Genomic DNA, 72,089 nt, shown 5'->3' with positions numbered 1-72,089 from the left:
TCTAATGAACTGGCCCCAACAACTTTCTGTGGTGGAGAATTCCACAGGTTCACAAATGTCTGAGTGAAGAACTTCTTCCTCATCTCAGTCCTGAATGGCTTACCCCTTATTCTTAGACTGTGACCCCATTTCTGCACTTGCCCAACATCGGGAACATTCTTCCTGCATCTAGCCTGTCCAGTCCCATCAGGATTTTATATATTTCTGTGAGTAGTGTTACAGTCATAGCTAGGGTGGAGAGAAAGATCAACTCAATATTAATATACAGAGTCTGGTGAACTTCACGGAGATACATGTACGATCCGCCTGTGGATGACATTGAAGTTCTCTCTTGCAAATTGTCAAGTGTCTGCTTAGCATCTGTTAAGATTAGTGAAGGGAATTGTTAGGCTTTGGATCAATTGAAATAAATCAGAAGGCATTGCAATGCCTGTGAATTGCTACCCTTCAGTGGGTTCAATCACTCTGTTATGCTGAACCAAGTACACAATAATTTGCTGAGCAGTTGTTGCTTTGCAAATGTTAAAAATACTGCTGCCATTCTAACTATATTTGCTCCTCTTTTAAAAAGTGCATTTTGACCTTCAGAGATTCCCACTTCCTGCATTCACCCTTTGGGGCATAAGGCTTGAAATTGTTACTTTAAAAAAAATCAATGCAGATTCAATCATGATCAATGATGGGGACTGCAATGCACGGCATTGCAGAGGTGGGGTGGAGCAGGGTTTGAAATGTGTATACTTCAATGCCAGGAGTATTCGCAATAAAGTGGGTGAACTTGCAGCGTGGATCAGTACCTGGGACTTCGATGTTGTGGCTATTTCAGAGACATGGATAGAGCAGGGGCAGGAATGGATGCTGCAGGTCCCGGGGTTCAAATGTTTTAGTCGAAGTAGGGAAGGAGGTAGAAGAGGGGGAGGGGTAGCATTATTGGTCAGAGATTGTATCACAGTGTCAGAGAGGAGGTTTGATGAGGACTTATCTGTTGAGGTAGTATGGGCGGAGATTAGAAATAGGAGAGGAGAGGTCACCCTGTTGGGAGTCTTTTATAGACCTCCTAAAAGTTCTAGAGAGGTTGAGGAAAGGATTGCGGAGTCAATCCTGCTTAGGAGTGAAAGTAATAGGGCAATTGTTATGGGGGATTTTAACTTAAGACCATAAGACCATAAGACATAGGAGCGGAAGTAAGGCCATTCGGCCCATCGAGTCCACTCCACCATTCAATCATGGTTGATTTCAACTCCATTTACCCGCTCTCTCCCCATAGCCCTTAATTCCTCGAGAAATCAAGAATTTATCAATTTCTGTCTTGAAGACTCTCAACGTCTCGGCCTCCACAGCCCTCTGTGGCAATGAATTCCACAGACCCACCACTCTCTGGCTGAAGAAATTTCTCCTCATCTCTGTTCTAAAGTGACTCCCTTTTATTCTAAGGCTGTGCCCCCGCGTCCTAGTCTCCCCTGTTAATGGAAACAACTTCCCTACGTCCATCCTATCTAAGCCGTTCATTATCTTGTAAGTTTCTATCAGATCTCCCCTCAACCTCCTAAACTCCAATGAATATAATCCCACGATCCTCAGACGTTCATCGTATGTCAGGCCTACCATTCCTGGGATCATCCGTGTGAATCTCCGCTGGACCCGCTCCAGTGCCAGTATGTCCTTCCTGAGGTGTGGGGCCCAAAATTGCTCACAGTACTCCAAATGGGGCCTAACCAGTGCTTTATAAAGCCTCAGAAGTACATCCCTGCTTTTGTATTCCAAGCCTCTTGAGATAAATGACAACATTACATTTGCTTTCTTAATTACGGACTCAACCTGCAAGTTTACCTTTAGAGAATCCTGGACTAGGACTCCCAAGTCCCTTTGCACTTTAGCATTATGAATTTTGTCACCGTTTAGAAAATAGTCCATGCCTCTATTCTTTTTTCCAAAGTGTACGACCTCGCACTTGCCCACGTTGAATTTCATCAGCCACTTCTTGGACCACTCTCCTAAACTGTCTAAATCTTTCTGCAGCCTCCCCACCTCCTCAATACTACCTGCCCCTCCACCTATCTTTGTATCATCGGCAAACTTGGCCAGAATGCTCCCAGTCCCGTCATCTAGATCGTTAATATATAAAGAGAACAGCTGTGGCCCCAACACTGAACCCTGCGGGACACCACTTGTCACCGGTTGCCTAATATTGACTGGAATTGTTATAGCTCTAGCTCGTTAGAGGGGTCAGTTTTTGTTCAAAGCGTGCAGGAAGGTTTTTTTGACTCAGTATGTAGACAGGCCAACTAGAGGTGAGGCTATATTGGATCTGGTGCTGGGAAATGAGCCAGACCAGGTGCTAGACTTGGAAGTTGGTGTGCATTTTGGTGATAGTGACCACAATTCGGTTACGTTCACCTTAGTGATGGAAAGGGATAGGCATGAACCTCGGGCCAGTGGTTTTAGCTGGGGGAAGGGTAATTATGAGGCTATTAGGAGAGAATTAGGAAACATAGGTTGGACTAGGAGATTACAGGGACTGGGAACGTCCGACATGTGGAGTTTTTTCAAGGAGCAGCTACTGCGAGTCTGTGATAGGTATGTCCCTGTCAGGCAAGGAGGAATTGGTAGGGCTAGGGAACCGTGGTGCACCAAAAAAGTTTATTTGTTGGTTAAAAAGAAAAAGGAGGCTTATGTTCGGATGAGACGTGAGCACTCGGGTAGTGCACTAGAAAGCTTTAGATTGGCTAAGAGGGAGTTGAAGAGCGAGCTTAGAAGGGCTAAAAGGGGACATGAGAAGACTTTGGCGGATAGGGTTAAAGAGAATCCTAAGGCGTTCTATAGGTATGTCAAGAACAGAAGGTTGGTTAGGGCAAGTTTAGGGCCAGTTATAGATGGCAGAGGGAAGTTATGTGTGGAACCGGAGGAGATTGGTGAGGCATTGAACCAATATTTCTCTTCGGTGTTCACGCAAGGGGACATGAATATAGCTGAGGAGGACACTGGGTTGCAAGGGAGTAGAATAGACAGTATTACAGTTGATAAGGAGGATGTGCAGGATATTCTGGAGGGTCTGAAAATAGATAAATCCCCTGGTCCGGATGGGATTTATCCAAGGATTCTCTGGGAGGCAAGAGAAGTGATTGCAGAGCCTCTGGCTCTGATCTTCAGGTCGTCGTTGGCCTCTGGTATAGTACCAGAAGATTGGAGGTTAGCGAATGTTGTCCCATTGTTTAAGAAGGGGAACAGAGACTTCCCCGGGAATTATAGACCGGTGAGTCTCACTTCTGTTGTCGGCAAGATGTTGGAAAAAATTATAAGGGATAGGATTTATAGTTATTTGGAGAGTAATGAATTGATAGGTGATAGTCAGCATGGTTTTGTGGCAGGTAGGTCGTGCCTTACTAACCTTATTGAGTTTTTTGAGAAAGTGACCAAGGAGGTGGATGGGGGCAAGGCAGTGGACGTGGTATATATGGATTTTAGTAAGGCGTTTGATAAGGTTCACCATGGTAGGCTTCTGCAGAAAATGCAGATGTATGGGATTGGGGGTGATCTAGGAAATTGGATCAGGAATTGGCTAGCGGATAGGAAACAGAGGGTGGTGGTTGATAGTAAATATTCATCATGGAGTGCGGTTACAAGTGGTGTACCTCAGGGATCTGTTTTGGGGCCACTGCTGTTTGTAATATTTATTAATGATCTGGATGAGGGTATAGTTGGGTGGATTAGCAAATTTGCTGATGACACCAAAGTCGGTGGTGTGGTAGACAGTGAGGAAGGGTGTCGTAGTTTGCAGGAAGACTTAGACAGGTTGCAAAGTTGGGCCGAGAGGTGGCGGATGGAGTTTAATGCGGAGAAGTGTGAGGTAATTCACTTTGGTAGGAATAACAGATGTGTTGAGTATAGGGCTAACGGGAGGACTTTGAATAGTGTGGAGGAGCAGAGGGATCTAGGTGTATGTGTGCATAGATCCCTGAAAGTTGGGAATCAAGTAGATAAGGTTGTTAAGAAGGCATATGGTGTCTTGGCGTTTATTGGTAGGGGGATTGAATTTAGGAGTCGTAGCGTTATGTTGCAACTGTACACAACTCTGGTGCGGCCGCACTTGGAGTACTGTGTGCAGTTCTGGTCCCCACATTACAGGAAGGATGTGGAGGCTTTGGAGAGGGTGCAGAGGAGGTTTACCAGGATGTTGCCTGGTATGGAGGGGAGATCCTATGAGGAGAGGCTGAGGGATTTGGGATTGTTTTCGCTGGAAAGGCGGCGGCGAAGAGGGGATCTTATTGAAACATATAAGATGATTAGAGGTTTAGATAGGGTGGATAGTGATAGCCTTTTTCCTCTGATGGAGAAATCCAGCACGAGGGGGCATGGCTTTAAATTGAGGGGGGGTAGTTATAGAACCGATGTCAGGGGTAGGTTCTTTACCCAGAGGGTGGTGAGGGATTGGAATGCCCTGCCAGCATCAGTAGTAAATGCGCCTAGTTTGGGGGCGTTTAAGAGATCCGTAGATAGGTTCATGGACGAAAAGAAATTGGTTTAGGTTGGAGGGTCACAGTTTTTTTTTTTAACTGGTCGGTGCAACATCGTGGGCCGAAGGGCCTGTTCTGCGCTGTAATGTTCTATGTTCTATGTTCTAATAATTTTCCCTCAAAATCTAGTTTTAAATTCAAACATAACCAATTGATCTCCCTTGATATTTCATGGGACGGATTCTTCGGCTGCGACCTTTGCATGGTGTTGCCCCCCCCCACTCCGCTGGTTCCCCCCCCCCTCCCTTCCCCAACCCTGTCCCCCTCCCTCCCACACTATGGTTCCGGTGGTGGGCAGGATGGGAAAATTCCCCCCCTTGAATCTAATCTGAGATTTGAAGTTTCATCATAGGTGGAGGCAATGGCCGAGTGGTATTATCGCTAGTGTATTAATTCAGAAACTCAATTAATATCCTGGGGACCCGGGTTCAAATCCCGCCATGGAAGGTAGTGAAATTTCAATTCAATAAAAATATCCGGAATTAAGAAGCTACTGACGACCGTGAAACCATTGTTAATTGTCGGAAAAACCCATCCGATTCACGAATGTCCTTAAGGGAAGGAAATCTGCCATTCTTACCTACGTGTGACTCCAGAGTCACAGCAATGTGGTTGACTCTGAAATGGTCACTCAGTTCAAGGGATGGGTAATAAATGCTGGCCAGCCAATGATGCCCATGTCCCACAAATGAATGAAAAGAAAATTGCATTGTGTTCTCTTGTCCCACAGCAGGCTATATCTGACAGCAGTCTGTTCAATGCTCTGCAGTAAGCCTACTGAAGAACTGTATTGTATGACCTTCTCAAGGTAAAATACTGCACATACCCCTGACGCTGAAAGCTTCCAGGACTTACAGAAATAACCACGTTCAAAAGTACACATAAAACGCAAATAACTTTCCTCCCACCCACACCCTCTCCATCGCACCCTGCTCCCCCCCAACTCCACTAAAATCTCATCTCCAGTTATTCCCAACATCGTTTATGGAGTCAATGTGACAGCTTTTTCATGTTGCTGGTACAGTACTTCAGGGACATAGCTCAAGAGACTGGATTTGGAATTTGTAAGCCTGCTTTATGGCCTCACAACAAAGAACAAAGAACAAAGAACAATACAGCACAGGAACAGGCCCTTCGGCCCTCCAAGCCCGCGCCGCTCCCCGGTCCAGGATTGAATCCTGAATCCAGGATCCCCGCCCAATTTTCCAGCCTATCTACACCCTAATATCCTATCCACCGAGCTGTCCCTCACAGCTACGATGCTTTGTTCATCACAACCTATTAACTCACCCCCACCCCCCCATTCCAGACCATGTGATCTCCAGGGAGAGGCGAAAACCCAGAGTGAAAACCCCAGGGCCAATATGGGGGAAAAAAAATCTGGGAAATTCCTCTCCGACCCCCTGAGGCGATCGAAACGAGTCCAGGAGATCACACTGGCCCTGATCAGAAAATCCTTCCCAACCCTATTCATTTCCACTTCTGCTTTACGAACACCATCTGAATTCCCTGCCCCCGAGACAGGTTCCCAACTATCCGCAGTCTCGCTCTGTACTGGCACCAGCAAGATGATCATAGAATGAAGCCTTGAAACGAGAAACAAAGAACAATTAGCCCGCGCCGCTCCCTGGTCCAAACTAGACCACTCTTTTGTATCCCTCCATTCCCACTCCGTTCCTATAGCTGTCTAGATAAGTCTTAAACGTTCCCAGTGTGTCCGCCTCCACCACCTTGCCCGGCAACACATTCCAGGCCCCCACGACCCTCTGTGTGAAATATGTCCTTCTGATATCTGTGTTAAACCTCCCCCCCTTCACCTTGAACCTATGGCCCCTCATGAACGTCACCACCGACCCGGGGAAAAGCTTCCCACCGTTCACCCTATCTATGCCTTTCATAATTTTATACACCTCTATTAAGTCTCCCCTCATCCTCCGTCTTTCCAAGGAGAACAACCCCAGTTTCCCCAATCTCTCCTCACAAAACAACTTTGTGATGGACAAAAATCATGTTGAATCCAGGGAGAAGTGTTCACCTTCGCTGCATGGGCTGGTGGAATGGATTGGCCGCACTTTGTGGAACACACCCGCTCCCATCCCATCCTCACTCCCACAATCTTATGAGAAATAAGTGAGTCTATAATGATTTGTTCTGCCAAACAATCATCGAATAGTTAAGGTGAAAATCTCCGTGTGTCCAGTCGAACTTCTCAAAATAGACAATGTGAGCCTTTTTTTTCATGAGTCGCTATAGCAAGTGCAATGTGTTTATGGATTTCCTCTTGGCACTCCCATACAGTGGAACTATTTGCTCCATATACTTACTTATTTTAATAAAGAACTTGCATTTATTTAAACACCAAGAATATCCGTGATGTAATATGCCTTTCAGTGATAGCAGCATGACATCACTAAAAGGTAAGGGCATCATGTGATCAAGTTTTAGTTTCATTTTTGCTTTTGAGCAGAGCACATACACACACAGCTCTGCTGCTGAGCTCTTCAAGCTTTCTGTCAATGCATGAATGTTTCCAAATGTTTAGCCTTGATACAGGAACCCATACATCTCCACCCAATCTCTTTAAAGTTTAATTATTATTGTCACAAGTTGGCTTGCATTAACACTGCAATGAAGTTATTGTGAAAATTCCCTTGTCGCCACACTCTGGTGCCCGTTTGGTTACACTGAGGGAGAATTTAACATGGCCAATGCACCTAACCAGCACGTCTTTCAGACCGTGGGAGAAAACCGGGGCACCCGGAGGAAACTCACGCAAACATGGGGAGAACGTGCAGACTCCGCACAGTGTCCCAAGCTGCGAATCAAACCTGGGTCCCTGGCGCTATGAGGCAGCAGTGCCAACCACTGTGCCACCTTTATGAGTGATTGGTGTCTTTATATCATCGATTCAACATAACAATGCTAAGATCCCTCAAAATGCCTTTCAGGCAAAGAAGTGTATTCGAATTGCATTTGGTCTTGTTTTGCAGGTAAAACAATTTGGAAACCATGGCTGGAATTCTCCAGCCGTTCACGCTCTGCCACCGCTGCCGGAAAGGACGGAGAATTTGGTGCTCAGGAGAATCCTGCTGGCATGAAGGTCCAGAGAATCCTGCCCAATGTCTCACAGATGGCAAAAAGTTAAATGACCAACTGATTTGGTTTTTGGTGCCGTTAATGTGACAAATATTGGCCTGGACACTGGGAAACGTCCCTCACCTTCTGTGAAAAATGTCTTGTGTAAGGAAAGTGTCAATCAAGTTCTTGAATGTTCCTCATGTTAATCGTCATAAAGGCTTGCTTTCTTTTACACAAGCTTAATATGGATACAGTGCAATAGTCAGTTTATGCAATAGACTAATTAAAAAAAGTAGTGGCCAACAATTTCTACTGAAGTGTCTACATAAAGGGAAAAAAGTTCTTTACTTCAGTCAAAGGAGGGAGATCACTAGATATTGAAGATAAGGTTCTACTGAAAAAGACCACAGGGAGCTATGAAAGTAGAAAAGTTTTATCAGTATTTGGAACAAATAACTTGTTAAACCAGATTGTCAAGTGACAGACTCATTATAATTAATTAAGATGAAAGCAAAATACTGCAGATGCTGGAATCTGAAACAAAAATAAAAAATGCTGGAAAATCTCGGGAGGTTTGACAGCATCTGTGAAGAGAGAAAAGAGCCAACGGTTCAAGTCTGAATGCCTGACTCAAAATGTTGGCTCTATTCTCTCTCCACAGATGCTGTCAGACCTGCTGAGATTTTCCAGCATTTTCTGTTTTGGTTCATTACAATTCACCTCCGACAGAATTGGATTAGGCCATGATGTAGTTTGTCACACAGAAGAGTTGGCAAAAAGCTATAAAAGATTTGAATTGAAATAGAAATTGTGGCTATGGTCTAATGGGCAGCACGGTGGCTCAGTGGTTAGCACTGCTGCCTCACAGCATCAGGGGCCCAGGTTTAATTCCAGCCTGGGGTCACTATCTGTGTGGAGTTTGCACACTCTCCCTGTGTCTGTGTGGGTTTCCTCTGAGTGCTCCTGTGGTTTCTTCCCACAGTCCCAAGATGTGCGGATTAGGTGGATTGGCCATGCTAAATTTCCCCTTAGTGTCAGCGGGTCTAGCTAGGGTAAATGCATGGGGTTATGGGGATAGGACCTGGGTGGGTTTGTGGTCGGTGCAGACTCGATGAGCCGAATGCCCTCCTTCTGCACTGTAGGATTCCATGATTCTATGATCAATCAAGTACACTGAGCTCAGAACTGTAACATGTTTGGGTTCAAGACCTAAGGTCACAAGCTTCTGTCACAAATACTCCCATTTATGTTTAATCATTATATGCTCAATAAATCCATGAACATTTAATGGTGCTGACACCATTATCTTGAGAAGTGAATTATAAATAATAGTAGCCTCCCTTGAACATCATGGGATCTTTTGTGTTCCTTTGCTAGACTTTACCTGGGGAGGTAGACCAGTCTAATTGCTTTTCTGAAAGACAGCACCTCCAAAATGTAACATTCTCTTGGTGCTGAACCAAACAGAGGTTCACATGCTGAAATAATGGGGTATTTCAGCAGAGCAGCCAGTATTTGTAGAAGAGAGCGAGGAAGATCCCGTTCTATCCAGTTTGATGAGCAAAGCCAGAACTGAATGAATAGAATCGAAGGAGGACCAAAGAGAGAGTGCAGAGGACTGGAAGATAAGGGAAGAATGGCCAGTGATTAAATGGAGGACTGGAACTAATTAAATGGCAGATAATACGTGTGCATGCCAAGGGAAGATGATTCCTCATTAATGATGCAGAGGAACTTGTGATACATTTTCAGCATTTTTAATTCTGATTTCCAGCATTTTATTTTTCAGCTGAAAATTTAAACCTGCTCTCTCAGGTGGACATAAACAATTCCACGGTACTAATTCAAAGAAAAACAGGGAAAACAGTTATCCTTCTGTCAACGTCAATAAAACAAATCAGTTTACCTGAGCATTATCACATTGTTGTAGATCAGAGCCTGCTCTGCACCAAATAACTGACTTGTATCCTAGATTATAATCGTGAGTTAACTTCACATTGCCAACGAGAAACTCCAAGGTCTATTTTGCAATTAGCCCAGAATACAACTTTTGCATTTAACTTTGGCATTAGAGTGAGCATAAAGTGTTTCACTCTAGGTATAATTCAAGTGACCTACGAGGAAGCATTTAACAAACTTTATTTAAGAACACAGTTAGAATACAACAAAAAGAATTAGCATAACTTTTACCAAGTAAAATGCTTAGACATGGAAAAGTATGATCCTTCACAGCTAGCTATCTCTGTTGTTCCAATTTAAAGCAATATCCCATAGATATGCACCCTTCTTCAGAATTAGTTAGCACAAAAACAAGTAGGCTCAGGTGATGCTGAATATTCAGCTTTTTAACACTTCTGGACAGAGATCCAGACAGCAGTTTCCAAAACAGGAACTCTCAGAGAAAGATCAAATCTCATACAACAGAATCTCCAAGATAGATTCTTATTTCCTGGCAGATTCCAGTCTCCACCTTCAGAGAGGGGAAAAGAGAGACACTGCTCTACCTCAATTCCAAAAGCAGCATTCAGGCTTGAATATTCTGTGTAAGCCCAGCTTCTCTGTCACATAACCATAGCTGCCAAACATCCCAATCAAATCCCACTCTGCAAAATCCCAGGGGAAAACAGCAGAACAGCATTAGTTCAGATTAAAACCAATATTCTGGTCATTAGAAACATTTATGCTGCCGCAACATCAATAACGATGCCAGTAGACAGGACGGTTCTGAACGCATAGAACTGCTACAACAAATCCTGCACAACAGCATGGCTCAAATACATTTCTTAAAGGCACAGTATCGTCACAAGATGTATTGTGTTGAGGGTAAAATGCTTTGGGACATCTTGAGACTGTGTATAGTATAATATACATATTCCTCCCCCTTCCTCCCCACTGCTGCCACCTCCTCCCTACTCTGCCATTGCCTTCCTCCCCCTACCTGCCCTGCCTCTTCAGTCTTCCCTTCCCTTATTCTCTTTTATTCTCTCAAAGGCTTGTGCAGCTTTGAATCTCTGACACAGGTGGCAGCAGAAGCAGAGTCATTAAATATTTTGAAGGCAGGGGTAGATAGATCCTTGTTGGGCTATGGGGGAGGGGGGAGTGTAGATGGAAACGTGGAACTCGAAACAAAAAATGGACTAGTCATTATATTACTGAGTGGTAGAGCAGGTTCATGTGGCCAAGTGACTTGCTTCTGCTTCTATTTCATATGTTTCTAAATAATTACCAGAGTCTCCATTATGATTGTGACGCACCCTGCTCTCAACTGTATGCTGAGAGATTTTCCAGCCCCTGTGGATTTTCCCACAGCAAATTTAGCGAACCATTTAAATCCCCGTTGACTTCAGTGGGACCAGAAGGTCTGGTTAGTGGGAAGGGTCAGAAAACATCACCCCAAAATGTTTCACAATCTAGAATCAACATGTTGAGAAATATGTTTAAGTTTATTTATCAGTGTCACTAGTAGGTTCACATTAACACTGCAATGAAGTAACTGTGAAAATCCCCTAGTCGCCACATTCCGGTGCCTGTTCAGATACACTGCGGGAGAATTTAGCATGGCCAATGCACCTAACCAGCACAGCGTTTGGACTGTGGGAGGAAACCGGAGCACCCGGTGGAAATCCATGCAGACATGGGGAGAACATGCAGACTTCGCACGAAATCAAACTTGGCTCCCTGGCATTGTGAGGCAGCAGTGTGTGGTGAACCATAGTTGGTTACCACTAGGAGTGCTGAGCCATGGTTGGTCAGCACTATGGGTGTTTGTAGATATGTTACTGTTGGAGTTAGGGATGGGCTGTTCTACCTGTTGATATTGTCCTGTGGTACACTCCAGTTGGCTCCGCCTACCTGGGGAAGTATAAAGGTCACCGCACTGCCTGGTGACCCTTTAGTCTGGGATTGTATTGTATATAGTGGCTCCATTCTTGTTAGTAATAAAAGCCTTTATTTCCCGGGTAATCTGGACTCCCGTGTGATTTAATCGTGCATCACATTGCTAACCACTGTGCCACCGTGGCACCCTGTATGTGAACTGCAGTTTACAAATGAGTGAATTTGCAGATCTGAATCCATGCAACAAAATTAGTTGACATAATCTCCCTTTATATTCTAATCTTTAGTTGATATTTTGCAGGCAGAAAATGGTGTAAATATATTTTTTCCACTATCTTCAATTCAGACTTAAGGGGCAGAATTCTCCGGCCGCACTGGTCTAAAAGCCGAAAATTCGCAACCGACCATCAATGGCATTCCACATTTTCCGCAACCCGTCCGCTAAAATTCCGGTGGCGGTCGGGTTTGGAGAATTCCAGCCAAAATTTGTTGAAACGCAATCAAGTGAACATTTAGAATTCCTCCATTTATTTATAAATTTATTTGTGTCAGAGGTGCTGAGTTTAATTTTAAGAAGTGTTGGGTTAAGATTAAAACTTTCCGCTTTGCACATGAAGGGTTGGTAGCTGTTTTATTCAGTGATCATAGTCTTCTAAAGTCAAGTATATGTGTATCATCTCCTGCCAACACAGAGGGCTGAGGAAGTTGTGTAGATCTCTATTGCCCCGAATTATTAGCTCATTATATACTGACCAGATGCTCTTTTCATTCTGCTTGCAATAAGGGCAGCACGGTGGCACAGTGCCTTACAGCGCCAGGGACACGGGTTCGATTCCTGGCTTGGGTCACTGTCTGTGTGGAATTTGCACATTCTCCCCGGGTGCTCCGGTTTCCTTCCACAGTCCAAAGATGTGCGGGTTAGGTGGATTGGCCATGCTAAATTGCCCCTTAGTCTCAGGGGGGCTCGCTAGGGTAAATACATGGGGTTGGATTGTGGTCGGTGCAGACTCGATGGGCCGAATGGCCTTCTTCTGCACTGTAGGATTCTATGATTTCCATAGCTCAGCTGTAGTATTCAGTCAGGACACCTCATATTGTGTGCTGCAGATCATTTTTTGAGCATCGTGCAAGAAATATGCTGAAGGTATGTTAATTGGATTCCAACGTGATGCTTTCCTGGATGTAATCAGAAATACTTCTGCCTGAATATTTAATAGAATGAATTCCTGATACTCTCGCACAGCAACAATTTAAAATGGAATGGGTTACGGACTTAGCTGTTCAGCTTCACACTCAACATTGTATGATTTCATTTCTTAAGCCAAAGCTGGTACAGGGATGTACACAATTCATCTATCACCGCTCCATAACTAGGTGGGTGAGTTTTGCACAATTTAACAATTAAAAATATATACACTGAGATTTTATCTTAAAATTAATAGAGGTTAAGAGATGAATAATAAAACGAATAGTGAATAAATGAATTGATAATCAAAAGAGATAGTCATCGACTTCAGGAAGCATAGTGGAGGACATGCCCCTGTCTGCATCATGATCATAGAATCATAGAAACCCTGCAGTACAGAAAGAGGCCATTTGGCCCATCAAGTCTGCACCGACCACAATCCCACCCAGGCCTTACCCCCACATCCCTACATATTTACCCACTAATCCCTCTAATCTACGCATCTCAGGACACTAAGGGCAATTTTAGCATGGCCAATCAACCTAATCTGCACATCTTTGGACTGTGGGAGGAAACCCACGCAGACACGAGGAGAATGTGCAAACTCCACACAGACAGTGACCCAAGCCGGGAATCGAACCCAGGTCCCTGGAGCTGTGAAGCAGCAGTGCTAACCACTGTGCTACCGTGCACGGAACAGTGCAGAGTCGCTGAGCAGAAACTGATAGCCAAATTCCGCACACATGAGGACGGCCTAAACCGGGATCTTGGGTTTATGTCGCACTATCAGTAACCCCCACAGCTTGCCTCCTGGACTTGCAGAATCTCACTGGCTGTCCTGTCTGGAGACAATACACATCTCTCTAACCTGTGCTTAATGCTCCCTCCACTCACATTGTCTGTATCTTTAAGACCTGGTTGGCTGTAGAGATTCGCATTCTAATCAGTATTCTGTAACTTGATTTTGTGTCTCTGTATGCCCTGTTTGAGAGCAGACATCCACTCCATCTGGCGAAGAGGCAACGCTCCGAAAGCTAATGGCATTTGCTACCAAATAAACCTGTTGGACTTTAACCTGGTGTTGTTAAAACTCTTCCTGTCTGCATCAACAGAGATGAAGTGGAAATGATGGAAAGCTTCAAGTTTCTAGGTGTCCAGATCACCAGCAAGCTGGCCTGGTCCCTCCATGCTGACGCTGTTGTTAAGAAAGCCCACCAACACCACTTTCTCAGGAGGGTAAGAAAATTTGGCATGTCTGGTACGATTCTCACCAATTTCTACAGATGCACCATAGAAAGCAACCATTCCAAATGTATCCCAGCTTGGTATGGCTCCTGCTCTGATCAAGACTGCAAGAAACAACAAAGGGTTGTGAACATAGCCCAGTTCATCACGCAAACCAGTCTCCCATCCATTGACTCTATCTACACTTGCTGCTGCTTTGGAAAAGTAGCCAGCATAATAAAGGACCCCAAACGTACTCTTGTACCTTCTCCCATCGAGAAGAAGATACAAAAGTCTGAGATCACGTAGCAACTGACTCAAGAACAGCTTCTTCCTTGCTGCCATCAGACCTACCATATAGTAAGCTGATCTTTTCCTACACCCTAGCTATGACTGTAACACTATATTCTGCATCCTCTCGTTTCCTTCTCCCCCATGTACTCTATGAGTAGTATGTTTTGTCTGTTTAGAGTGCAAGAAACAATACATTTCACGATTTCCCAATACATGTGACAATAATAAATCAAATTGTGAGGCAAACAGCACTCCTCGTCATTGTGGGATAAATCAGACAGTGACCTCTGGAGACCGCACATGCGCAGTTGAACACAAAAAAAAACATTGGGAAGTTGCCTTGCTCTTCCATAAGCTATGCCACATTCGTATCTCGCTGATAAATTATGCATTGAAATCCATGAGGTGGCATAAAGTTGCTGTTTTTATCCATTAGTTATCCACTAAACCTGCCACAAAAATGTAGGGCCGGTGCATTCAGTATAAGTGCTTTTTATCAGCATAATAAGTAATAATTACAGCCAACAGCCACACTGGCAGTGATGATTTTGTTATAGAACCCTGCTTTATGTTAGAAATTGGCCGGAATTTTCAGATCATTCATGCCAGCCGGATTTTCCCATCCCCCTGCAGTGAACAGAGATTTGGTTTGTCTTAACTGCAGTGGGACGTGGCGTGAACGGGCGGTCAGATCGTGCATATGGACATTGTTTATTCAGTGGGCAGAAGTCAGGGAATACGTTTTTTTAAAAAGACTTGAAATGTCTGAATATTTACATAACTACACCTTAAAATTTTCAATGCTATCAGATTGGAGATGGACTGTCTGGTGATAGCTCATCCAAGACAATAAGCTTAAAGGAATGTGAATCTGGTGGACTTCTCCAAAGACACTCAAAAATAATCTAATTATTCATGTGGATGAGGACCAATGTCAAACTCAATCATTTTGGACAATGGACCTGAAATTAGCTTTTATGACCATGTATGCTAACTGGCTAGTTTATGAGGAAAGGTTATGTGACAGCAAGCTATCCCTTTGTGTAAATATTCAATGGGCATGATCTTACCACCCGTTCATGCCACACTCCCTCTGCAGCAAAGACAGAGAATTTGGTAACAAGCCAAATCTCCGTTCACTGCTGTGGGAAGGGAAAATCCCGCTGGCATGAATGGTCGGAAAATTCTGGCAACTGATCAGCATTGCCTCATCATCCTTATCTCTGTAACTTCCTCAAATGCTAAAGATGATCTGGGTTAACTGAACTCTTCAAAGAGTCAATTAATTCAAAAGTCAGGACATAATTTGACATTGGAAGATAAAAGTGTAATAGAGACAGAAAATGCTGAAAAAAAAACTCAGCAGGTCTGGCAGCATCTATGGAGAGAGAAAAACAGAGTTAATAGCCCTAAGCTCTGGAATTCTCTCAATAAACCTCTCCTACTCTTTCCCCTCTTCTGGGATAGTCCTTAAAACCTACCTCTTTCTCCAAGCTTTTGGTCACTTGTCTCAATATCTTCCCCTGCAGCTCAGTGCAAAGCTTTACTTGATTACACTCCTGTGGGGTGGCTTGCTGCAATAAATGGGTTATATAAATGCAAATTCTTGTTGATTAGAAACTCAAATCCTTGGAAGATTTCCAATACCTGGGTTTGTGCAGATACCGCTCACACGTTTCATCAGAGGTTGCATGGGGCGACAGAGAAAAGTTTTGGCACATGTGTTTCCCATTGCTCACACTTAAAGTTCTTAATTTGCATTTGTACCATCAGAGCAGTCCAAGGAAATTTGATTTGATTTATTGTCACATGTATTAACATACAGTGAAAAGTATTGTTTCTTGCGCACTATATAGACAAAGCATGCCGTTCATCGAGAAGGAAACGAGAGAGTGCAGAGTGTAGTGTTACAGTCATAGCTAGGGTGTAGAGAAACATCAACTTAATGCAAGGTAAATCCATTCAAAAGTCTGACAGCAGCAGGAAAGAAACTGTTCTTGAGTCGGTTGGTACGTGACCTCAGACTTTTGTATTTTTTTCCCGATGGAAGAAAGTGGAAGAGAGAATGCGCGGGATGCGTGGGGTCCTTAATTATGCTGGCTGCTGTGCCGAGGCAGCAGGAAGTGTAGACAGAGTCAATGGATGGGAGCTTGGTTTGCGTGATGGATTGTCACGAACTTTAGTAGTTCCTTGCGGCCTTGGGCAGAGCAGGAACCACACCAGCTGTGATACAACCATAAAGAATGCTTTCTATGGTGCATCTGTAAAAGTTGGAGAGAGTCGTAGCTGACATGCCAAATTTCCTAGTCTTCTGAGAAAGTAGAGGCATTGGTTGGCTTTCGTAAATATAGTGTCGGTATGGGAGGATCAGGACAGGTTGTTGATGATCTGGACACCTAAAAACCTGGATCTCTCGATCCTTTCTACTTCATCCCCGTTGATGTAGACAGGGGCATGTTCTCCTTTACGCTTTCTGAAGTCGATGACAATCTCCTTCATTTTGTTGACATTGAGGGAGAGATTATTGTTGCTGCACCAGTTCACCAGATTCTCTATCTACTGTATCTGTCTCGTCATTGTTTGAGATCCAACCCACTACGGTGGTGTTGTCAGCAAACTTGAAAATCGAATTGGAGGGGAATTTGGCCACACAGTCATAGGTATATAAGGAATATTGTAGAGGGCTGGGAACACAGCCTTGTGGGACACCGGTGTTGAGGATGATCGTGGAGGTGATGTTGTTGCCTATCCTTATTGATTGTGGTCTGTGAGTTAGGAAGTTCAGGATCCAGTCGCAGAGAGAAAATGTGAGGCAGCTCAGAAAATCAAAAGGAGAATAATATTTGGGTGCTTTTGCAACACTTCCATACCGGTTGGTTATGGGAAAAAGCATACAGCAAGACGGATCAATTGTTTTCCATTGTTTGCATTAGGAGTGACTCGGATCCAAAGGCACAACCTCAGAGTAAAGAGATGATCCTTTAGAACCGAGATGAGGAGGAATTTCTTCAGCCAGAGGGTGGTGAGTCTGTGGAATTCATTGCCACAGAAGACTGTGGAGGCCAGGTCATTGAGTGTATTTAAGACAGAGATAGATAGGTATTTGACTGGTAAAGGAATCAAATGTTATGGGGAAAAGGCAGGAGAATATGGGGTTGAGAAATTTATCAGCCATGATTGAGGATAGGATTAATAAATTTGCAGATGACACAAAGATTGGATGTGTGGTTAACAGCGAGGCAGAGTGTCTTGGGCTACAAGAAGATATAGACAGAGTGGTCAAATGGGCAAATAAGTGGCAGATGGAATTTAACCCTGAAAAGTATGAGGTGATACACTTTGGAAAGAGTAATTTGACAAGAAAATATTCAATGAATGGCATGACACTGGGAAGTTCTATGGAAAAAAGGGACTTTGGCATGTTTGCCCACAGATTTCTAAAAGCGGAAAGGCATGTTAGTAGGGTGGTCAAAAAGGCATATGGGGCACTTGCTTTAATCAATCAAGGCATAGATTACAAAAACAGGGAGGTCATGTTGGAGTTGTGTAGAACTTTGGCGAGGTCACAGCTGGAGTACTGTGTGCAGTTCGGGTTGCCGCATTATCAGAAGGATGTGATTGCACTGGAGGGGATGCAGAGGAGATTCACTAGGATGCTGCCTGGGATAGAATATTTAAGTTATGAAGAGAGTTTGGATAGGCTTGGGCTGTTTTTGTTGGAGCAGAGATGACTGGGAGGTTACTTGACTGAAGTGTACAAGATTATGAGAGACATGGACATAGTGGATAAGGAGCAGCTATTCCCCTTAGTTGAAAGGTCAGTCATGAGGGGACATAGGTTCAACCGTGAAGGGCAGGAGGTTTAGAGGGGATGTGAGGAAAAACCTTTTTACCCAGAGGGTGGCGACAGTCTGGAATGCGCTGCCTGGGAGGGTGGTAGAGGCGGGTTGCCTCACACCCTTTAAAAAGTACCTGGATGAGCACTTGGCACATCATAACATTCAAGGCTATGGGCCAAATGCTTGAAGATGGGATTAGGTGGGAGTTTAGGTGTTTCCAATGTGTCAGTGCAGACTTGATGGGCTGAAAGGCCTCTTCTGCGCTGTGTGATTCTATGATTCTATGAATGGTGGAGCAGACTCGATGGGGTGAATGGCCTAATTCTGCTCCGATATCTTATGGTTTGCCTGAATATTCATTTCCTAAAGATGGCAATGAACCTTGAGGCTTGGAAACTTCATTTAAAATTAATTCAAATGTCACTGAGCAATATTAGCAAAGCTGTAGTTTGCTTAAGGTACCTTTTTCTGCTTTTTTGAGAGGTTGAGGATACTGGGCCTAAATTCTCTGGAGTTTGAAGAAATGAGAGGTGATCGCATTGAAACTTAACAAAATTCTCACAGGGCATTTTTATGTGTGTATTTATTAGTATGGTGCAAGAAGAACCAAGGAGTAAGCCTTGTAAATTTGAACACTGGGAAACTCATAAGTTTTTTTTTAAAGTTCATTTGTTAGTGTCACAAGTCGGCTTACTTTCACACTGCAATGAAGTTACTGTGAAAATGCCCTAGTCGCCATACTCTGGCACCTGTTCAGGTATACTGAGGGAAAATTTAGCATGGCCAATTCACCTAACCAGCACGTCTTTCGGACTGTGGGAGGAAACCGGAGCATCCGGAGGAAACCCACGCAGACACGGGGAGAACGTGCAGATTCCACACAGACAGTGACCCAAGCCGGGAATCGAACTCAGGTCCCTGGAGCTGAGAGGCAGTAGTGCTAACCACTGTGTTACCGTGCTGCCTTCATTACAAGTGTGCAGCGTCCCACAGTCAAATCATAGACTGTTTAACTGGGTTATACACCGGGAGGAGCTAACCCTCCCCCAGAGATCACATGACCTGGAACTCTTAAAGGGGCAGTGCACACCCCAAACATACATGTACCACAGGCATGACAGGGTAGGTGTAGATAGGATGTTTCACCTGGCTGGTGAGTCTAGAACCAGGGACACAGCCTCAGAGCAAGAGGCAAGACTGAGATGAAGAGGAATTTCTTCACATGAGGGGTGGTGTATCTTTGGAATTCTTCACCCCAGAGGGCTGTGGCAGCTCAATCACTGAGCATGTTCAAGACAGAAATTCTGGGAACTAACAACACCAAGGGATATGGGGATAGTGGAGGAAAATACCACAGAGACGGAGGATCAGCCATGATCTGTTTCAGCGGTGGAATAATGTCGACAGGCCGAATGGCCTGCTCCTATGTTCCCAGTTGAGGAACACAACCCATTCACTCTGAAAGGATTATCACATTTTCAATGATAAATGCAAACCAGGCACATTCCCGCTTTTTGGTTATTTGAACAATGTAAAACTGAAGAAAGGTATTAACTTTTGCAGTGTTTAAGCTAATCTGCTAATTAAATCCGATAGTTTGCATTTGGCTTCAAGAGACAACTGCTCACATTTTTTCCCCACAGCCAGTCATCCCATTTTGATGTATTCCATGACTCACTCCTTTATTAATTCATAAAGCAGCAACCAATATCAAATATTCAAAGCCAGGCAATACTGATGTTTTACAAGCAACGGGAGATTGAAAGCCATAAATAAAGTTGTTCTGTTTTAATGAGTTGCTAATTCATTCAAAATTCCAACCAACATGAAATGTGAAAACAGAAAGAGTGCTTGTTCCTATTTTCTCATGGCTGCTTGACTGTTTTCATGACTTCTCAAGTGGATGTAAAAGATCCCATGGTAATACTTGGAGAATAGCAACTGAGTTCTCCGCAGTTTCTCACCAATATTTATCCCTCAACCCATCTCCCTGAAACAGATTATCTGATCATTATCTCATTGCTGTTTGGGGGACCATGCTGTGCACAAATTGGCTGCTATGTTTCTGACATTACAATGGCGTCAACACTACTGAACGTACTTGAAAAATGTATTTGTGTCACAAGTAGGCTGACGTTAACACTGCAATGAAGTTACTGTGAAAATCCCATAGTCGCCACACTCCGGGTATATTGAAGGAGAATTTAGCATGGTCAACGCAACTAACCAGCATGCCTTTCAGACTGTGGGAGGAAACCGGAGCTCCAGGAGGAAACCCACGCAGACACGGGGAGAACGTGCAGACTCCACACAGTTAGTGAGCCAAGCCAGGAATCAAACCCAGGTCCCTGGCACTGTGCTAACCACTGTGTAATGTCGGGCTACTTAAGACCATGCAAAGGGATACAGAAATGCAAGTTCTTCATTCTGTGGATGCTTATACAATGAACTCACATTCCTCTCATGCTGCCAAGTTGATGAGTTTCAAATCTGACATTTGAATAGTCACTGAGAAAGTTGTCCAGACAAATCACTTAAGCAAGAATGGGTATCAGAATATTTGGAAGAGGAAGATTTTATTGTTTAACCACAATGGCAATATGAATTGGGAAGAAGCTTAGGTTGCAATTAAACCTTATGGCCACCAACAAGATAAAGGTTATACTATAGGCCTTCACATTGCTATGCATCCGCACTGTGGGCTGCATAAAAGCTTTTTATGAAGGGCATTGAAGAAATGAATAACCAAGGTTGTTTTCCCCCAGGGTAGAGGAATCCAAAACTAGAGGGCATAGGTTTAAGATGAGAGGGGAAAAATTTAAAAGAGGCCTCAGGGCTAACTTCTTCACACAAAGGGTGGTGCGTATATGGAATGAGCTACAGAGGAGGTGATAGAGGCAGATACAATTACATTAAAAGACATTTGGACAGGTACATGGATAGGAAAGGTTCAGAGAAATATGAGCCAAACACAGGCAAATGGGACTAGTTCAGTTTCGGAAATATAAACAGCATTGGTGAGTTGGGCCGAAGGGCCTGTTTCCGTGCTTTGTATCTTTATGACTCTATGTGATGAGATGCATACACAAAGCCCTACTTCCTCCCTTTCCTCTGAGCACATTACAAACCCACCTTGAGATTCTGCAGCCTCAAGCCCCAGTTGGTATTTGGTGGCATCGACCAAAGACACTCTCACTACTGAAAAAGCAAAAAGAACTGCGCGTGCTGGAGATCTGAAATGAAAACAGAAAATACAGGAGAAACTCAGCAGGTTTGGCAGCATCTGTGGAGCAAGAAACAGAGTGAATGTTTCTTATATCACTCTACTGCAGAACCAGAAAGAAGTGGAAATATAATGGGTTTTATGCTGTTGAAAAAAGAGGGATGGAGCAAAGTAGAAAGTTAGCTTCCTCCTCTCCCTTCCTGGAGTCCACCCTCCTGGACAGGGCCCTCAACCAGATGCAGTCCATTTCCCATACTTCTACCCTCACCTCTTCCCTGCCCTCCGAGAACAACAATAGGGCTCCCCTTGTCCTCACTTTCCACCCTACCAGCCTTCGGATTATGTTCCATGATTTCTGCCAACTCCATACACAGCCACCACCAACACATCCTTCCCTCACCTCTCCTTCCAGCATTCTAATAGGCTTGCTCCCTCCTTGGTCCACTCCTCTATTGCTCGCCCACCCCCGTCAACACCTCACCCCCAAAACATGCCACCTTCCCATTCGGCCATTGGAGTTGCCGAACCTGCCCCTTTACTTCTTCCATCGTCACCGTCCAAGGCTTCAAACATTCCTTCCAGGTGAAGCAGCGATTTACCTGCAATTCATTCAATTTAATCTACTGCCTTCACTGCTCAGAATGAAGTCTCCTCCACATTAGGAATCAAAATGCTGACTGGGTGATTGCTTTGCAGAACACCTGCACTCAGTCCATAATCATGACCCTGACCTTCCGATGGCTTGCAATTTCAATTCGCCATCTTGCTTTCATGCTCACATTTCTGTCCTCAGTCTATTACAATGTTCCAGAGAAGCCCAACACAAGCTAAAGGAACAGCACCTCATTGTCCAATTAGACCAAAGTATCAAGGAGGGAACGGTCCCATCGGAATGCTGACAGGAGAGGTGAGGGGAAGATGTGTTGGTGATGGCTGCGTACTGGAGTTGGCAGAAATCATGAAAGACAATCCTTTTTGAACTCAACAATATCAGACAATGAACTCGGTCCTCCATTTTAATTCCACCACCACCACCCCCCCAACCCCCCATCCATTACTAATCTTTAGAGGGGAGGCAATAGCTTAGTGGTATTATCACTAGACCATTAATCCAGAAACTCAGCTAATGTTCTGACATCTTTGTAATTTAAGCTCTCCTGTCTATCCTTGGCTTCTAGTTTGATCCACCTGCTCCGCACAGCATGGTGGCACAATGGCATGCACTGCTACATCACAATGCCATGGACCCGGATTCCATTCCGGCCTTAGGTGACTGTGTGGAGTTTGCACATTCTCCCCGTGTCTGTGTGGGTTTCCTCCGGGTTCTTCGGTTTCCTTTCACAATCGAAAGATGTGCAGGTTAGATGGAATGCCCGTACTAACTTCACCCTTAGTGTTCCAAAATGTGTAGGTTAAGAGGATTAGGGGGGTAAAAACGTGGGGTTACAGTGAAAGGGCCTGAGTAAGATACTCTGTTGGCGGATTGGTGAAATTCAATGGGCTGAATGGCCTCCTTCGGCATGTCGTAATTCTATGATTCCAACCTGTTTCAGCAGTATTAAACCCTTTACATTTCTACCTCCCTCCAGTTCCAAAGAAGAGTCATATCAGACTCGAAATATTAACTCTACGGGGTGAATTTTCCCGTTCCGCCCGCCATGGGAATCGGAGCGGGTGAGGGACAGACCATGGAAAGGTCCATTGACCTTGGGTGGGATTTTCCGGTTTCAGGGTGAGCGAGGCTGGAAAATCCCGCCCTACTTCTTTCTCCACCGGTGCTGCCAGACCTATTGAGTATCTCCACCGTTTTCTGTTTCTATTGCCTCTCATACCATTGCCAACCATACACATGTCTTGATTCTGAATGAATGCTTATTTTCTCTTGAGGATCAAATTGAGATGTAAGCCACTTCAAAACTCCACTCTTTTCATTACAATGTTTCATATCAATGTTTTATGCTATTAAAGGAAATAACATACATTTTAAAAAGTGTATAAGCGTGAAGAGGTCTCACAGCACTATGCAACCAATAGACTACTTTATTTGATGGAGATTTGGAACAGGGTATTCATCTATTCTCGCAATATTAAATTTTAACATCAAACCTTATCTCACATATTTTGAAATTAGGCCCAACTAGATTCACTGTTGTTCTTGGTCCATCCTTCACCTAACCTCCCACAGCAAGGCAATGTCCTTTCATTTCTCAACTGCTTTGCACTTAAATAGTAATGAAAAGAAGGGATATTAAGGGCAGTCACCTAGCTTTTTGTGCATTGCTGCTGGGTTCTGGGAGAATGGCCAATGTCTTATCAGCTCCACAGGGTCTATTTTCATCCAGAGGTCAAATTACTGGAAGGATTACAGTCCCATTCAACTAACATCAGGCGTTATATTTAGCTGTTGCATGGTGATGTTTTATTTTAACTTCCCCTGAATCGCCTGCCTTAGACACGGATGTGGTTGTTGTGGTAGTTCAACATGTTTGTACCTAATAAAGTCAAGGATTCACATGGATGCACGGCCCAGAGACAGAGGTCACACCAGGCAGAACAAATGCCAGTTTTTAAGCAAACCACACCAGCACTGCAGATTCAACTAATTACAGAATGTTAGCTTTCCTGTTCCTGCAAGCAGTGCCAGACATGCCAGCTGTTTCTCAATTATTCGGGGGTCAAACTCTTTTGCAGTAATCCTTTGTACCTGGAGAAGATAAATAACGAGCTGGCTAGTTGGAGATGATCACAACGAGGTATAGCTGAAATGACACAATCACCCATCAAGGATGCACGGGGGGCTAAGGCTCCTTCAACAATTATAAAGCTATTTGTGTGATATTCGTCTCCTGTGCCTATCAAGTTGGCATTCCAGTTTACCCTTACGAAATACAGCAGAACTGCCAGCACGGTGTTGAAAGACAGGAATGGAGGTTTAACCTTATCTCTCGGCTCAGTGCGTATGAAAATATCTACTTTCAAATCAATCAAGTTCAGTTGAAATAAACACTCGTCGTGTGTGATTGACAAGTATCTAAACATTTTTCAGTCCCATGCCTGGGAATTTTGTCCAACCTGCTTTCTGATGCTCTCGGTATACTCAGCTGTCTGCCTCACCCACACACTGTTCAGATTCCCTGTGCATGCTCTGCTTTCCTAATGCAACCTCGCAGCCTGTTTCCAAAATGCCTTGACACAAGACAAACGCGCACAGAGACCAAGGCGAAATCTCTGCCCTGCACAAAATGTGAACAGTATGAAAATGGCGATTAGAAATAAACTTTGAATCAGTGTGGAATATGTTCAAATTCGCAAAGGCTGGGAGGATTCTGAGCGTTATGGCTATTCCGAGTTTATTTTTTTGGCATTTTAAAAATCATCTCCGGTGCATTTTGAACAAGATTGTGAAGATCAATATGTATGACATGATACCTACAGGGAAGCTGTACAGCAAAAAAAAAATACATCACAATGTCAACACTAAGGGCTATATTGTCCTCTGGGTCTGAATTTTACTGACAAATTTATCTTGGTAACTAGGAGAGCATGACTGGGAGAAAGTGGTAACAGCCTAGTCTGCCATTTCCACTATTTTGCTTCTATTGCATAAATGGCTCGATTAAAAATAGCCAAAAGATATGATAAAGAACTGTGTGAGAAACTCAAGCATTCAGACCTGGGAGTTGCCTGAATGAAGAGTAATTTTATTATAAAAACTAACCTCAGAGCTAACAGAAGTAAATAATATGTGGCACAGTGACAGTTCAGATCAATGAATAAATAACCTGAATGGGATGCCTCTAATGGGTTTGACAACATACCAACCCCAAGATCCACGACAGCGACTAAATGCTGCCTCCTTACTGAATGTCTCATTTGTTCATTGTGTGCAGCGAAAAGCTTCTACTAGAAGGAGTATAAAGATGCTCGTTCACCAGGTTAGGGAACACACAGCTCCTTTATTTAGAGGTTAATACTATACTGAAGATGCAGCCTCATGGTTGCAATCAGTTCCCGAAATGACTGTGTACAGAAGCCCATGGGGTGATCCCTCACCCTGCTCCCTGATTGGTTCCCTGGGTCATGTGACGCTTACTCTGAGATTGATCCTTAAAGAGGCAATCACCACATCCCTCCCCCTCTAAGTCCTTTCATACAAATGCCAATACTCAATTGCACAGCTCAAGACAATTAAACCTTTAGGACATAGATTTAGTCAATTATAAATTAAGTATTTCAGGGGGTTTCCAAATTTTTGTGGAGCAGCGCAAATCGTCTGAGGGGCATTTCCATAGGATTGCTGTCAACTGAAACCACAATAACAGGTGCCTCTTTAGGTACAGGTACTTCCGGTCTATCTATTTCCATGGAAACATTAGTCAGGTCTGCCACGGGATGACCAGGTACTTCAGTGCTCAACCAGTCGACAACATTTTCTGATGGTAATGTACTTCTTGGTGGCAAAGCTGGGGCATCTCCTTTGTTCTCAAGTGGTCTATATGTTTTTGGCCGATCCTTCCTTCTATGTAAACTTAATAAGACACAGGTGCAATTTTAGAGATAATCTTTTCAGGGACCCAATTCGACCCACGAGTGGTGCTCAGCTTCCATCGATCCAGTCATGAGAACATTATCAAGGAATACCACAACTCGTGGCACCCCCTGCAACAGACTCTCCATTGCCCTGTGGAAAATTGCATATGCTGAAGATACACCAAAAAGGCAGACATGTGTATTGGAACCACACTTTGTGTGCGTCTACTGTGATATAACCTCAGGAAGTGTCACCTAATTTGAGTTGATGAAATGCGTGACTCATATTCAGCTTTGTATAATATTGACCTCCAGTCAGCTTTGCATACAGGTCTTCAAACTTCAAGATTGGTGTTTATTCAATTGGGTAACCTTAAAGAATCAAGAGGTCACCCTCTAGATCCATCTTAACTTTGCTTGCAGGCCTTTAATTTTGCCTCATTCATCCTTGAAGATCCTCTTGTATTTCTTCGTCAGTTGGATAGCCCTCCTTCCCGCACTTGGAAAATCTGTCCAATTAAACTGGATTTCCTTGAGCCAATCATGGCCAAGAAGGATTGGCCCTTAGCCTGTTACTATGATCACTGGGATTTGGGCAGACTGTTGCCCATTGCTTACAGGTACTATTGCAGTGCCCACTATTTTATCGCTTCTCTAGTACAAGTTGTTAGCTTGATTGCAGTACAGTACAAATTCAATGGTTGAACTCCTTCTCCCAAGTATCAATATGTATGCTCACCTATCACAGTAGCTGATGGCCCTGTATCAACTTCCATCTCAAGAGGCTTCCCATTTACCTGGAGCATTACAGTAGTAAAGGCTATCTTGCTTCATTTAAAAAAAAGTCAGTGAATATTTAAATCATTGGTGCTAGTCTCTTCCACGTTGTACACTGGTGATGCATTATTTAATCGGCTACTCGATAGACATGACTTGGTTCTGCACATGCACCTATCCCTGAAGGGGCCTCTTCTATGACTAAAAAAACACTCAATTTCCTTCTACTTGCAGGATTCAGGGGAGTGGCTACCTCTACATTGGCAACATTCTGCTTCATACTTTGCTGATTGATTATCTCCTCTGAATCTTCTCATCTTATTTGTGGCTGAACTTGGTTCCTGCCTCGCGGTTACTTCTTCGGTTTTGGTGCCACTGCTGACTGCAGGTTCCTGTCCTAACTGGTGAATGGCACCATTTGCACTTTCTGTAATGCTTGTGCACCTTTTTCAGTGCTTTCCATTGCCTGCGCGGTCACCACTGTTCATTCAAAATTTATATTGACCTGTGCAAGTAATCTATGTTGCATTGCCTCGTTATTCAACCTGCAGACTAATCTGTCCTGTAGCGTATCATTCAAGGTGGCCCCAAAATTACAATACTCCGATATCTGTTTCAATTTAGTGACGTAAGACACAATCATTTTACTTTGGGCTCTTCCCTTGAATTAAACTTGAATCTCTAGAGTATGGTGGATGGTTTAGGCTGGATATGTGACTTCATCAATTCCATGAGCTCACCGAACGATTTGGAGGCGGGTGTGCCTGGGGCTGTTAGACTGCAAATCAGATATATAGGCTTGGGTTTCACAGACACTAAGGAGAATTGTCTTGTATTTCACCTCTTCTGCAATTTTGTTTGCTTGGAAGTAATACAAGGCGCTCTGTGTATTGCATCCACTCCTCCATGGAGGAGTCAAATAGATCTGTCCGTCCAAAGAGGGCCATCTTGACATCTTTCATTTTCTCAACTTCAATGTAAACTGGATACTCAGTTTGAAGTCTTTTATCTTCATCGCTCAGATGCTGGTTCACCAGTTTAGGAAATATAACTCGTTTGTGTACAGGTTAAAACCACCCAGAGGCTTGCAACCTCTTGGCTTCAATCAGCTCCTAAGGTGGCTCTGAGTGGAATAGGATTCATACAATCACTACAGTACAGAAGGAGGCCATTCGGGCCATCGAATCTGTACCGACCACAATCTCACCCAGGCCCTATTCCCGTAACCCTCATTTTACCTGCTAACCTCCTGGCACTAGGGGTCAATTTAGCATGGCCAATCAACCTAGCCCACACATCTTTGGACTGTGGGAGGAAATCGGAGCACCCGGAGGCAACCCACGCAGACATGGGGAGAAAGTACAAGCTCCACACAGACAGTGACGTGAGGCTGGAATTGAACCTGGGTTCCTGGCGCTGTGAGGCAGCAGTGCTCACCATTGTGCCACCGTACAGAAGCCTGTGCTGACCATGGTGATCCCCCACCCGGCTCTTCCATTGCTTCCCCAGGTCATGTGACCCTTTCTCTGCAGATTGATCCTTAAAGGGACAATCACCACAAGGAACCATACCTGTTCCTCTCCTGTTCCACTGCTAATTTATCTTAGATAAATAAGCTCATGAACAGAATGATTTGAGATATGTGAATTCCTTCAATTGTGTATTTTGTTTGCCACACATCCACACACAATGTGCAGTTTCCTGCTACTTTCATCTATCTTCCCTTCCTTGTCAACATCCTTTTACCATTTCTCTGCCTGACGACAGCATTTCTTGTGGTACATTTCAACTTTTCACTTCATCACCCTAACATAATCTTTATCTCCATAATAAGACTGGGTGATTTGACAGTGGCAAATTCATTCATTTCCCTTTATGATTACTGTGGTTCCTTATTGACGATTTGCACAACTCAGATTTAAAGGGCAGGTTACGCTCGGCTAATTTAATCGAATTTTTCAAGAAAACGGCTGAGGAAATAGACTGAAAGGAATGCAGTAGATAATATACATTTGGACTTGTAGGAAGTCGTCACTGAAGCACAGCAGAATAGACTTACTGAAAAAAATGAAGGCCCGTGGTAATAAAAGTAAACTGGCAGTATGCAGAAAAGGATGCCTGAAAAATAGAGTCTTGAATACATGGATGTTTTGCAGATACCCAAGATGTAGCTGCTTTTGGAGTCAAAGATTTGTGATCATTTGTTCTCCATAAAATTTGGATATAGGTTTAAAGAGATTTGCCTCAATTTTGTTTGGATATTAGTTTGTGGGACATAGACATCGCTGGCTAGCCAACATTTATTGCCCATCCCTAGTTGCCCAAGGGCAGTTGAGAATCAACCACATTGCTGTGGCTCTGGAGTCACATGTAGGCCAGACCAGGGAAGAACAATAGGTTTCCTTCCCTAAAGGGCATTAGCGAACCAGATGGGTTTTTCCGACAATCGACGATGGTTTCATGATCATCAGTAGATTCTTAGTTCCAGATATGTTTTTTATTGACTCCAAGTTCCGCCATTTGTCAGGCAGGGTTCGAACCCAGGTCCTCAGAATATTAGCTGAGTTTTTGGATTAATAGTCTAGCGGTAATACCACTTGGCCATTGCCTTCCCCATTTGGCATGGACCAATCCTTAAGATGACTTCACTTCATGCAAGGAAGTGCATGAGGACACAAAAAAGTTAGGGCATTAACCTGGGCCTCTCGATTACTGGTCTAGTGACATTAATTACCGCCATGCCACCTTGTGGATTTACAGAGGAGATAAGGAAGGGAGGAACAAAGACCTGAATTTAAAATTGAGGTAAAGACTAACTAGAGGTTAATCTAGGTTAGCGACTACAGGAGTGATGGGCGAACGGGACTTGTGTGAAAAAGGACAGGACCACCTGTCTCACGTTTATGGAAGGGAATGTGTGGGAGGCTGGCCAGCAGTGAATTGGACTAGTCAAGTCTAGAGGGAGCAAAGGCATAGATGAGGATATCAGCAGCAGATGAGCTCAGAAAAGATAGAGTCAGTCGAAGTTACAGACGGTTTTCATAACGGCACAGATGTGATAAATGTTCAAGTTTAAGTTTACTTATTAGTGTCACAGTAGGCTTACGTTAAGTTACTGTGAAAATCCCCTAATCGCCACACTCTGGCGCCTGTTCAGGTACACGGAGAGAGAATTTAGCATGGCCAATGCACCTAACCAGCACGTCTTTTGGACTGTGGGAGGAAACCCATGCAGACAGAGGGAGAACATGCAGACTCCGTACAGACAGTGACCCAATCCAGGAATGGAACCCAGGTCACTGGCGCTGTGAGGCAGCATTGCTAGCCACTGTGCTGCCCCTGAAGTTGCATACTATGGGTGAAGACAATAAGATTATTATTGGCAGGATTTTCCATCCCCCACATGGCCTGTTTTTTGGTGGTAGAGAACTGGCCGTTGGTGAGATTTTCCTGTCCCACCGATGTCTAAGGCATTTTGTGTGGCTCACCTGTCCTGTTGCTGGGGAACCTGCAATGGAGGATCCCCATTGGTGGGGCCATACGATCCCATTTGCGGAAAGGGCTGGAAAATCCTACCCTATGTGACCTAAGCAGTGACATTTTCAACTGAGCAGAAGAAGAGAGGAAGCTGGGAATCCAGACACATCTTTGAAAATGGGAATGTATGTTGCCAAATGCATCCAAAATCTACCTATTATACTTATTTACTAGGATGCTACCAGGACTTGATGGTTTGAGTTATAAGGAGAGGCTGGATAGACTGCGACTTTTTTCCTTGGAGTGTACGAGACTTAGGGGTGATCTTATCGAGGTTTATAAAATAATGAGGGGCGTAGATAGTCAAAATCTTTTCCCAAAGGTAGGGGAGTCTAAAACTAGAGGTTTAAGGTTAGACGGGAGCGATACAAAAAGGTCCGGAGGGGCAATTTTTTCACACAGTGGTTGGAGAGTGTCTGGAACAGGCTGCCAGATGTACTAGTAGAGGCAGGTACAATGTTGTCTTTTAAAAAGCATTCAGACAGTTATGTGGGTAAGATGGGTATACGGGGTTTTGGGCCAAATGCGGGCAATTGGGACTAGCTTAGTGGTTAAAAAAAGGGTGGCATGGACAAGCTGGGCCGAAGGGCCTGTTTCCAAGCTGTAAACCTCAATGACTCTAGACATAAAGGAACTGAATACAAAAACAAACAATGATTTGACCGCAATTGGACAGCCATCTGCATTTTTAAACCATTCATTATGAAACATACATTGATGCCATGGAAAATGTGCACTGGTAGATGCCCAGTGGTAACACCAGAGATGAGAAGTTCTAGCCATTAGAATAGCTTTGAAAACATTAGTTGCTTTGGTAATGGCAGATAAACAGGATTGCTTCAATTTTAGCAATGACAAGTGAATCAGGAAAAAAAGAGGACTTAAACTGAGGATTTGTAATAAATGAATAAGACAGTTGTCACATGTTGGGTTACTAGAACGTGGAATGCATTATCACAAGTGTGTAATGAAGCTTATTCAATCACCGCATTTCAGAGGAAAATAAACTAACGCTGAATACAGGGAAATGACAAGAGCCAGAAAATTACATTTGAGGGGTTTCAATCTGAAGCTAACAGTGATGCAGCATTATCATAGAATCCCTATATTGCAGAAGGAGGCTATTCGGCCCATCAAGTCTGCACTGACCTCAATCCCTCCCAGCCCCTATCCCCATAGCCCCATCTATTTACCCTAGCTAGTTCTCCTAACAATAAAGGAACAATTTAAGCATGGCCAATCAACCTTACCCACACATCTTTGGGAGGAAACCGGAGCACCCGCAGGAAACCTACGCAGACACGGGGAGAACGTGCAAACTCCACACAGACAGTGACCCAAGCCAGGAATCGAACCCGGGTCCCTGGCGCTGTGAGGCAGCAGTGCTAACCACTGTGCCACCCTGTGCTGAGTGACCACCTTCCCTCATAAAATTTCTAATTCTGTGACCAGATCGTGTGCGCTTCGTCAATGTCTTCTGTTTCCAATTCTCTCTCAGCACCTTATCATTCTTGCAGAACTGCCAGAAGAGTTGAGTTGGTCTGTGTTACAGTGGCATACTTATTGCACGCAAAGCTAATTAATAATTTGCTTCAAGCTAGTTTCCTCTCTGATAAGGACAAATGAATTGCGATGCATTTTTGAAAAGTTCTAGTCTAACATTGTCTGAACTCTTTCCCTTACAGATGTTCATATTCCACAACTGGATGAATGAAGTGGCATCATTTAGACATTTTAAATAGCTCGTGAACAAGTTGGAATGTGTGCATTGTAAAAGATTGATCAGATTTATAAATATAATATTTCATGGTGGCACAGGAGTTAGCACTGCTGCCTCACCGCGCCAGGGACCCGGGTTCGGTTCCCAGCTTGGGTCACTGACTGTGAGGAGTTTGCATGTTCTCCCTGGGCCCAATTTTACCATTGCGTCGTGCCCGTTTTTGGGCGCGAAAACATGGTAAAGTCGGGTGTGAGGCCATTAACGCGATCCACGCCCGCGCAGATTGCCACTTTACCGAAACCCGGGAATGGCGGCGGTGCGCTTTGCGCCCAAAATGGGCGCAACAGTATGCATTTCAATTGAATTAATGAACTGCCCGCCCAACTTTATCAGCATTTCCCCCCTTTACCACCGCGTTCGCTAAACCGGAACCGCGCCAAAGTGGATCTGCTAAATAAAAGTCTGAATCAGGCGCTCCAGCTGCTGAAGAGCGCGTTCAGAGTTTCCAACGGCTCCCAATTTCAGATCAGTGGTGGGGGTGAGGATGGAGGTGGGTCAGATGTATCTCTGGTGGGGAGGGCGGGGTGGGGGAAGGAAGGCCCGATCGTTGTCTGGTGGTGGGGGAGGGCCGATCATTGTTTGGTGGGGAGGGAGGAGGAGGCAGGTCAAATGTGGATCTGCTAAATAAAAGTCTGAATCAGGCGCTCCAGCTGCTGAAGAGCGCGTTCAGAGTTTCCAACGGCTCCCAATTTCAGATCAGTGGTGGGGGTGAGGATGGAGGTGGGTCAGATGTATCTCTGGTGGGGAGGGCGGGGTGGGGGAAGGAAGGCCCGATCGTTGTCTGGTGGTGGGGGAGGGCCGATCATTGTTTGGTGGGGAGGGAGGAGGAGGCAGGTCAAATGTTCCTCTGGGGCGGGGGGGGGGGGGGGGGGTGGTGAGGCCAGACCATTCTCTGGAGGGGGGGTGTGAGGCCAGATCGTTCTCTGAGGAGGGAGGCGGGTAAGATGTATCTCCTGTGTTGGGGGGAGGCGGGGGGGGAGGCCCGATCACTCACTGATGGGGGGGGGGGCAGATGGATCTCTGGTGGGGGGGCAGGGGGTTCTGCTGCCACTCTGCGGGCGATCGGTGGCGGGGGGAAGGGGGCAGGGGGTCTTGATCGGTCTGGGTAGCGGGGGTGTGGATAAGGGGGACAGTGATGTCTGTGGGGGCCATCGCTCCCGTGTTTCATTCCCGGACTGCTTTCTCCGCTTTCTGCGGTCCGGGAGCGATCTGACACAGGTGCGCTTTTTCAAATTTTTTTCTAACTGCGCATGCGCAGGTCAGAACTCCGATCGTTTTGCGTGCGCTAAGCCCCGTCCACAGCCTGAATGGGACTTGCGATTTTTGTTTCAGGCTGAGTGCATATGGGGGAGCCTGAGAGCAGATTCAGCACTTAGAATGAAAATGGTAAAATCGGGCCCACCTGCGTCCATGTGGGTTTCCTCCGGGTGCTCCAGTTTCCTCCCACAGTCCGAAAGACATGCTGGTTAGGTGCATTGGCCATGCTAAATTCTCCCTCAGTGTACCCGAACAGGCGCTGGAGTGTGGCAACTCGAGGATTTTCACAGTAATTTCATTGCAGTGTTAATGTAAATCTACTTGTGACACTAATAAATAAACTAAACTAACAGTTACACATGTTGAACTACTTAAAAAAAAGGGCACTTTGGTATTACTTCATGAACATCCATTGCTTTGGAATTAATTTGTGTGAATATCAGTGGATGTACCTGCACGCATTTACATTTTTCCAATATTTTAATGGATGGATTAAAAATTAAACTAAACAATGACCACTGTTTATTTTTATTCTTTCATGGAGTGTAGTATTTTTGGCAAGGCCAGCATTGTCCATGAACCTTCTTGAACAGGCTGCAGTCCATGTCTGTAGATACACACACCGTGCTTTTAGCAAGTGAGTTCCAGGATTTCGCTCCATCAACAGTGAAGCAACATTGATATCATTCCAGTTCAGGTTGATGTGTGGATTCGAGGCAAACTTACAGGTACTGATGTTCGCATGTGTCTGTTGCTCTTGTCCTTCTAGGTGCTAAAGGCTGTGGGTTTGGAAGGTGCTGTTGAAAGAGCCTTTATGAATTTGCTGCAGTGGATTCTGTCGATGGTACACACCGGTGCTACTGTACACCATAAATTTTTGAATTGATAGATGGGATGTCGATCCAGTAGGTTACGTGTTCCTGGATGGTGTCAAGTTTCTTGTGTTATTGGAGCTGCATTCATCCAGGCAAGTGGAGAGTATTCCACCACACTCCTGATTTGTGCCTTGTAGATAGTGTACAGGCTTTGGGGAGTCAGCTCGTGAATTACTCACCACAAGATTCCGAGCCTCTGAATTTTGTCCAGATCTTGCTGCGTATTTGGGCGGATTGCTTTCGTGTCTGTGGAGTTACGAACGGTCCTGAACATTGCGTAAGCACCAGTGAACATCCCCACTTCTAACCTTATGATTGAGCGAAGCTCATTGATGAAGCAGCTTTAGGTGGTTGGACCTAATCAACACGATCCTGAGGAACTCCTGTAAAAATGTCTTGGAAGTGAGATGATCGGACTCCAATAGCTGCAACCAACTTCCTTTCTGTCAGGTATGACTCCAACCCGTGGAGAACTTACTCCCTGATTTCCATTGACTCCAGTTTTCCTGGAATTCCTTGATGCCACATGCTGACTTGATGTCAAGGCTAGTCCCTTTCACTTCCATTAAAATAAAAAAGGAATGACATATGGACATAATGAATTTGGTAACTATTCAAGATTTTCCAGAAGAGAACATTTAGGGGAAAAAATGGGCTGTGTGCACACATTTTTTTTGTTACATCCAATTCAAAGTCTCAACAAGTGAGATATTCCAGATCCAAGCTGACAAGATAGGAAAGCCTCTTCCTGCCTTGGGCTTGATCTACATGATCCAAGCTGATTGGAGCAGGCATTGCACCCCTTCCAGTGCTTGATCTTATTTGCATCTTAGCCAAAAAGCCTAAATGCAGTTTTAAAAAATTACTTCAAATGAAGTCTCAGTGTAACCTCATTGACTTCTATTAAATGCAGGATACCAATATTACACTTGATCTTAGCCAAAAGACCGAGAAGCTGTGTGCACACATGTTTAGGTGCTATAAGAACTCTCAATACTCAAAAATGGGGTTCAAGATCTGTGCTCAAACTTCCAATAGGTAGTCCACCAGATGCCATCTTGGTAAAGGCACAAGCTCACCTGATGACCATTGGCAGTATGCAGAGCAGGCAAATGCTCAATCAGTATGCAAGGCTGATTTGACGCCAGCGCTGCCATTTTTCAGATAACAACCTAGCTTGACCTCATACAGCTGAACATGTAAAACAGATTAAAGGATCCCCACCTCCCAACATCAGTAATACTTAAAGGGATAATGAATTAGTTAGAGGTTAGATGTTGGATTATTTAGTCTGGCTCCTGGTGTAATTATGTATGTCTTTGGAACTTTCCCGATGGTAGCATAGCTCTGGCCTGAGAGGAGGCAGTGGCATAGTGGTATTGTCACTGAACTCCAGAGACCCAGAGTAGACCCCGGTTCTAATCCCACCAAATATCTGGAATTAAAGTCTAATTATGATATTGTCAATTGTAAAAAAAAGCAGCTTGTTCCCTACTGCCTTTTAGGGAAGGAAATCCTCACCTGGAGCGACGGAGGTTGAGGGGAGACCTGATAAGAGTCTACAAGATTATCAGAGGCATGGACAGAGTGGATAGTCAGAAGCTTTTTCCCAGGGTGGAAGAGTCAATTATTAGGGGCCATAGGTTTAAGGTGCGAGGGGCAAGGTTTAAAGGAGATGTACAAGGCAGATTTTTTACACAGAGTAGTGGGTGCCTGGAACTCGTTGCCAGGGGAGGTAGTGGAAGCGGATACGGTAGTGACTTTTAAGGGGCGTCATGACAAGTACATGAATAGGATGGGAATAGAGGGATATGGTCCCCGGAAGGGTAGGGGTTTTAGTTAAGTCGGGCAGTATGGTCGGCGCAGGGTTGGAAGGCCGAAGGGCCTGTTCCTTGCTGTCATTTTCTTTGTTCTTTGTTCTGGTCTGGCCTACATGTGAGTTCAGATCCACAGCAATGTGGTTGACTCTTAAAATTCCCTCAGGGATGGGCAATAAATACTGATCCCAGATCCCATGAATGAATTTTTTTTTTAAATCGAAAATATGTATTCAAGCATTGGCCTTGGACTAGCTGCTAAATATTCCACAGGAAGTGGTCTGGCTGATGCCTTATTTTGTTCATTAAAAATTAAAAGTGCAGAAATGGGTGGCACAGTGGTTAACACCACTCACTGCCTCACAAGCGTCAGGGACCTGGGTTCAATTCCGGCCTCGGGTGATTACGTGGAGTTTCGACATTCTCCCCAAGTCTGCGTGGGTTTCCTCCGGGTGTTCCAGTTTCCTCCCACAGTCCAAAAGATGTGCAGGTTAGGTGGATTGGCCATGCTAAATTGCCCCTTAGTGTCAGGGAAATTAGTAGGGTAAGAAAATGTGGGGTTATGGAGATATGACCTGGGTTGGATTGTTGTTGGTGCAGACTCGATGGGCCGAATGGCCTCCTTCTGCACTGTAGGGATTCTATGGTTCTATTCTATGAAACAAATTGCTTTCTGGTAGAAAGCTTCTTCTAGAAAGTCTACATGAGTGGGAGAATAAAAAGAGATCCCACAGAGCAGAACTAACTGCTCACTTGCAGAAGGGGGATGATGAGGAGGAGAGGGCTATCTGCAGGAGACATTAGCAGCCAAAGATCTTGAACGATCAATTCTCCAACCTCAATTCCAGCGTGGGCTAATCCTGGAGATAACTTCACTTCAGAGTCTGTGACTGAATCTGCCAACTGCTGCAGGCTCAATTGCAACTTCAAAACAGGGCACTGCCTGTGACGGTCAAGGTGATTGTGTCTTTCAACATCTGGTTTGTTCCAGGCTGCTGCTGTAAATATAAAAGAGTTCCGTTTGCAATACTGTTACATCGTGGAAGCCACTCTGGCTCTGCAAGCACAGAGTGACCCAGCATCATCACACCTCCTCTTACCAGAGACAAGCAAGATGTGTTAGCGCCGGGTTTTCACCATTTGCCATACTGCTGCAAGGGACAGTTTGAACTCATCGTTGGCATCCTCAAGCAATGTTACTGCGGGTGGAACCATTCTGTAGGAGCCCTGCTTGCACGAGTCTCACGTGAATCAAGCGGTTGCCATAAATTTCATTCCCTCAGCGAGTACCTGGTATGCAACCTTAGGCAGAGCAATGTCGTTACTCTGGGCAGGAGTTAAGATTCCTTCATTCTGTGACAGTCCACTCTGCTGGCTATGTTTGACTCACAATGGAAAGTTGCAGCCTGGCTACGAAACAACTGGAGTTATCTATTCATCACAAGGCTCATTGTTCTGATCCAGCACTTGTGCACACATACACAGCAGGTCACACTGCTGCAAGGGTCAGTTTGAACACATCATTGGCATCCTCAAGCAATGCTGGCGATAGCAGAAACATTCCATAGGAGCTCTGCAGCACCTGAGCATTTAATCAAGTGCTGATGTTGGATGTTACATGCTGGGCCACTCATCATTATGACAGACTAACCTTTACCATCATCTATCAGGCAAGAAGCTGAAAAGCAGGAGCACAAGGAAGAGGAGGAGGAAGAGAAAGGGTGGAATTTTCCCATCCCGCCCACCATGGGAATCATAGCAGGCGGGACACAGACTGGGCAAGGGTCCGTTAACCTCGGGTGGGGTTTTCCAGCCTTGAGGCTTGAATGCGGTTGGAAAACCCCATCCAAGGGATGCAGATTTCTGTATTCTAATTTGATGTACCCTTTTTTTGCAACTGTGATTGGGGAAAATTAGAAAATTTTATCATCCATTTAGGGTGGTACAGTGGCAAGTACTGCTGCCTCATAGCGCTAGGGACCTGGGTTCGATTCCTGGCTTGGGCCACTGTCTGTGTGGAGTTTGCACATTCTCCCTATGTCTGCGTGGGTTTCCTCTGGGTGCTGCGGTTTCCTCTCACAGTCCAAAGATGTGTGAGTTAGGTGGATTGGCCATGCTAAATTGCCCCTGAGCGTGAGGGGGACTAGCTAGGGTAAATGCATGGAGTTATGGGGATAGGGCCTGGGTGGGACTGTGGTCGTTGCAGACTCAATGGCCGAATGGCCTCTTTCTGCATTGTACGGACTCTATGAATTCATTTAAATTTACTCGTAATATGCTGATGGAGAGCTAGGAATTGCTAATACCCACCTGTTGCAAATGAACTAAAACTTTGAACTTTGGATCAAATCATTTGCAGGAATTTTGATAAAACTGAATGTGATTGTGGATGAAGATGGAACTTGCTATTAAATGGCGAAAAGCTTGGATGCCTTTAAGCTAGTTAATACATAAGGGAGAAATGAATTGAAGGAGATACAGATCAAGTTGAGTGGAAGAGTCACACGTGGAGTATAAAAATCAGCGTAGACTAGTCGGGTTAAATGGTCTGTTTCTAGGATGTCCGTTCTACGTAATTTAAAATGGAACTGGAAAGCATCCTGATTAATAAAAATACATTTTTCATGATGAGACAATACTAATTACATTATTATCTTTTAAAGTTTACCAATGGGGAAAAAAAATGAATTTATTGTACTCTGGAAGGAAATCCTTCAGTGAGCTTTGTCAGGTTTAGAGTGAAGTCCAGCTTACAACACATGCATGCTTCAGGCATGAATTCACTTATAAATTTAAATATAAGCTAATAGCTGGAAAGATGTACACAGATATAAACAATAACAGATGGCTGCCAGAATATTCAAGGGAGCAATTCAGCTGAGGTTATTCTGGCATAAACCATGAAACACAAGATTCAATTACTATCTCAGACTCCCTGGCAGACCATTCCCTATTTGTTATGCTGTAAAGTCTAATGTTTGTGGGATCGGATGTGCTTGTATCAATGAGTTCTTTTGTTCTCTATAGTGGAAACTTCCTGAGGAAAAAAAATGACGCATCTAGGATCACATAAAATTAAATAAGATCCTTCTCTGATTTTTAGGGGAATGATTTTCCTTGATACTAAGTTGAAAATGGGAAAGGGTAAAGATGCAATGGAAATGAAATCAAGTAGAAATCTGACTGCTTCAGAGTAATTATATCTTGAGTCAAGGGTGGGTGGTGGAAGCCAAAGGGCCAATTTCTGTGCTGTAAAACTCGATTGGGTGGAATTATCCACCCGTGAGAATTTCCATTCCTGCGGAGATCAATGGACTTTTGCATGGCTCACTGTATTATCCAGCCCTACCCCCTCTGTGACAGGCCCATATAATTCAACCCATATGACTCGAAAGCAGGCTGGGAGGGGAGGACTTAGTTTAAGGCAAATGAGGGAACTGGGTGTGGAAATCCACTGTGTGTTATGACAGCGAGTCCAATGGACGTCCATGGAGAAGCGCTCACCCCAAGACTGGAAGATCCCGCTCGTGGTCAATGGCCCTTTGCGTGGTCCACCCCTCGCCCATTACAATTCCCGTGGCGGGCAGGATGGGAAAATTCCATCCATAGTGTCCACTTGTTAGAAGTAGACCTTGCAATGGAATCGAGTTAAGGTTACAGGTTACTTTTTATTAATTTCTTGTTTCTTCATAAAGTTATAAAGTTTATTTATTAGTCACAAGCAGGCTGACATTAACACTGCAATGAAGTTACTGTGAAAATCCCCTGGTCGCCACACTCCGCCTCTTTGGGTACACTGAGGGAGAATTTAGCCTGGCCGATGCACCTAATCAGCCGTCTTTTGGACTGTGGGAGGAAACTGGAGCACCCAGAGGAAACCCATGCAGACATGAGGAGAACGTTCAAATCTCGCTCAGACAGTGACCCAAACCGGGAATCAGACCCAGGTCCTTGTGCGCTGTGAGGCAGCAGTGCGAACCACTGTGCCGCCCCGAAAATTCCTGCTGGCATTAAAGCGATCATGTATTTCTGTGACAATTGTCCATGCTCCACTTCACTCCAGCCTTGTCATAACACCAATGGGTCTCCAGTGAAAATCCTCTGAGCTAAAACATAAGAAGGGGAAGGCCTATAAGAGGGTGTCAGCTACGTCAGGGTACCCGCAAAGTGCTCCATACTCTCTCACTGGCACTTGCACACTATCAGCTCCTGAGAGGGGTGGAATGACCATAATTTGTCAAACATTGCTGGAGGAGGTTCCTTTTCCCAGAAGGGAGTCCTGAACGCATCGCTGTGATAAACGTTTGTCTCATGTACGAGATGGTTCTTTGTAACAACTAAACTCAGTGTGGGTCATGCTTTAAGTGATTAGATATGAAAGTATGCACGTCAGGGTGATCAAGAGGTAGCAATGCCCGACTTTAAGCTCTGGGATGACCATTGGGCCCAATCTTCTCAATATTTGGGTTAGCAGAGGGGCAAATGTGTGAAACACAAGACTGGATTACTCGAGGCCAGTAACAGACAACTGCGCCCCCGAAATTGAACAATCCCTTCCAGGCGCACTCCAAAGCTGGTCCATGGGGACTATACCAGTGAGTGAAACACAGAGCCCTTCTCACTTATTTCAGACAGACACACTTCAACTTTAACTTTGAGTCCAACAGGAGTTTGCTGCCCCACTCTCTCTCCAAACTCAGGTCTGCATTCATTGCTCCTCCTTTTTTTCCCCCTGCGATGTAATTTCCCTGCCTCACCCCTTGGAAAAGCCAATGGTTACCATCCCTTGTTGAGCTTTTCCAAAGGCTTTTAGAACATAGAACATAGAACATAGAAAGCCACAGCACAAACAGGCCCTTCGGCCCACAAGTTGCGCCGATCACATCCCCACCTCTAGGCCTATCTATAGCCCTCAATCCCATTAAATCCCATGTACTCATCCAGAAGTCTCTTAAAAGACCCCAACGAGTTTGCCTCCACCACCACCGACGTCAGCCGATTCCACTCACCCACCACCCTCTGAGTGAAAAACTTACCCCTGACATCTCCTCTGTACCTACCCCCCAGCACCTTAAACCTGTGTCCTCTCGTAGCAACCATTTCAGCCCTTGGAAATAGCCTCTGAGAGTCTACCCTATCCAGACCTCTCAACATCTTGTAAACCTCTATCAGGTCACCTCTCATCCTTCGTCTCTCCAGGGAGAAGAGACCAAGCTCCCTCAACCTATCCTCATAAGGCATGCCCCCCAATCCAGGCAACATCCTTGTAAATCTCCTCTGCACCCTTTCAATGGCTTCAACATCTTTCCTGTAATGAGGTGACCAGAACTGCGCGCAGTACTCCAAGTGGGGTCTAATCAGGGTCCTATAAAGCTGCAGCATTATCTCCCGACTCCTAAACTCAATCCCTCGATTAATGAAGGCCAGTACGCCGTACGCCTTCTTGACCGCATCCTCCACCTGCGAGGCCGATTTAAGAGTCCTATGGACCCGGACCCCAAGGTCCTTCTGATCCTCTACACTGCTAAGAATGGTACCCTTCATATTATACTGCTGCTTCATCCCATTGGATCTGCCAAAATGGATCACCACACACTTATCCGGGTTGAAGTCCATCTGCCACTTCTCCGCCCAATCTTGCATTCTATCTATGTCTCGCTGCAACTTCTGACATCCCTCCAAACTATCCACAACACCACCTACCTTGGTGTCGTCAGCAAACTTACCAACCCATCCCTCCACTTCCTCATCCAGGTCATTTATGAAAATGACAAACAGCAAGGGTCCCAGAACAGATCCCTGGGGCACTCCACTGGTCACTGACCTCCATGCAGAGAAAGACCCCTCCACAGCCACTCTCTGCCTTCTGCAGGCAAGCCAGTTCTGGATCCACAAGGCAACAGCCCCTTGGATCCCATGCCCTCTCACTTTCTCAAGAAGTCTTGCATGGGGGACCTTATCGAACGCCTTGCTGAAGTCCATATAGACCACATCCACCGCTCTTCCTTCGTCAATGTGTTTGGTCACATTTTCAAAGAACTCAACCAGGCTCGTAAGGCACGACCTGCCCTTGACAAAGCCGTGCTGACTACTTTTGATCATACTAAACTTCTCTAGATGATCATAAATCCTGTCTCTCAGGATCCTCTCCATCAACTTACCAACCACTGAGGTTAGACTCACCGGTCGGTAATTTCCCGGGCTGTCCCTGTTCCCTTTCTTGAATATAGGGACCACATCTGCAATCCTCCAATCCTCCGGAACCTCTCCCGTCTCCATCGACGATGCAAAGATCATCGCCAAAGGCTCCGCAATCTCCTCCCTCGCCTCCCACAGTAACCTGGGGTACATCCCATCCGGTCCCGGCGACTTACCAACCTTGATGCCATTCAATAGTTCCAACACATCCTCTTTCTTTATGTCCACATGCTCGATCCTTTCTGTCCACCGCAAACCAGCAGTACAACCACCCAGATCCCTTTCCACCGTGAATACCGAGGTAAAGTATTCATTAAGCAGCTCCGCCATTTCTAACGGTTCCGCACAAACTTTTCTCCCTTCACCTTTTAAGGGTCCTATGCCTTCACATCTCATCCTTTTACTCTTGACATATTTGTAGAAAGCCTTGGGATTCTCCTTAATCTTACCCGCCAAGGCCTTCTCATGACCCCTTCTCGCTCTCCTAATTTCCTTCTTAAGCTCCTTCCTACATCCCGTATACTCCTCTAAATCCTTAACACCTCCTAGCTCTCTGAACCTTCTGTACGCCTCTCTTTTCTTATTCACCAGGTTCATCACAACCTTCGTGCACCACGGTTCCCGTACCCTACCAACACCCCCCTGTCTCATCGGAACGTTGTCATGCAGAGCTCCAGACAAACATTCCTTGAAAATCCTCCACTTTCCTTCGGTACTTTTCCCCAAGAATGCCTCCTTCCAATTTACCCGTCTAATTTCCTCCCTGATTGCCTTTTAAAAATATTTTTCTCTGAACATTTTTTTTTATTGCTCCTACTGGATATTTTGCATCAAACAGATGGATGAGGGAGGGCTCATTCATAGAAATCCTACAGTACAGAAAGAGGCCATTCGGCCCATCGAGTCTGCACCGACCACAATCCCACCCAGGTCCTACTCCCATATCCCTACATATTTACCCACTAATCCCTCTAATCTACGCATCTCAGGACACTAAGGGCAATTTTAGCATGGCCAATCAACCTAACCCGCACATCTTTGGACTGTGGGAGGAAACCGGAGCACCCGGAGGAAACCCACGCAGACACGAGGAGAATGTGCAAACTCCACACAGACAGTGACCCGAGCCGGGAATCGAACCCAGGTCCCTGGAGCTGTGAAGCAGCAGTGCTAACCACTGTGCTACCGTGCCACACTGCAGCAGTGATTAATGGGGAGGGTGTGATCGATCTGGGTGGCAGGGGAGGCAGGGGGTGCAATATGTTCAAGCGGTGTGGGTGGGCTTGTGACTGGCCACAGGCTGGGTTGAGGCTGGCTGTAACAGCAGAGGCCTGACGAGTTTCTGCTGTTGCAATTGTGCATGTGCAGCCACAGAGGTCTGCACATGCAGAATAGCTCCCTCTGGTGCCAGAGCAATGTGGCTGGTGATTTCAGCCCCGCCCACTGCCTCTAGTAGCTAGAAAAGGTCTAGCCCATTTTTTCATGCACTAAGTGCATAAGATTGGGAGTAAAGACTCGCCCAAAAAACTGATCTGCACCTCTCCCATTTTCATGCTCGCTGGACACTTAGAATTTTTTCTCGTAAAATTCTGCCCAATGAGTCTGTACTGGGAATTGACCATGTAAGTTTTCACGACTTCTGACCATTTTGAATTGCCTGTGATGTGCAGATGTAAATTTTCCCCCTATTAAACTTTAACCAATCTTGCACCATTACAAACATTCTCTTCTTTCTATTTCATCCACAGCACTAAAGTCATTGCCTTTTCTCCTACTGGTTCCTCAACTCCAAATATGCCAATTATTTTGGTGGAGGCAGTGATGCTGTGGTATTGTCACTGGACTAGTAAGTGAGGCCTGACGTGAGGCTCTGGGGACCCAGGTTCGAATGCAATCATGGCAGATGGTAAAATTTAAATTCCAAATTTTAATTGAGTTTAAGAAAATTAACGATGAGCATCAAATCATTGCTGATTGTTGCAAAAATCATCTGCTTCACTATGGGAAATCTGCCATGTGGCCTACGTGATGCCAGATCCACGGCAATGTGGTTGACTGTTAAACACCCTCTGAAATGGCCTAGCAAGCCACTGAGTTCAAGCGCAATCAGGAGTGGGCAATAAATGCTGGCCCAGCATTTCCATAGCAAAGTCCACATCCCATGAATGAATTTTTTTTAAATGCCGCATCTTCCAACTGTTGAAACCAAACTGAATGATTCTCATTGGAACTTGTTACCACCTGGGATCAGAGAACAATATAACTCTATTCTCAATTCTGTATTCACTTCCTCTTTATCTAGAACGAGACGTCACAGATGTAGGCTGTGAGGTGGTAGATTTAACACTGAGATGAGGAGGAACTACTTCTCGCAGACGGTGGTGAATTTGTGGAACTCACTGCCCCATAGCATGGTGGGGTCTGAATGATCGATTGGTTTCAAGAAGGGGATAAGGGATATGGAGAACAGGTGGATTTGAGACCAGGGAGAGATCAGCCATAAAAAGCAAAATACTGTGGATGCTGGAATCTGAAACAAAAACAGAAAATGCTGGAATATCGCAGTCACGGGCATTCAGCCTTGGATCTTCAGGTAAGCGTTCTCCAAGGCGGCCTTCACGACACACGACAGCGCAGAGTCGCTGAGCAGAAACTGATAGCCAAGTTCCGCACACATGAGGACGGCCTAAACCGGGATGTTGGATTTATGTCACATTATCAGTAACCCCCACAGCTTTCCCCCTGATCTTGCAGAATCTTACTCGCTGTTCTGTCTGGAGACAATACACATCTCTTTAACCTGTGTTTAATGTTCCCTCCACCCACATTATCTGTACCTTTAAGACCTGGCTGGCTGTAGAGATTTGCATTCTAATTAGTATTCTGTAACTTGATTTCTGTGTCTCTGTGCACTGTTGGAGAACAGATATCCACCCCATCTGACGAAGGAGCTGTGCTCCGAAAGCTTATGGTATTTGCTACCAAATAAACCTGTTGGACTTTAACCTGGTGTTGTGAGACTTCTTACTGTGCTCACCCCAGTCCAACGCCGGCATCTCCACATCAGGAATATCTCAGCAGGTCTGAAAGCATCTGTGGAGAGAGAGTAGAACCAACATTTCGAGTCTAGATGACCCTTCGGAGAGATCAGCAATGATCTGATTGAATGGCAGAGCATGCTCGAAGGGCTGAATTTGGCTCCTTCTGCTCCTAATTCATACGTTCCTATGTTAATCTGTAGATTATGAAGACCCAAAGTTTGTTTTGCTTAGTTACTATCATTTGCTTAACTTTATATTCTCCAACTTTTTCCGGCAGGGAATTTCAATTTTTTTTGGAATGCTATATAATGTATAACTAGCTTTGCAAGCCAAGAGTTTCTGGCAATTGCTTCATATTCTCAGCTTTTTTCTGAATTTTCATTTTATAGTGCAGCATTGTTTCCACTCAATCCAAGTTGACTCTCATTGCAGTAGTTATAAAATATGCATTTTGCTTTCTCTTGGAACATTTAAATGCAAATCAAACTCCTTGCAACCCCCTAAGGTCTGCATCCATTAATGGCATCACCTGACAAGAATGAAAGTGGAACATTCTTTATCATCGGAGCATTCGCGATGAGACAGCGTGTTGGGAGGTTGATTCAGTATATTACAAGTAAATTGTATTGTACAGTATTGTTATTATGATGATGGTGTTGACAAGAAAATAGCAAACATGTGGCAAATTCTGGAAAAGCAGACAGCAGACTGGTAAAATGTATTAAACTCAGTTAACTGTGTATCTGATCACAAGGATGTTAAACCCAAGGTCATTAAAATTGCCATTATAAAATCTCTTCTATTCTGTAGCAACTGGCCATTCTACTTTCTCCCCAGCATTGCTGCTCATTAATTCTCTCTGAAACTCCTGTTAATTATCATATCCACGTCATTCAAAAAAACATTGAGATTTCATATTTATTCAAATATTTACTTTCTGATCGATTACTCTTTGCAATCATAATAGCCTCAAGAAGCTGAAAGTGCATGTATATCACAGAAACATAGAAGATAGGAGCAGGAGGAAGCCATTTGGCCCTTCGAGCCTGCTCCGCCATTCATCACGATCATGGCTGATCGTCCAACTCAATAGCCTAATCCTGCTTTCTCCCCATAACCTTTGATCCCATTCACTCCAAGTGCGATATCCAGCCGCCTCTTGAATACATTCAATGTTTTGGCATCAACTACTTCCTGTGGTAATGAATTCCATAGGCTCACCACTCTTTGGGTGAAGAAATATCTCTGCATCTCTGTCCTAAATGGTCGACACAGTAAGAAGTTTAACAACACCAGGTTAAAGTCCAACAGGTTTATTTGGTAGCAAAAGCCACACAAGCTTTCGGAGCTCTTAGCTCCTTCTTCAGGTGAGTGGGAATTCTGTTCACAAACAGAGCTTATAAAGACACAGACTCAATTTACATGAATAATGGTTGGAATGCGAATACTTACAACTAATCAAGTCTTTAAGAAACGAAACAATGTGAGTGGAGAGAGCATCAAGACAGGCTAAAAAGATGTGTATTGTCTCCAGACAAGACAGCCAGTGAAACTCTGCAGGTCCACGCAACTGTGGGAGTTACAAATAGTGTGACATGAACCCAATATCCCGGTTGAGGCCGTCCTCGTGTGTGCGGAACTTGGCTATCAGTTTCTGCTCAGCGACTCTGCGCTGTTGTGTGTCGCGAAGGCCGCCTTGGAGAACGCTTACCCGAATATCAGAGGCCGAATGCCCGTGACCGCTGAAGTGCTCCCCAACAGGAAGAGAACAGTCTTGCCTGGTGATTGTCGAGCGGTGTTCATTCATCCGTTGTCGCAGCGTCTGCATAGTTTCCCCAATGTACCATGCCTCGGGACATCCTTTCTTGCAGCGTATCAGGTAGACAACGTTGGCCGAATTGTCTACCTGATACGCTGCAAGAAAGGATGTCCCGAGGCATGGTACATTGGGGAAACTATGCAGACGCTGCGACAACGGATGAATGAACACCGCTCGACAATCACCAGGCAAGACTGTTCTCTTCCTGTTGGGGAGCACTTCAGCGGTCACGGGCATTCGGCCTCTGATATTCGGGTAAGCGTTCTCCAAGGCGGCCTTCGCGACACACGAAAGCGCAGAGTCGCTGAGCAGAAACTGATAGCCAAGTTCCGCACACACGAGGATGGCCTCAACCGGGATATTGGGTTCATGTCACACTATTTGTAACTCCCACAGTTGCGTGGACCTGCAGAGTTTCACTGGCTGTCTTGTCTGGAGACAATACACATCTTTTTAGCCTGTCTTGATGCTCTCTCCACTCACATTGTTTCGTTTCTTAAAGACTTGATTAGTTGTAAGTATTCGCATTCCAACCATTATTCATGTAAATTGAGTCTGTGTCTTTATAAGCTCTGTTTGTGAACAGAATTCCCACTCACCTGAAGAAGGAGCTAAGAGCTCCGAAAGCTTGTGTGGCTTTTGCTACCAAATAAACCTGTTGGACTTTAACCTGGTGTTGTTAAACTTCTTACTGTGTTTACCCCAGTCCAACGCCGGCATCTCCACATCATGACTAAATGGTCGATACTGTAAGACGTTTAACAGCACCAGGTTATCTCAACACCAGGGATCTCCACATCAATCTAAATGGTCTATATCAGAGTCAGTACTTGGTTTCAATTATACAATTAAACTAGATTCAGCAGGTGGGTGGGTACCTGAATTGTAGCTCCGGTGTACAGGAGGTTGAGAGTAGTGAAGTCATGGATGAGGTTTCAGAGTCGCAGTAGTATACTGGCAGGCAGGAAGGCGGTTTGAAGTGTGTATACTTCAACGCAAGGAGCATCCGGAATAAGGTGGGTGAACTTGCAGCATGGGTTGGTACCTGGGAATTCGATGTTGTGGCCATCTCGGAGACATGGATAGAGCAGGGACAGGAATGGTTGTTGCAGGTTCCGGGGTTTAGATGTTTCAGTAAGTGCAGGGAAGGTGGTAAAAGAGGGGGAGGTGTGGCATTGTTAGTTAAGGACAGTATTACGGTGGCAGAAAGGACATTTGATGAGGACTCGTCTACTGAGGTAGTTTGGGCTGAGGTTAGAAACAGGAAAGGAGAGGTCACCCTGTTGGGAGTTTTTTATAGACCTCCGAAAAGTTCCAGAGATGTAGAGGAAAAGATTGCAAAGATGATTCTGGATAGGAGCGAAAGTAACAGGGTAGTTGTACTGGGGGACTTTAACTTTACAAATATTGACTGGAAAAGCTATAGTTCGAGTACTTTGGAGGGGTCAGTTTTTGTCCAGTGTGTGCAGGAAGGCTTCCTGACACAGTATGTAGATAGACCAACAAGAGGCGAGGCCACATTGGATTTGGTACTGGGTAATGAACCAGGCCAGGTGTTAGATGTGGAGGTAGGTGAACACTTTGGTGACAGTGACCACAATTCGATTATGTTTACTTTAGCAATGGAAAAGGATAGGTATATACCAAAGGGCAAGAGTTAAAGCTGGGGGAATGGAAATTATGATGCGATTAGGCAAGATTTAGCTGGCATAGGTTGGGGAAGGAAACTGCAGGGGATGGGCACAATTGTAACTTGTGGAACTTGTTCAAGGAACAGCTACTACGCGTCCTTGATAAATACGTACCTGTCAGGCAGGGAGGAAGCAGACGTGTGAGGGAACCGTGGTTTACTAAGGAGGTTGAATCTCTTGTGAAGAGGAAGAAGGAGACTTATGTTAAGATGAGACGTGAAGGCTCAGTTAAGGCGCTTGAGAGTTACAAGTTAGCCAGGAAGGACCTAAAGAAAGAGTTAAGAAGAGCCAGGAGGGGACATGAGAAGTCTTTGGCAGGTAGGATCAAGGAAAACCCTAAAGCTTTCTATAGGTATGTCAGGAGTAAAAGAATGACTAGGGTAAGATTAGGGCCAGTCAAGGACAGGAGTGGGAAGTCTGGAGAGATAGGAGAAGCACTAAATGAATAATTTTAGACGGTATTCACATTGGAGAGGGACAGTGTTGTTGAGGGGAGTACTGAGATGCAGGCTGTTGGACTGGATGGGATTGATGTTCATAAGGAGGAGGTGTTAGCAATTCTGGAAAGGGTAAAAATAGATAAGTCCCCTGGGCCGGATGGGATTTATCCTAGGATTCTCTGGGAGGCTAGAAAGGAGATTGCAGAGCCTTTGGCTTTGATCTTTGTGTCGTCATTGTCTACAGGAACAGTGCCAGAAGACTGGAGGATAGCAAATGTTGTCCCCTTGTTCAAGAAGGGGAGTAGGGACAAGCCTGGTAATTATAGACCGGTGAGCCTTACTTCTGTTGTGGGTAAAGTATTGGAAAGGATTATAAGAGCTAGGATTTATGATCACCTAGAAAGGAATAATTTGATTAGGGATAGTCAGCACGGTTTTGTGAAGGGTAGGTCGTGCCTCACCAACCTTATTGAGTTCTTTGAGAAGGTGACCAAAGAGGTGGATGAGGGTAAAGCGGTTGATGTGGTGTATATGGATTTCAGCAAAGCGTTTGATAAGGTTCCCCATGGTAAGCTTTTACAGAAAATACGGACACATGAGATTGAGGGTGATTTAGTGGTTTGGATCAGGAATTGGCTAGCTGTAAGAAAACAAAGGGTGGTGGTTGATGGGAAATATTCATCCTGGAGTTCAGTTACTAGTGGTGTACCATAAGGATCTGTTTTGGGGCCACTGCTGTTTGTCATTTTTATTAATGACTTGGATGAGGGCGTGGAAGGATGGATTAGTAAATTTGCGGATGACACTAAAGTCGGTGGAGTTGTAGACAGTGCAGAGGGAAGTGGCAGGTTACAGAGGGACATAGATAAGCTGCAGAGCTGGGCTGAGAGGTGGCAAATGGAGTTTAATGCGGAAAAGTGTGAGGTGATTCACTTTGGAAGGAGTAACAGGAATACAGAGTACTGGGCTAATGGTAAGATACTTGGTAGCGTGGATGAACAGAGGGATCTGGGTGTCCATGTGCATAGATCCCTGAAAGTTGGCACCCAGGTTGATAGGGTTGTTAAGAAGGCGTACGGTGTGTTAGCTTTTATTGGTAGAGGGATTGAGTTTCAGAGCCAGGAGGTCATGCTGCAACTGTACAAAACTCTGGTGCAGCCACATTTGGAGTATTGCGTACAGTTCTGGTCGCCGTATTATAGGAAAGATGTGGAAGTGTTGGAAAGGGTGCAGAGGAGATTTACCAGGATGTTGCCTGGTATGGTGGGAAAATCGTATGAGGAAAGGCTGAGGGACTTGAGGTTGTTTTCGTTAGAGAGAAGAAGGTTAAGAGGTGACTTAATAGAGGCATACAAGATGATCAGAGGATTAGATAGGGTGGATAGTGAGCGCCTTTTTCCTCGGATGGTGTTGGTTAGCACGAGGGGGACATAGCTTTAAATTGAGGGGTGAGAGATATAGGACAGATGTTAGAGGTAGGTTCTTTACTCAGAGAGTAGTAAGGGCGTGGAATGCCCTGCCTGCAGCAGTGGTGGACTCGTCAACGTTGAGAGCGTTCAAGTGGTTATTGGATAAACATATGGATGATATTGGAATAGTGTAGATTAGAGGGGCTTTAGATTGGTTTCACTGGTCGGCGCAACATCGAGGGCCAAAGGGCCTGTACTGCGCTGTAATGTTCTATGTTCTATATTCTAGATACATATGCAAGCCAAAATATTCTTCATGTCTACAGTGACAGATGCAGTTACCTCTAATTTGACCTGACAATGATTTTGATGTCGTGTCCTTTGTGTAACTGCTGTCCAGAGAGAGTTACGTCCAATTGTAGGGTCATTGTCATTGCTGGTTCCCAGACAGCAGTTAGTGAAAGTATATGGCACCAAAATCATTATGAGGTCAACTGAGTATAAACTTTAGTCTTAGGTCAGAAGTTTAATCTCTTTAATACACATAATTGTTATTTTCAAAATGTGAGAGCACCAAGATTGAATTTGCATTTTATTAACAGTGGAATCCATGGTGATGAATGGATTTGCTGCAAATGGAAATCTCTCATTTGTATGATCATCTGGTCTCCATTGGTAAAGGTTAATCAAAATGAGCATTGAACTTTGCTTTGTAAGGCACTTTAATGCTTTTCGATGTTAACAAGAGATCCAGATTGTTCCTTAAATAGAACACCCAACCTGTGCTACCTGAGGAAAACAGGTCATTTGTCCTTCAGTTCAGAACTTGCCATGAGTGGTGTGCTTAACGAGAGCAAGCAGAAAGAGCCAGTCCAGACACAGACTTGACCCAAACCTCACACTGAACACATAGCTGTATATGAATATTATCCTGTATTGAAATTGCTTGGTGCAAGCTGTGTCTCTAACTTTCATAAATAATTTGCATCTGTGGCCATGAAGCGTTTGTTCTGAAAAGCCTGTTTATCTTTCAAAAATGCAGTCAATTTCTAAGCTAATCCCAGAATGCCTGCTGAGTCTTAAAATGTGGCCAAGTTAGCTTTAAAGCTTAACATAGTTCGTTACACAGGCAGAAATATCTTAAAGTGAAGGTTTTGCATTAACTGAAGCAAACCATACGAAGGATCCCACATGAACCCAATGATCACTGATTTAACAGCCGAGCTCAGCAAGAGCATGGGGAAAGTTTGCACATACAACAAAATTGTCATGTTGGCGCAATGGGGGTGGCACAGTGGTTAGTACTGCTGTCTCACAGCGCCAGAGGCCCAGGTTGAATTTCAGCCTTGGGTTACAGTCTGTGTGGAGCTTGCACATTCTCCCCGTATCTGCGTGGGTTTTCCCCGGGTGCTCCAGTTTCCGGATAGGGTGGGGGAGGGGGCTTGGGTAATAGGAAGCGCTAATCTGAAATTGTGGTTAAGATTTTTGGGTACGATAGCACTTGGTGCTGACAGCTGGTGTAAAAAGTACATTGTCCCCCCCCACCCCCTTCTCTGAATTGGAAAACTGCATACTCAGGACCTATAAGTAAATTCAATTTGATGTTTCTCTTGTACTTGTTTTTCAGTGTGGTTGTAATTGAACAGAGAGACACATTGTCAAAGATTTTCATGACCTTGCTCTACTGTGGTATAAATTGTTGTCATTGTTTGAAACTTGGCATTTTTCCATTTGTTCTGATGACAGAAAAACAAAATATTTGGCTACATCTCCCCCTTTTTCAGCAATTTTCAACTTCTCCTATTTTGTATTGGTTTGACCTATTCCTTTAAATAATGGTGACACCATGGTCAATGGTATAAGATCCTGCTCGAGACAAGCTGATGTTTTGCTTATTATGCTGAAACATATTCTGATACAAGATTCTGGATAGAGAGATAAAAACATAGAAAAGAGAAACAGGAGTAGGCCATTTGGTCCTTCCAGCTTGCATTTTGCTCTGGCAAATCAAATTCAATATTCCGATCCCACCTTCCATCACCCCACATATTCCTTGATCCCTTTAGCCCCAAGAGCTATATCTAATTTCTTCTGGAAATCACACATTTTGGCCTCAACCTCACACATTCACCACTCTGAGTGAAGAAATTTCTCCTCATCTCATTCCTAAAAGGTTTGCCCCATATCCTCAAAAAATGACCCCGAGTTCTGGACTCCGCCCCCCCCACCCATATCATTGGGAAAATTCTTTGAGTCTACCCTGTCTAATCCTATTAGAATAGGCATCTGACAGAAGCTGCATTGACAATGGGAGACACTTTGGAAAACATGATGGCTAGTATTGTCCCCAAAAGAATTCTAAGTCCCCAATCCACGTGAAAACAGGAGTAACTCCCGCCAATTGTTTTAGGGCGATTACCAAAGAGAATCTCCGACATTCTGTGCATCAGAGTGCCCTAGCAGAATTCCCTCTGAAAATCAAGTGGACAGGGCCTATTCCCACTATTCCCACCTGCGATGCTGCCAGTATAGCACAGAGTGGGCCACTGTCAGAGCTAAGATTGGCGCATGCGCAGTGGCCCCACATTGCCAGCCTCCTGATCACTGGCCAGCCCTGTAAATCCCAATCACTGCCCTTTCCTATCCTCGGTCGCTGGCCTCCCTGGGCTAGCCCTGCTGTCCCCTCCCACCCCCAACAACCCGGATGGCCAGCCCCGATCATCATCCTCCCTCCCTATGCCCGCGATCCTGAATGCAGAGTGGCAATGGGACCCCCCCTCCCTCACCCACCCCCACCGGTCACCACACCTCCCTCTCCCCCTCCCCCCCCAAATAGGCTCCACCAACCAATAGCCCCTGTGCCCCACTGGCCCTGCTCCCTTGGCACTGCCTGATGGGCAGGTGCCCCTTGGGCATTGCCAGTTTGCCACTTGGGCAGTGCCAGGGTGTCAAGCTGACACTGCCTGGCTGGCACTGCTCAAGGAGCAACTTCCCTTTCCTCCATCCTCCTGGGCCTCAGTGCCCTCCAGCAGGGTCTGCCACCTGTTTCGTTAGTGGGGAGCAGTTGTAAACCCCACTAGAGTGAACCACTCCTGGCGGGGTAGTGGGGAGGGGGCGGAGGGAAGAGATGCCAACTGGCCCGGAGACTTCAATCTCGGGCCCACTAATGACATGGAAGTTAAGATTTCAGTGTTGTAATCAGCGCCATGCCAATTTCTGGCCCTGAGCTGATGACACTGGAAATCTTCGGCTGGGAGATGTGCGGAGGCCATGGCACCCAGTGGGAAGGCCGTGAAACACCCTCCGCTGATGTCTCCCGGCCCATTGCGCTGCTTTAGTGGCACAGTGTGCTGGGAGAGGCGCCTCGGACATCTTTTGGACAACCAACGGTGCCACTGTGCTGCCCATTTGAGACACTTTGTTGCGAATGTGCAAAGGCAAGGTCAAATCCCACCACAGCCCACCCATCCCACCCTTCGAGCACCACCTGCCCTGCAGGTGGCAAAGCCTGCAGATCACACATTGGACTGATCAGCCATTTTGAAAGCATCATATCAGAGTGGAAGAAAATCATCCTCCATCCTGAGGGACTGCCTGAGGAGAAACAAAGAGAATGAAAGAAAAATAATAATTTTTCATGTCGCTACGAGCTTTCTGCTCGGTTAATTGCAGTCGCTTGTGGAAATTTTTTTAATTCTAGGAGACTCCAGGATATCTCAGGCTAAACTTGATACTGTATTAGATATTTTATTTTCATCCTTCTGACATCTCCATGAATAACTTTCTTGGCATTTTCAAGGCAAGGCTTAGAGGCAACAACTGGATGAAAACCATGTTCATCTTGAGCATGACCATCTTTGTAAAAAGAAAAAAAATCAAATATAACCTAATGAACCACACAAGTCATTCATTATCTTAAAGGATTTCACCTTCCGCTTGTGACATGTTTGCAGATGTCCATTTTAAGATACAATTCCAACTAACATGACACTTTGGAATTCGATAAAAAGTCAATTGTTCAACTCCAGCATCTCGACAATGGTTTCTCATCGACACATCCTTGGATTTCTCTTAACTGTATCCAAAGGTCATTCTGTTTATCCATGTAATGCTAAGAAAATGAAGAAGGACCCAAGATCTGTCAGTACTTTCCAATAATATTGTGGTTAAAACACAAATGCTAAATATTCATCATGACCTTTATATAGTACTAGCCATAAAAAAATACATATATAAAGAAAAATGGCCTTTGTTATGAAGGCAAACACAGCAGCTTTTCTGCCGCTGTTATGACACACAGATAGCTATAAGCTATTATGTTGAGTGAGGTTGCAGAACAGCCATGGTTTGATTGAGTAGTGAAACAGGCCAGCAGGTCTGAATGGCCCTACTGTTATGTCCCAAAGAGCTTAATGATTAGTTAATAAGTTTTAATTTGTTATTGGTTGGCAGAGAAATGCAAGTGCCAGAAATAGCTCATGCTTTCTTTGAAGAAATCAGTAAGAAAGAAAGAATTTGAATTCATCTAACCCCTGCCCTGACCCACGCGCCCCAGACACTCACTCTTCCACCTTCTTCCATCGGGAAAAAGATACAAAAAGGTCTTAGGCACGTACCAACCGATGCAAAAACAGCTTCTTCCCTGCTGCCATCAGACTTTTGAATGGACCTACCTCGCTTTAAGTTGATCTTCTCGACAGCCTAGCTATGACTAACACTACATTCTGCACTCTCTCATTCCTTCTCTATGAACGGTATGTTTTGTCTGTATCACGCACAAGAAACTATACTTTTCACTGTACACTAATACATGTGACAATAATAAATCAACAACATTCTGAAGTGCTTTACAGTCACTGATGAACAGTGTGGTCAGTGATAATGCAGTAACTGTGATAACCAATGTATGCACAACAGAATGAACCCAATGGCTCAATGGGTAATGTATTTTGTAGCATGGGGCTAAGCCCTCATCTTCTTGCACAGAAAGATCCCATTGGATAATCATAATTAGAGCAATGGAGCTCATCCAAAGTTATGAACATTAAACATTCGATCACTGCCTCTCAAAAGGGATTGATCATGTGCCATGATCATATGTTTGTGGCATCTTTCTATCTACTTACTTGCCTGCATGAGTACATGGCCCACATTCCAAAAGTAATACATCAGCTTTGAAGCATATTGCGACATGCTATGGGTATTCATACAAACACTGTGTCTATAAGAGTACAGTAAGAAGTCTCACAACACCAGGTTAAAGTCCAACAGGTTTATTTGGTAGCAAATACCATAAGCTTTCGGAGCACTGCTCCTTCATCAGATGGAGTGGAAATGCATTTCCACTCCATCTGACGAAGGAGCAGCGCTCCGAAAGCTTATGGTATTTGCTACCAAATAAACCTGTTGGACTTTAACCTGGTGTTGTGAGACTTCTTACTGTGTTCACCCCAGTCCAACGCTGGCATCTCCACATCATGTCTATAAGAGTAGGTCAGAGGCTGGGAATTCTGATGCAAGTTACTCACTTGACTCCCAAAGCCTGTCCACAAGAGACACAAGTCAGCGGCGTGATGGAAGAGTCTCCACTTGCTTGGATGAGTGCAGCGCCAACAACACTCAACAGGAGAAAGCAGCCCGCTTGATCAGCACCCCAACCACCAGCATGAACATTCACTTCCTCCAGCACTGACATGGGTGGGATTTTACGACCTCGTTTGAGCGAGGATTGTAAAATCCCACCCAAGGACAATGGAGAGTTCCGTTCTGTGAGCCTCACCTGCCCTGATTCTGGCCGCAGTGTCAGCAGTGTGTATTTTATATACAAGAGTAACTCACTGATGCTCCAGCCACAGCACCTTTCAAATTCATGACCTCTGGCACCTTGCAGAATAATGGCAACAGACACATGGGAATATCTCCTGCAAGTTCCCCATCCAAGCCACACAACATCCTTAATCAAAACACTGATCTCCCTTACCTCACTGTAGGAGTACCTGCCCCAGATGGACTGCAGTAGGCCAAGAAGGCAGCTCACCATCACCACCCACATTCCATGAATGAAAAAAATTACTGTGTTGCTCGACCTAATGAATACCACATTGGAATCACCAGGGGACAGGGAAAGATTTATATTGCACATGTGTCTTACCAGTGAACCCCTGGCTCCACATGAGGATTGGGTGGAGGAGATGAAGCCACGAAGAGCAGCACAAACTATTGTGGTAGAGGGACAGGAGGCACAGAGGATGGCTCAAGAAAGAAGCCCTATCCACCCGAGGTCTTTGGAGAGCACCACGCCAACATTCACATCATCAAAGCCCAGTGCATGATCAGGCTGCATTTTACCAAATGTCTGCACATTGGTGTGTGACCTCATGGAGAAAGAGTTAGTCAGGACTGCATTGCCTGTGGTACTCTAGGTCACATCAACTAATTGTTATGTGAATGGAATATTCAAGGTTGACCCAGGTGATATCAGTTACATATCACAACTCTCTGGTCACATTTAAGAGCATAAGATGGAAGAGCAGAATTAGACCATTCAGCCCATTGAGTCTGCTCTGCCATTCAATCATGACTGATATATTTCTTAAACTCATTCTCCCGCCTTTTCCCCGTAATCTTTGATCCCCTTACCAAACAAGAACCTATCCATCTCTGTCTTAAATGCACTCAATGACTTGGTCTCCATAGCCTTCTGTGGCAATGAATTCTGTAGATTCACAACCTTCTGGCTGAAGAAATTCCTCCTCATCTCGGTTCGAAAGGGTCATCCCTTTACTCTGAGACTGTGCTCTCAGATCCCAGTCTCTTCTCCTAATGGAAAGATCTTTCCCATGTATACCCTATCCAGGCCTTTCAGTATTCTGCAAGTTTCAATGAGATCCCCTCTTATCCTTTTAAACTCCATCAAGTGAAGACCCAGAGTCCTGAAACGCTCCTTATAATCCAACTTTTTATGCCCAAGATCATTCTCATGAACCTCCACTGGACCCTCTCCAAGGCCAGCACATCATTCCTTAGATATATTCCAATGACTCTCATCAACTTTTACAGATGCACCATAGAAAGCACCCTTTCGGGTTGTATCACAGCTTGGTATGGCTCCTGCTCTGTCCAAAACTGCAATAAATTACAAAAGGGTCATAAACAAAGCCCAGCCCATCACTCAAACCGACCTCTCATCCATTGACTCTGTCTACACCTCCTGCTGCCTTGGAAAAGCAGCCAGAATAATCAAGGACCCCACACATCCCATACACTCTTCTGCCTTCCACTGGCTGGAAAAAGATTCAAAGGTCTGAGGGCACGTACCAACCAACTCAAGAACAGCTTTTTCCCTGCTGCCATCAGACTTTTGAATGGACCTACCTCACACTAAGTTTATCTTTCTCTACATCCTAGCTATGACTGTAACACTACATTCAGCACTCTCTCCCTTCCTTCTCTATGTTCGGTATGCTTTGTCTGTATAGTGCACAAGAAACAACACTTTTCACTATATCCCAATACATGTGACAATAATAAATCAAATTAAGATATATGGGGCCCAAAATTGCCCACAATATTCCAAATGACCAGAACCTTAAAAGCTTCAGCAGTACATCCCTGATTTTGCATTCTAGTCCTCTCAAAATGAATGCGAACATTTGTGCAGTCAGTGGTTCCCTGGGCCATAGGGAATCCCACATCCAGGCTGGAACAGTCTGTCCAAAATTGATGCTAAATACAGACTTTGAAACACAGCCATTTTCTGTCTGTTTTCACCCACCTACCAAAATAACACTCCAATAATGTATCTGCACTTCATAATATCTGAGTAGTCTCTTTTTATTGACAACAATGTACTTTACTGGCTTATTCAAGCAGTAGTTATTACTGAACTGGAGGAAAACATTGGATTCAAATTATTGTTGAGGCTACAATTGATATTTTTCATAACCTTGACTTCATCCTTGGCAGTTGCTGTTAACTGTCACTATGGTAAATCATATTGGAGCAAGACAGATATTGTGTCCTCTGTAACATACTTGGGTTGGCAGAACAGTCTGTTTATTCCTCCTGTTTACATTTCACAAATGTAGGTATGTTGCTGTAAGTATTTATTGAGACTACTGCTTACTCTTTGTTTCTTGCTGCGTTTTGGGCCCAGATCTTCCACTCTCCAAATGGCTGTACTTCAGCTATACCAGAAGATGGGCTGACAGACCCCTCAGAAGTCCCAGCGTAAGGACTCCATGAGAATTGCCCTGGTGGTTTCAACTTCCAATAGCCACTTCCTCTGCATCCAGAACCCTCCAAAAGAGGCCCTAACTCAGTTAGACTTCAGACAGTGCCCCTTACTTACTAGAATAGTTACCCAAGAAAGCTTAGTGTGAAAAAACATGTCTAACTCCTGGGTAGCCAAACAACTGCCAGTCCCCCACCCCTGCCACTCCCCCACCCCTCCACATCTCCCAACTGACCTCAGCCTAGGGCTCTGCCCACAGCCTTTCAACACTCCAATCCCAAGGACACCAACTCCAGGCAATTATCCAACTAACCCCCAACTCTGACTCTCTCACTTACGCTCCAATTACTCCCTGACCCTCCAATTCCCCTCACCTGACTCAATTTGACCTCACCACCCTGGTACCCTGACACCCTATGCAGGTGACAGAATAAGCACTCTTCCAAAATACCCCACCTAGCATGGTATCCACACTAACACGCTGCCACCCTATGCACCCTGCCACCAACCACCTGACACATCCTGCCATCTACCACCTCTAACCCTACCATACTGTCACTCTACCCTCAACACAAAACATTGGGAACATGCTGCACTGGATAGTTCTCGCCTGACTTGAGATGGAACATTGGGTGAGAAAGGAGCAGTTGGATTTTAAGATAAGAAACTAGGGCGGCACAGTGGCACAGTTGTTAGCCATGCTGCCTCACAGCTCCAGGGACCTGAGTTCAATTCCCGGCTTGGGTCACTGTCTGTGTGGAGTCTGCACATTCTCCCTCATGTCTGCGTGGGTTTCCTCCCACAGTCCAAAGATGTGCGGGTTAGGTTGATTGGCCATGCTAAATTGCTCGATAGTGTCCCGGGATGCGTAGGTTAGAGGGATTAGTAGGGTAAATGCGTGGGTTGACGGGGATAGGGCCTTGGTGGGATTGTTGCTGGTGCAGATTCGATGGGCTGAATGGCCTACTTTTGCACTGTAGGGTTTCTATGAATGGAGTTCTGGGCTAGGAGTTTCTACAAACATTTTAAAGGGACAAGAATAACTAAAGTGGCTGTTGATCCTTGAGTGAGAGTCTGGCAATTAATAATGGAAAAAAAGGAAATGACACATGTGTTGTCCAGGAATCTTTGTATGTTTTCACTGTTGAAGAATTTAGAAAACTTCCCAGAGGTATTTGAAAATCCAGAGGTGAAAGGGAGGGTGGAGCTTAAAACACCATCACAGGGAAAAGGTACTGGGAAAATATCAGACGTAATGTCTGTTAAATCCTTGGGACCTGATGGCCTGCATCCTAAAATTGCAAAAGAAATAGCTGCAGAGATAGTAGAAGCATTGGCTATAATCTTCCAAAATTCCTTGGATTCTGGAAATGACCCAGCAGATTGGAAAATAGCAAATGTAATATCCTTATTGAAGAAAGGAGCGTGACCGAGGCAGGAGAATGTGGACTGGGGCCTTGAGTCTGGCATGGGGAGTTTGCTAGTATTTATTGCAAGGAGGTTATAGGAGGATAGTTGGAGAATAATATTGGGATCAGGCAAAGTCAACCTAGTTTTGTGGAAAATAAGTCATGTTTAACTAATTTATTAAAGTTCTTTGAGGAATTAATAAGCAAGATGGATAAAGGAGAACCTGTAGATGTGATGTACTTGGATTTCCAAAATACTTTTGAGAAGGTGCCAGATCAAAAGGTTGTTATACAAAATAAATGTTTGTGGCGGAGGAGGGTAACATGCTGGCATGGATAGGAGACTGGTTAGTTAGTAGGAGGCAGAGGCAGAATAAATGGGCTTTTTTGGGCTAGGAAATTAGGTAGAGGGCTATAGGGATTGGTGCTGGGGCTGCAACTATTCACAACCTGTATTGGTGAATTCAGTGAAGGGACAAGGTGTATGGCAGCTAAAATTGCTGATGTCACCGAGATAGGTGGGACAGTCAGTTGCTAAGAGGAGATAAAGAATCATAAAGGGATATGGATAAGTCGAGTGAATGAGCAATAACCTGGCAGAAGGAGTAGAGAGTGGAAAAATGTGAACTTGTCCACTTTGACAGAAAGAATAGACAAGCAGTATACTGCTTAAATAAGGAGAGATTGCAGAACTTTGCATTACAGAGGAATCTGGGTGCCCTGGTACATGAATCACAAAATGTTAGTATGCAGGCACAGCAAGTGATGAGGAAGGCAACTGGAACATTTGTATTAGTGCAAGGGTATTGGGATATAGAGATGGGGCGGTGTTTTCTGGAGCTGTACAGAACCTTGGTGAGATTACATCTGTAGTCCTGTGTGCAATTTATGTCTCCATATTCAAAAAATGATATAATTGTACTGGCAGCAGTTCAGAGAATGCTCACTTGACTCATTCTTGGGATGAAGGAATTAGTCTCTGAAGAAAGTTTGAACAAGTTGAGCCTTTACACTTGAAGTTCAGAAGAATGAAAGATGATCTTATTAAAATGCATGAGATCTTGAGGGGAGTTGACAGGGTGGATACTGGGAAGATGCTTCCTCTTGTGTGGGAGACAAGTAATAAGAATATAAGAACATAAGAAATAGGAGCAGGAGTAGGCCATCTAGCCTGCCCTGCCATTCAATAAGATCATGGCTGATCTGAAGTGGATCAGTTCCACTTACCCGCCTGATCCCTACAACCCCTAATTACCTTATCAATCAGGAGTCCATCTATCCGTGATTTAAACATATTCAACGAGGTAGCCTCCACCACTTCAGTGGGCAGAAAATTCCAGAGATTCACCACCCTCTGAGAGAAGAAGTTCCTCCTCAACTCTGTCCTAAACTGACCCCACTTTATTTTGAGGCTGTGCCCTCTAGTTCTAACTTCCTTTCTAAGTGGAAAGAATCTCTCCACCTCTACCCTATCCAGTCCCTTCATTATCTTATAGGTCTCTATAAGATCCCCCCTCAGCCTTCTAAATTCCAAAAGGAGACAGTTCAAAGAGAAGAGATCTCCCATTTAAGGCAGAGATAGGGAGAATTTCTTTTCACTCAGAAATCTGCGGAAGCTGGGTCCTTGAATTTGTTTGAGGTCAAGTTAGACAGATTTTGATAGAGAAGGGAGTCAAGGATTAGGGCAGCACAGTGGCTGGCACTGCTGTCTCCAGGGTCTCATGCATTTAAATAGCACCAGGGACCCAGATTCAATTCCCGGCTTGGGTCACCATCTGCGTGGAGTTTGCACATTCTCCTCGTGTCTGTGTGGGTTTCCTCCCACAGTCTAAAGATTTGTGGGTTGGGTGGATTGTCCATGCTAAATTGCCCCTCAATGTCAGGAGGACTAGCTAGGCTTATAGGGATAGGGCTTGGGTGGGATTGTGGTTGGTGCAGACTCGATGGGCCGAATAGCCTCCTTCTGTACTGTATGATTCTATGAATATGGGGAGCAGACAAAAAAATGGATGTGAGACTGTGATAACCCCCATGGGGAATCACTAGTCAATCTCCCTATGAGCTCATGAATTTGAGTTCCCCTGGTAACAGGCAGTGGTCTGCTCAGCTGTAATTCATTACCTTTTATAAGGTTGGCCCAGGACTGGGCCTGAATGTAGTCCCAGGCAGGGACGAGTGTGAGTATACCACGGTAATAGTTTTACATTGCATTCTGTAAATAAATGATGTGCCTTTCCACTTGGGCTTCCTGAGTCATTACAGAGATCACAATCACATCAGCCATGACCTTATTCAATGGTGGAGTAGTCTCAAAGGGCTGAATGGCCTACTCCTGCTCTTAAACCCTATGCTCCAGCACTTTGTAGAAAGCAGAAGCAGAGTGGAAAGGCAATGGTGATTCCTCGAAGATTTGCCTCTTCCTTTTGTCCTTTGGATGGACAATTTGTCCATGTGATTGTACTTTGGTATCAACTTAACTTGATTTCTGACGGGAAGTTTTCCTAAATTTAGTTAATAGATCCTTGAACCTTTTCACAACCTGTACTTCACCGATATCTAAAATTAATTAACATCGAAAGATACAGTGTGTATTGATACAGTGGCTATGAAGACCTCAGGATATCCCACAAAGCTTTAAAGCCAATGAAATGGTTTTGATGTACATTTTATTCATCTCTTTCAAGGAATGTTGAGAAAGCCTTTTATAATTATTCTCACCATAAATTAAATCAGTTAACACCTTTTGAAAATTGAAGGGTAGTGGAGCATCATTTGAATGTGCGAAATGAACCAAATCATCCTCGACTAATTTGTGTGTTGTATTGCTATGATGACCAATGAATTATCAGAAACATTTTAGACTCAATAAATTATCCTGTTTCTCACTTCTAAATTAGAACATTATGCCCCACCTCAAGAGCATATAATCAAGAACTCTGAAGCTTCAGATGAGGTGCTTGTAATAAATCAGAAAACTAAAAACTATATGGGTGTTCTCACATTGCACTAGCCCAATATCTATTCCTCAGCGAACATCATGAAAACAGCTCGTCTGGTGTGTCATCTCATAACTATTTGTGGGATCTTGTTGCTGTGTTTCCCTACACTACAACGGAGCCGATACTTCAGTATTTCTTCATTGGATCAGAATGGTTTGCGATATCGTGTGAAAGGCAAAATAGGAAGGAACATGCATTTTTTTTCTTCTTCATAAACAACATAGCCCAGAAAATTATTAATTACGCTGAACAGATATAAAATCGAACACAACATGATGCCATTGTTGTGGTCAAGTGGTCTAAGGAGGTGTTCCTGAAGGAAATCTCTAGTGTAACATCATTTCTAGTGTAACACTCATGTAACATCAATATAAATGGAACACAAGAGCTATCCCAGTCATTCTGTGGAGACATCTATTCCAAGTTGATCAATTTTAACCCCAAGTTAACATCAGCGAGCCTGGAGTTGAGTTAGCAATTTAATGACTAAGACAGAAAATGCAGGAAAATCTCAGCAAGTCTGACAGCAGCTGTGGAGAGAAAATAGAGCCAACGTTTTGAGTCTGGATGACCCTTCGTCAGACGTTGGCTCTGTTCTCTCTCCACAGAAGCTGTCAGACCTGCTGAGATTTTCCAGCATTTTCTGTTTTTGTTTCAGATTCCAGCATCCGCAGTAATTTGCTTTCATCTTAGCGATTGAGTGATATTATGTGCTTGCCACTGTAATGTAAAGTTGCATCAGCAGGGCTTGGGTTAACATGGGATCTGTAAATCATTAGGGACTACCAATAAATAGTTCATGTTTAGACATGGGCAGCATGGTGGCACAGTGGTTAGCACTGCTGCCTCACAGCAAGAAGTTTAACAACACCAGGTTAAAGTCCAACAGGTTTATTTGGTAGCAAAAGCCACACAAGCTTTCGAAGCTCTAAGCCCCTTCTTCAGGTGAGTCACCTGAAGAAGGGGCTTAGAGCTTCGAAAGCTTGTGTGGCTTTTGCTACCAAATAAACCTGTTGGACTTTAACCTGGTGTTGTTAAACTTCTTACTGTGTTTACCCCAGTCCAACACCGGCATCTCCACATCATGCCTCACAGCGCCAGGGACCCGGGTTCGATTCCCAGCTTGGGTCACTGTCTGCGCGGAGTTTGCACATTTTCCTCGTGTCTGCATGTGTTTCCTCCAGGTGCTCCGGTTTCTTCCCACACTCCAAAGACGTGCGGGTTAGGTGGATTGGCCATGCTAAATTGCCCCTTAGTGTCAGGGGGACTAGCTAGAGTAAAGGGTTATGGGGATAGGGCCTGGATGGGATTGTGGTTGGTGCAGACTCGATGGGCTGAATGGCCTCCTTCTGCACTGTAGGGATTCTATGATGAGGTTTCAATATTGAGACATGTAAAGAATTCACGTTACAAGATGAGTGCCAGCAGGGGGATCATCAGACAACATGGTGAGCAGCACTGTTATGAAAGATAGCATTTAAAACAATGAATCCAGAACAGCGTCCCATGATACAAAAAAAACTAAGAGCAGCTGAAATCAGGCTAGAGAGACATGCACTATAAAAGAAAAATTAAAGACAAACTTGAAGTTTCACTACAGACTTAACAATTGAGGAATTCACCAGTGTGAGTGGAAGTCCATTGCGAGACCCCTTGGGTGATACAGAGTTAAAAACATGGTTAGATCACAAAGACAGTTGAGCAAGTGCACAAAAGATACCCTGAGTGATGATGAGTTAAGACATTTAGATCACAAGACAGTGAACAAAACTGAAGACAATGAGTGATGCAGTCTGAAGAAAACTGGACAGTTCACGAGACGGTGGACAGGCGAAAGGTGCAGTTGCTTTAAGTTAAAAAAGGGCCCCAATTGGACCACAAGCCCACCAAAATTCCCCAGTGAGGGACATTCAAAAGAGGCCCCACAGAGAGTTAAAAAAAGAAAATAATTGCAGCTGTTTAAAAGTATTAAAGGCTCACCAGAAACAAAAGGGACCCCAGAGAGTGAGCAATTCCCAATAAAGCATGTAGCACAACAATAAACGCCAGAGAAAGGGCAACAATCCCAGAGTGAAATAGCCAACTGACACAAGGGCGGCACGGTAGCACAGTGGTTAGCACTGCTGCTTCACAGCTCCAGCGACCTGGGTTCGATTCCTGGCTTGGGTCACTGTCTGTGTGGAGTTTGCACATTCTCCTCGTGTCTGCATGGGTTTCCTCCGGGTGCTCCGATTTCCTCGCACAGTCCAAAGATATGCGGGTTAGGTAGATTGGCCATGCTAAAAAAAAATTACCCCTTACTGTCCTGAGATGCGTAGGTTAGAGGGATTAGTGGGTAAATCTGTGGGGGTTATGGGGGTCGGGCCTGGGTGGGATTGTGGTCGGTGCAGACTCGATGGGCAGAATGGCCTCTTTCTGTACTGTAGGGTTTCTATGATTTCTATGATTCTACAAGCGTGAAGGCTGAAGATCACAAAGAAAGGAAGACAATACTCACATAAACTACAACATGGTTGCCAATCACAAGAGTGCAATGAAATGCACGAGCTTAAGAATTTAGCCGAGAAGAAACAAATGGCAGAGCGGCAGCCAAAAGACTCAAAAATAAATTATCTTGAACGTGCTGACTAAGCACCCAAACTGCAATAGCAAATGGCAGCGCAGAGTGTACAGAAGGTTGTGAATGAAGGAAAGCTATCTGAGGTAATTCAGAATAAAAACGTCCCAAAAGAAAATGAAACTGTTCGACAGGAAAATGTTGACACCAGAGCCAAACCAGGAGATTTGAAATGTAAGATTCAAGCTGAGTCAACGAGATGATGCACTGAAACCCAATGAGTTGGCAAGGGGTTAACAGGAAAACATACAGTTGAAAAGGCAGTTGATTGTCATTCAAGATCAATTGCAAAAGGAATGTGTGACCATTCAGCAACATGAAGGAATCAAGAGTGTCTTAAACAGCAGAATGGAAGCACAGAAGAAGAAACCTGAGGACACTCTGGTGAATTACAGGAAAACTCAAGTTGGAGCAAGCGAGCTTTGCAAAGAAGAGGAAATCATGTTGAAAGACCTTCACACGTTTCAAGAATTCCTTGGGTCTAAAGTTTATTCCGTTGGAAAATTATGAAGTGAAGCAGAACTAATTTAAAACCAAAAGAGAAAATGTTGGAAAATCTCAGCAGGTCTGGCAGCGTCTGTAAGGAAAGAAAAGTGCTGACATTGAGTCCAAATGACCCTTTGTCAAAGCTAAAAGACATAGAAAGTGGGGGATATTTGTACTGCAGGGTGAGGGAATGAAAGATGAGTCATAGCCATGAAACCAAGAGGGAAGGCTGCTAATGGCAGTCCATTGAGAGAATAGAAGGTGTGAATGGCTGAATGGCAGAGAAGCTGAAATCAAAGGGTGAACTGTGACAGATGAAGATGTGGCGGGGAAAGGTAAAATGGAGAAAAGGAGGGCAAGAACGAATTTAATGTCACTCTGAGCAAGCTGAAGAATCAGTCGGCAGAGAAGATTCAGCAATGCCCTATATTCCAGGAGGTGGCCAAAAGCTGCATGAAACAGACTGAAGAGTTGAAGAAGCAAAGAGCAGCAACTGAAAGGAAAAGCCTTAGAAGTTTCCACACTGTCGACAGAGAAAGAAAATACAGAAATAAGACTAGAAACTATAGCTTCAACTCTGAAGCACAAAAATGAAAAGCACTAGATGTCTCAGACATGCTGAGAATCATTGAGCTGAATGAAAAGATTCATAACTTTGTCAAGTGATTTGAAAATAGAACACCGAATAAATGTTTGACTGAAATTGTGAAACAAGTTAAAAAGGAGGTTCCATTTGCAAAACATACATGTCCAACAGGAATATGGCAGGCATCACAGAAAAGGAAAATCTGCATCCACTCTACAGGAATGAATGGAGTGCACACTCCCTCAGGAAACCCACAGTGTCTGAAGAAAGCAGGCAAGTTGTTCAGAGAGAGAAATGCAACTTGAAGGATCACAAAAAGAAAATCAAATACCAGCAACTCAGAATTCTTCTACCATTACTCCAAACTTATCAGACCAAGATGTGCAAGAACTGTTGAGCCTCAAGACCATATAAATTTGTAACATCAGAAATTTGAGATAGGGAGAAAGGATAGCAAGTAAATGTTGACTGGATTTTTCTTTCTTTGCGGAAGAAGGGGGGTGGGTGGGTGGTTACGATATTATGATATTGCGTGCATGTCATTCTAATGTAAAGGTGCTTAACAAAGCAAAGGCTGGACTTGAATTAAAATATGGACCAATGTGTTCCAGAAAGTTGCAATTTAAGGGTATTAATCTTGAACTGGGGGACTGAGTTTATAAATGCTCCATGTTAGCATTATGATCGACAGGATGCAATTCTTGACCTGTTCTCGAACAAGTCAGATAACAATAGATTGGCTGCAGGATATTCCATTACAAGATAAGGCAAGTGAGCCAACTAATAAACAAATAGATTTACACTTCATTAAATTTAAAAAAGTGACATGTCAAGAACTGACTGGCCTGGAAGTATGCCCAAAATGGAAGGTATCTTTCATAGGCCATGTAGCCATCTAAAATGCTAATCTATAAAGTAACTCAATTGCCTTAGCTGGGCAATTTTAATCAAGATATCCGAATGGTCAATGATGCTGAAAAACAACATCAGTCATAATGCATTCTCAAACTTTTAAAAATCAACTCATTTGCCAATTCTACAGGTTCACATTCTCCCATCAAGTACTGATCCAAATTCCACAAAAGTACGCACTCAGACAATAATGCTCTGGAGAAAGATGTATATGCAAGTCCCAAAATAAACATCCATCCTTACTTTTAATTGTTATGTATATTCATTTGTGGGACGTAGGCGTCACTGGCTGGGCAGCACTTACTGCCCATCCCTAGTTACCCTTGAGAAAGTGGTGGTGAACTGCCTTCTTGAAATGTTGCATTCCATGGGCTATTAGGCTCGCTAGGCTATTTCAGAGTGCAGTTGAGGGTCAACCACATTGCTGTTGCTCTGGGGTCACATGGAGGCCTAATCAAAGGCAGATTTCTTTCCCTGAAGAGTATAAGTGAACCAGATGGGTTTTTCCGACAACTGACAATGATTTCATGGTCATGAGTAGATTCTTAGTTCCAGGTATTATTTATTGAATTCAAATTCCCCAACTGCCGTGGCGGGATTCGAACGCAGGTCCCCCAGAACATCAGCTGAGTTTCTGGATTAATAGGTTTTCCAGCAGCAGAGATAAGTCGCCATTGGTTGGAGGGTTCTCCAATGGCACAGCAGCAAGCCATGGAAAACGCTATTGCCTTCAGCGGGAATGGAAGATTCCAACACCGGCCAATGGTGAATGGTATGGAATACCATGAATACATTTGATCCATAAGTTCATCCCTATTCAAATATCCATAGTGAAGATTTGGATAAGTAATGTCAGCTTTGCTCACTGTTACAGTCCTGCGCTAGTCCAATGTGTATGATCAGTTACTATAAGTGTTTTACTGAAATAGTCATTTGTAATATGAACTAAAAAGCAGAATGCTGTACTTGTGATTAAAGCCACCACTTTGGTGATATTTCTTTCTTCCGAGCGCTATTAAAGCAAATGGTATTCCATTGCTTTGCTGGGCCGACCTAATTTTGAATTCTATGCAGAGACTTCAAGTGATAGTTTTGCATGTTGGTTTAATTCATCATAAAATGAATTATGTTTAAGAAGCAAAAAAAAACAAATCAAGCTGTGGAATAACAGATGGTTGACTGCGTTAAAACACAGCCAATCTTTTGTTCTTTTTGATATCTAGCATTTACTTTTAGACTGCTCTAGCCAGCTTTTCTGACTGCTGATTTGCAGAGAGAGAGAGAGAAAGAGAAAGAGAATATTTAATTTCACTATTACATGTTTGCATTTTGAAGCAGAATACAAGGATCGGCACCAAATGAATTCACTGTCAAATTCCATGAAAAAATTAACATAAGAAAAGGAGCAGGAGTTGGCAATTCGAGTCCTCAGGCCTTCTTCACCATTCAATACAATCATGGCTGATCTCATTCCAGTCTCAACGCCACTTTCCTGCCCATTCTCCATAACCCTTCAACTCATTATTTATTCAAAATCTCTCTATCTCCTCAAATCTATTCAATGTCCTGGCATCAACCACATTCTGAGGTAGTGAATTCCACAGATTCACGACCCTCTGAGTGAAATAATTTTTTAAATTCACTCATGGGACATGGATGTCACTGGCTGGCCAACATTTATTGCCCACCCCTAGTTGCCCTTGTGGTTGAAAGTCAACCACATTACCGTGGGTCTGGAGTCACATGGAGGCCAGACCAGGGAAGGCCATCAGGTTTCCTCCCGTAAAGGACATTAGTGAACCAGATGGGTTTTTCTGACAATTGACAGTGGTTTCATGGTCATCAGTAGATTCTTAATGTAAGATATTTTTTATGGAATTCAAATTCCGCCATCTGCCGTGGCAGGATTCAAAACCCGGTCCCCAGAACACTAGCTGAGTTTCTAGATTAATAGCCCAGCGATAATACCACCAGGCCAGCGCCTCCCATAATTCATAAGATCATAAGATATAGGAGCAGAATTAGGCCATTTAGCCCATCGAGTCTGCTCCGCCATTTAATCATGGCTGATATGTTTATCAACCCCAGTCTCCTGCCTTTTCCCCGTAACCTTTGATCCCCTTACCAATCAAGAACCGATCTATCTCTGTCTTAAGTACACTCAATGACCTGGCCTGCACAGCCTTCTGTGGCAATGAATTCCATGGATTCATCACCCTCTGGCTAAAAAAGCTCTTCCTCATCTCAGTTCTAAAAGGTCGTCCCTGAACTCTGAGGCTGTGCCCTCGGGTCTTGGTCTCTCCCACTAATGGAAACATCTTCCCATGTCCACTCTTTCCAGGCATTTCAGTATTCTGTAAGTTTCAATGAGATCCCCTCGCTTCCTTTTAAAAAACTCCATCAAGTACAGACCTGGAGTCCTCAAACGCTCCTCATACGTCAAGCTTATCATTCCCAGGATCATTCTTGTGAATCTCCTCTGTACCCTCTCCAAGGTCAGCACATCCTTCCTTAAATACGGGAACCAAAATTGCTCACAGTACTCCAAATATGGTCTGACCAGAGCTCTAAAGCCTCAGCAGTACATCCCTGCTTTTGTATTCTCGTCCTCTCGAAATGAATGCTAACATTGCAGTTGCCTTCTCAATTTCTCCTCTTTTTTAAGGAAACTTATCCTGAAACTAAGTGCTCTTGTTCAAGATTGCCCCACAAGAGGAAACATCCTCTCTGCATCTACCCTGTCAATCTCCTTTATCATCTTATATACCTCAGTTAGATCTCATCTCATTCTTTAAAATGCGAGAGTAAAGGCCTGAATTGCTCAATTCCTCTTCATAAAACAAGCACACCCCTCATCACTGAAATCAATCTCGTGAACCTCCTCTGAACTGCCTCCAATGCAACCACATCCCTCCTCAAGTAAGAGGACCAAAACTCGGATAGTTGCAGCAACATTTCCACACGCTATTCAATAAATGTCAAAATTCCATTTGGTTTCCGAATTACCTGCTGTACCTGAATACCAGTTTTCTGCAATTTATGCACAAGAACACCCAGATCTCTCTGCACCAAAGCACTCTGAAGTTTCTCTCCATTTTAAGATAATAAGTTGCCTTTCTAATTTTCAGACCCAGATGGATAGCCTCACACTTACCCACGTTGTATCCCATCTGCCACATTTTGGACCAGTCACCAAACCTATCCATGTTCTTACCAATATCCATTTATAAATTGCTTCTGCCTTTATCACAGCTTTCTATCCGACCTATTTTAGTGTCATCTGCAAATTTGGCTGTCGGACCTTCTATCCCTCCATCCAAGTCACTAATATAGATTACAAATAGTTGGGGCCCAACAACTGAACCCTGTGGCACCCCATTAGTTACATCTTGCCAACAAGAGAAATACCCATTTATCCCAACTCTCTGCTTTCTGTCAGTTACAGTCCAACAGGTTTATTTGGTAGCAAATACCATAAGCTTTCGGACCTTTAAGACCTGGCTGGCTGTAGAGATTTGCATTCTAATTAGTATTCTGTAACTTGATTTCTGTGTCTCTGTGCACTGTTGGAGAACAGATATCCACTCCATCTGACGAAGGAGCTGTGCTCCGAAAGCTTATGGTATTTGCTACCAAATAAACCTGTTGGACTTTAACCTGGTGTTGTGAGACTTCTTACTGTGCTCACCCCAGTCCAACGCCGGCATCCCCACATTATGTCAGTTAGCCAGTCCTCTATCCAAGCTAATAAGTTATCCCAAATCCTTGTGATCTTACCTTGTGTATTAACCTTTTGTGCCACACCTTATCAAATGCCTTCTGAAAGTTCAGACAAACTACATCTACAGGATCCCCATTATTCACTTTGCTTGTTACGTCTTGGAAGAACGATAGCAAATTAGTCAAACATGATTTATCCTTCATAAAACCATGCTGACTCTAATAGATTGAATTCTGACTTTCCAAATGTCCTGTTATTACTTCCTTAATAATGGATTCTAACAATTTCCCAACAACAGATGTGAAACTAACTGGTCTATAGTTTCCTATTCTCTGATATGAATGTAATGCCCTTGTTCTTTTGAACAAGGGCATTCCATTAACTTTTTCCAATCCATTGGAACCATTCCCGCATCCAGAGAATTTTGGAATATTAGGGCAGTGGTTAGCACAGTGGCGTCACAGTGCCAGGGACCTGGATTCGATTCCCAACTTGGGTCACTGTCTGTTCTCCCTGTGGGTTTCCTCCAGTTGCTCCGGTTTCCTCCCACAGTCCGAAAGACGTGCTGGTGCATTGGCTTTGCTAAATTCTCCCTCAACGTACCCAAACAGGTGCTGCAGTGTGGCAGCTAGGGGATTTTCACAGTAACTTCATTGCAGTGTTAATGCAAGCCTAATTGTCACACTAATAATTAAACTTGAAACCAATGAGTCCACTATCTCCACTGCCACTTCCTTTCAGATCCTAGGATGTAAGCCCT

At 44.3% G+C, this 72,089-nt stretch overlaps 1 non-coding gene across 1 annotated transcript; it reads right to left on the bottom strand.

Moving 5' to 3' along the window:
- Positions 1–34,710: 34,710 nt before the first annotated feature.
- Positions 34,711–34,910, bottom strand: LOC144480100 (U2 spliceosomal RNA). The gene has a single exon (XR_013495620.1). It is a non-coding gene; the product is annotated as a U2 spliceosomal RNA (small nuclear RNA).
- Positions 34,911–72,089: the final 37,179 nt, after the last annotated feature.

This window comes from Mustelus asterias, chromosome 27 (genome assembly GCF_964213995.1).
Source record: "Mustelus asterias chromosome 27, sMusAst1.hap1.1, whole genome shotgun sequence".
Classification (NCBI taxonomy): Eukaryota; Metazoa; Chordata; class Chondrichthyes; order Carcharhiniformes; family Triakidae; genus Mustelus; species Mustelus asterias.
This window is presented reverse-complemented; position numbering and strand designations above follow the sequence as displayed.